The following is a 69,189-nucleotide window of genomic DNA, read 5'->3' as shown; positions in this document are numbered from 1 at the left end:
TTGCCTGGACAGACATAGGACCACACAAATCAGAATGAACCAACTCTAACACTTCTTTGGCTCTATACCCCTTGGCCTTGAACGGCCTCTTGGTCATTTTACCTTCCAAGCAAGATTCACAAGTTGGAAAGTTTTTCAACTCTAATGAACTCAAAAGTCCATCGGCTATAAGCCTCTGAATCCTACTCAAGTTAATATGACCAAGCCTTAGATGCCAAAGATATGCTTGGTTTATTTCCGAAAGTTCTTTTCTCTTATTAGAGTTAGAAGATGAGTTATAAATTTCCATGTTTTGCTTTGTGGAAGAAATTGGATTTAAAGTATACAAATTGCCAACTAATGCACCAGAACAGATAATCACTTTATTTCTTTTAATAACTACATCGTTACTGAAAGAAACTGAATATCCATCTAAAAATAGTTTAGAAACTGAAATTAAATTCTTTCTAAAACTGGGTACATAAAGACAATTTCTTAAAATCAAATTTCTATTTCTACTAAAAGATAAGTAGACGTCTCCCACTGCAACAGCTGCCACCTTAGTAGCATTGCCCATGTAGACGGTAATCTCTCCTTCAGATAGTCGTCAGGTTTCCTGGAACCCCTGCAATGAATTGCAGACATGATCAGTGGCTCCCGTATCTACACACCAGGTGCTGGTAGATAACACCGCTAAACATGTTTCAACAACTAGAGTATGAGATATACCTTTGTTTTGGTTCCTACGAGGACAGTCCACCTTCCCTTGCAGATGAAGCACTTGCCCTTCTTCTTCTTCACTTCAAATCTCGTACTCCGAGATTTATTCACTTTCTTTCTTGAACCAACTTGTTTCTTCTTCTTTCCTCTCGGTTTAGAAGTAGAACCATTTTCAAACATAGTGAATTTGAGCATTGTGACGAAATAATCCTTCGGCTGCTTGAAGTAGTTCCGCTAATGAATAAACCCTCTTATTCATATTATAGTTCAAAGCTCAAAACTTCTAGGTAGCGTTGGAGGATCATATCGATCTGGGTTTCCCATCAATTTCTCCTCTAAGGATCTGTATCTCGTTCAGATAAGCCATCATCTTTAGGATATGATCCCTCACAGGAGTACCCTCTTGCATGGTGGCTGTCATTATCTTTCTCATGGCTTCTTGCCTAGAAGCCCTATCCTGATGACCAAAGAGTTCCTTGAGATTGTTCATAATATCATAAGCTGTTGGTAAATCCTGATGCTGATGTTGCAATACATTTGACATTGAAGCCAAAATGTAACACTGCGCCATCTCATCAGCTTTTACCCATTTCCTATGATATTCAATCTCCTCTTGAGTAGATTCACCAGTAGGTGCTTCAGGGCACTGCTCAGTCAGTACAAATTTATAGCTTTCAGCAGTAAGAACAATGTCTAGGTTCCTTTTCCAATCTATGTAATTAGGTCCAGTAAATCTATTCTGTTGAAGTATGATGGACAGTGGGTTGAAAGTCATCCTAAGAATCACAAATAACTTTTGGTCAGAACTCTAAATTTAGAATAATATTGATTCCTCAACAATACTATTTTAAATTAACCAACACCTCAAAACACCGTAAATTTTGTATGCCACGTTAGTGTGGACGTATACAAATTCAACATTTGTAAAAGGAGGGTTTTAACCCATTAATTTTATTATCTTGTCAACCTAACTTTTTGACAAATAAAATTAATAGTTGGTATCTTTTGGTCACACAAATAATAGCAGTGACTCCGATGGGGAGGATGCTATTAGGTGTGTCTAAGTGTATACCATTACTTGACACTAAGTTCATTAATAATATTATGCCCCTTCCGTTGGGGAAGATCACACGCTCTTAATTAACTTCCTATAGTCATCCAAAAATGAAAGTCTGTTCTAGTGATCCACAAACAAGCTCATCCGTTATGGAGGAAGGCACTCAGAGCCAACGCGCAATCACTTACAAACCAGTAATGGAGACCATGGGATTTATTTAAAAATCTCTCTCCCACTTAGTTATTTATAGACGAGGAATTTTAACTATGCTAGCCTACTAGTCATGTATACTAACATGCACACACAGCATAATATAAAAGCAATAAATAGAAAAAATCTAATTTTCAACTATTATGGCTTTTATAGTTGTCCTCCGTGTGTTGTCATCCCAAGCTGCTGCCATATTTGGCCACCGCCACCGGGTCTAGTTGTCGCATCCATCTTGTTCCTTGTTCCGCTGCGCCTCTGGTCCTCAGAAGGTTCCACGCTTTGCAAGATTTAATCCGCGACATAAATAGAATTTTATAATTTTGATCCTATATTCCATAAAAGGAATGTACATGTATCTAGATCAAAAATAAAATCCTAATAAAACTAAATACAGCTCCTGCTGTATTTAAATACAATCATGCACACACATATAAATGCCCTTGACATGTCCAAGGGTCCAATCACACACATAATAACTAAAAGCCATAATAGTTGGATCCTGCATCCACAAAGTTAGCACATCCTACTATTAACCTGCCTAAATTATGTATGACATGTGCATAATTAACATAATACCAAATACACAGAGGCAAAACACTAGCTCTGATACCAATTGTTGGTTGCTACTCGGAAAACCTAGAGGTTCCACTGTACAAAAATTTTGTACAAAGGTCTGAACCTTTTCCTAGCTACCATGTGTTCTTTTAAATTAAATTTTGGATCGCCTGCGGAACTTAACACGTTTGATCCAAAACTTAATCTATTCGTTCTTTTAGGTTTTGACTTGGGTCTCCTGCGGAACTTAACACGTTTGACCCAAATCACCTTAAGTTATTAATTCCATTAAATATTAATTTCCATAATTGGTTTCCAGTACTGACGTGGCGAGGCACATGGCCTTCTTGGATATGGGAGCAACCACCACCGACTAGACAAAACCTTTTATAGAAAGCTAATATTTAATTTCCTAAAATAACTTTAGGTTAACCGAAAAGAACAATCAAATCACAAGGAAAAATAAAACAAAAGAACACAACATCGAAAAAAACATATTCGAAATACTAGAACGTAAGCCTCTTGTATTTGGTATTATTTCCATAAATAACTAGTATGATGCGGAAAAAGGAAAAACTACTAGTTATACCTTCTAGAAAGACCTCTTGATCTTCTATCGTATTCCTCTTCTAACCTCGGACGTTGTGTGGGCAACGATCTTCCGAGATGAGAAACCACCAACCACCTTCTTCTCCTCCTAGCTAGGTTCAGCCACAAAAGAAGAAGCTTCACCAAGGAAGAAAATCAAAACACTAACCAAGCTCCAAGAGATGCTAGCTTTCTCTCCTTCTTCTTCTTCTTCTCCAAGTAGTATCTGGCCACCACAAGAGCTCCAAGGGAGAGAGAGAGGTTCGGCCACCACAAGAGGAAGAGAGGGAGAGGATGGCCGGCCACACCAAGGAACAAAAGAGGGAGAGAAATAATAGAGGTTGTCCCCCATGAAGGCACCCTCACCCCTTCTTTTATATTCCTTGGCCTAGGCAAATTAGGAAATTTAATTACAATAAAATTTCCTCAATTTCCTTGAAATGATTTAATTGAGAAAAATAAAATAAAATTTCCCTAATTGAAATCTTATGGCCAGCCACATCAATGAAGAACAAATTGGACAAGTTTCAATCAACAATTAAAACTTCCTAATTTGTTTCCGGAAATTTAAAAAAATAAAATTTCTCTTCAAAATCTCTTCATGGTTGATAAAAGGAAATTTCTATAATTTTAATTTTACAACATGTGAATAATTTTTAAAGAGAAAATAAAATATCTCACCAATCTACAAATAAGGAAAGAGATCTAATCTCTTTCTTTAATCTTTTGTAGATCTTTTACAAGAGAGATATTTTAATTTTAATTCTCTTTAATAAATTATATCTCCCACATAATAAAAATTAAAATTAAAATCCCTTTTTAATTTAATTTGGCCGGCCCCCACTAGCTTGGGTTCAAGCTAGGGCCGGCCACCCAATTTTATACCTAGGCCGGCCCTAGCTTGGTTCCCAAGCTAGCTTGGTCGGCCCCCTATTGGTGGGTATAGAAGGTGGGTATAGGTGGGTATAGTACTCTATAAATAAGAGGCTACGATAGGGACCGAGAGGAGGAATTGGTTTTGGTCTCCCGATAAAATTAAGCATCCCGTGTTCGCCCCGAACACACAACTTAATTTTATCAATAATAATTCATTCCACTAGAGAACTATTATTGAACTACCGCACCAATCCCAAATTACATTTTGGGCTCCTTCTTATTATGAGTGTGTTAGTCTCCTGTGTTTAAGATATCGAATGTCCACTAATTATGTGAGTTCTCGACAACTCATTTAATTAATATCTAAGTCCAAGAGTAGTACCACTCAACCTTATTGTCATGTCGGACTAAGTCCACCTGCAGGGTTTAACATGACAATCCTTATGAGCTCCTCTTGAGGACATTATCAACCTAGTATCTCTAAGACACAGTTTCCTTCTATAATCAACAACACACACTATAAGTGATACCATTTCCCAACTTATCGGGCTTATTGATTCATCGAACTAAATCTCACCCATTGATAAATTAAAGAAATAAATATCAAATATATGTGCTTGTTATTATATTAGGATTAAGAGCACACACTTCCATAATAACTGAGGTCTTTGTTCCTTTATAAAGTCAGTATAAAAGAAACGACCTCAAATGGTCCTACTCAATACACTCTAAGTGTACTAGTGTAATTATACAGTCAAGATAAACTGATACCTAATTACACTACGACCTTCTAATGGTTTGTTCCTTTCCATTTTGGTCGTGAGCTACTGTTTATAATTTATAAGGTACTGATAACATCATCTTCTGCATGTGGCACCACATACTATGTTATCTACAGTATAAATTAATTGAACAACTACAATTTAATGTAGACAATTTGACCAAATGTGATTCTTTATTCATAATGAATGTTTACAAAGCTTAGGCTTTCAGTATACACTCCAACACTTGTAGGACCATAATTTCCTCTAGAGAGTAACAAATATCAAAAGGTTCACTAGGAGTTGTTCCGACGATACAACTCTGATACCTAAGTTAGCATGAAGGTTTGATAATTGTTAAGATGCACGTGAGGGGGGAGGTGGGTGAATCACGTGGTTTTCAAAAATTTTATTTTTTGATTTTGAGATCAAAGTACATGGCGGAAAACTTAGTTGAAAGCGAAGTAGAAAAACAAGTAAAATAACATGCAAATTCAGTTGGTTTACTTGGTTTGGAGACTTCAACGACTTCTACTCCAAGACCAGGTCTCACAGGCCTATCGACGGATAATTCACTAAAAGTCTCTTCTAGAACCATCAGAAGAAGGGATCTAGTACAAAAGAATTGGAGAAGTGTAACACACTACACTTCTCATTTACAGAAATTAAGTATAGTAATTTATGTTACTGAACACTTTCTTAGATGGTCTGCTTTAGCTCAGTGTTTGGATAGCTTCTTGACAACGATCAAGCATAGTAAAGTCGTAGCAGGGCAGTAGCTGCAAGTCAAAGCAATCAGAAAGTCAATTGGATGTATAGAAACTCGTATGGAAGTTTTGTCTTGAACGCTCCTCGAGATACCCTTTTAAAGGGTGTGGAAGGCGCCTTCCATATCCTTGAAGGCACCTTTAATGGTTAAACTTTATCCAGCATAGCTCGCTCATTATCTGCGACAAAGTCTGGATTTTATACCTTTGAAGTGTCTTTCATAGCACCGAAGGCGCCTTCAATGAACAGTGTGAAGGCGGCTTCCAATGCTTGAAGGCGCCTAGGGTACTGTTCACCCGAGGTATTTTTTGCTCCTTTTTCCCTACAAGTTAGGTTAGTTCAACATGACAATATCTAGCCTACAAAACAAGTTTTAGTACAATCATAATAAGGAGTATTAATTAGTTTCTATCCTTGTGGGATAAGGAACTAATCAAGGTCTCAGCTTAGGGATCCAAAATAGACTTAAACTAGACTGACGCCTACTGTCCCTTAACCTTGATGCATTCTCACCCAGTCACTCTCCTCCAGTGACTTACCTTCACTTACCAACTTGTAGTCGATTGACTAGCCTTTCGACCCACCAAATCTTCATGACAGTTGTCAAGTCCGCAGACCCAATTGGATTTCGACCAGCTGTTAGGCTCTATGGATCCAACTGAATTTCCTGTCAGATATTAGGTCAGCCCTTTAACCTATTTAGGCTTCGTACCAACTATTGAGTCCTCAAACATAGTTGGGTTTCATCCTGGTGTCATGTCCTCTAGATCTGTCAACTCCTATACACTTGATATAGCAATTAAACCACAATAACAACTACTTAACTTACTTGTCATTCATCAAAATATAAGCTAGACCGTTAATGTAAATTACACTAATAATCTCCTCCTTTTTGATGTAATGATAACATGTGTTAAAGTTAGGAAACAAAATGTAAAACAAAAATGATTTTAAGAGAATAAAGATAAACAGGTAAATTTTTGTTCTCTGAATCATTTTAAGATTCAGTTTTTTGATTTTCTTACTTAAACTCTAAATCTTTCACTTTGACATTTATCAAAAAATGTGTAGATAAATGAACCTAATTATGAAAAATTACCACTCAATTTGAAAGAAGTATTCAAAATTTATAACATGTTTGGAAAGCTAACTTTCTATAAAATGATTTTTAGAGTATATATATAGAGAGAGAAGTTTTCAAATAAAATATTTTAAGAGGGGTTTGCAAAGGACTTTTGTAAAATAATTTAAAGTAGCTTTTGTAACAATTTCAAAATAAATTTTAAAGAATTTGAAAGATTATTTTGAATATTTGTGAACTAGTTGTCGAGATAAATAATTGAAATTACGTTACAAAATATGTTTGAAGGTGGTTTCAACATTGTTCAATCAAAATAATGATTTTGAAATAATTTACTTTGCAAAATAGTTTTGAAAAGGTTTTTCAAAGTGAAAAAAATAACCTTTAAATAAAATTTTTCAAAATTTTCAAAGTGTTTTCTAAAAATATCCTACAAAATGTTTTTCAACTTGCAATTTTTAAATCAGATAGTTTGAAAAAGTATAAGAATTTTGGAAAGCAAAGTATCCTAAAATTAATTTTGAAAGTATGTTTCAAAAAGAGTTTTGAAAATAATTTTAAAGGTAATTTAGAGAATAATTTTGAAAACAAATATTAGGAAAGGAAATAAATATATTTGAAAATTATTTGATTATCCACTCCCTAAATCGAATATATAAAAAAGATATTCATCTAAAAAATTTTGGCCTTAAATGTCTAACCGTTAGTTACTAACTAACTATCAAAAAATAGCAGTGTTCACTTGGTTAGTCGGGTTAAGTAGATGAATCCGGTTAGTGTTTAACCAAAATGAACTACTTAACCTGATCATTATAATTTTAATATTTTTTGCTCAAACCTGTGTTGATGCACTGATATAAGCATTTAAAGTCTAGGCAAAGGACCTACGCATCTCACGTCATTCTAAGTATTTGAATACATAACTAAGGTAGACCTATTGTGTTTGTGAGATGCTCAAGTCTTAGATCTATAGGAATATGCTTTCTATGAATTTGATCTAGACTAAGGCTAAAGTCGATTTTGAATAACTAAGTAAATGGAAATTTTAAGAAAATGTAAGAGAATTCCCTATAATTTACAAACCATTTGAAAAATTATTTTAAAAATAGCAGTCCTAGTCTAAAAAGGAACTTTCTATATTAACAAATAGATAGGCAAAAAAATAGCTAAAGGTGTAGATCAAGTCAATCAGATATACAATGTAAAATAGTGCACTAGACATAGTCAAATCTAGTCATCGTCAGTAGATAGAGGTGGGGGATGCTTAGGTGCTCGGTAAGCCTAAAGAATCTACTGAAATTCGATGGGCATCTCCTCCTTGAGAGAGGAGAATCCGATGGCCATCTCTCCCCGAATAGCACTAAATCCGTCCGAGACTGACTGCTAGAACTGTGCAGAAAACTCCTCAAGTTGAGCTAGTCAGTCCTTGACATATAACGAGGTCAAGGGCTGGGTCGAGGTTGAGGGTTGGGTCGGAGTCAGAGGATATCCAAAGAGCTCCTCATCCATGAATGTCTGCAACTCCGCTCCCTCGGTAGGAATGATAGGTGGAAAATTGTCCTAGGCCTTGCCTGGAGCGTTTGGTTGCGACCTCGCTCTCCAAGCTAGTCCCCCCTAAGCAGTGACGTCTATATTCACTAATGCAAGCTGATGCTGACCAATTTCGTCATACACACTAAGGGAAGTGGATGTACCCTGGGTCATATTTACCCCTATGGTTGAAAATATATATGTCAAAATATGACAATAGGACATATGAACCTGATACCTAGTGATGAGACTGGATGTATGAATGACATTCTGGAATATGTGTAATGTAATGTCGATGTCAAAGCACTGACAAAGTGCATATAGGAAGAAGGAATGAGAGGGTCGCATCATCGCAACATCGCAAGATGTGATCGACAAAATACAGGTGGTCAAGACTTAATACAGGACATAGTCCTGTACCCTAAAGGAGAGTGACCTAAAGTCAGTCACAGTAGGTAGTCTCTCCTCCCTAAAAAAGTACATATAAATAGTATCCAATGTAATATATTAGTAGGATTCGCCAAATGGTAAATCCCTACTAGGGTAACATAAAAATAGATAGACTGATCTCCTAAGTCCTAAGTTATCATACAATAGAGTGGAGGAGAAGCTAAAGTCTTTTTCACCAACTCTAGTGAAGTATATCAGATCGTCGATCTTAACTAGGTTGTTGTAAATTATGCACATAGGTCTAGATTTACTGAATGACTAGAGTAAACTAGCCTGTCTAACTAGTAATAGTCAATGATCTCAATGATAGGTGCATAGTATCTGGTGAAAAGGGACCTACTCAAAAACCTAGATTTAAGTGTAATGTATGTATGCTATAGAAAGTCTAGCCTAAGTCGCGGAGTGGGAAATCTAGCATTAGTAGATGGAGTGTTGCTCGAGGTAGGAGCAACATTTCTGTTGGGATCTTAGATGGCTAGAGGGGGGGTGAATAGCCTCTTAAAAACTTAAACACAAATTTCTACAAAGAAACTTGTTAGCACAGCGAAATTAGAAAACTAAAACAAAGAGGAAACAAACACACTAACACACGGATTTACGAGGTTCGGGGATAACTTTCCCCTACTCCTCGGCGTGTCCGTAAGGTGGACGACCCCTTGATCTTCGGTAGATCGCACCCCGGATAAATTCCGACTAAAGATCCTCCTTTTCGGTGGAGTAACCTCTCCACAAAGTCTCAAGAAATATATATGTTAAAGCACAAGACTTACAGAGCTCGGTGGCAAAGAAGAATGAACTAACGCTTACAACCACGCGAGGATCAGTGGAAACAGAGAACTCACAGATAGCAGTATCTCACCCGAGAGCTCAAGAACTTAGCACACCTCAACGATCAACAGAACATTTTTTAACTTTCTTGCTTTCTTGTTTTCTTGTTATTCTTTCCTCTCGCTTTTTACTGCTTCTTAAGCCCCTGTTCTCTGCTGTCACGGATCGTGGTCAAACTGCACAGAATCATCGCTGCAGCCAATCCCTCTTCCTCCTTACCTGGTTCTCTGAACTCACACCAATGAAATCACAGTCTTCACTGGTGTCTTCTGAGCTCGAACCAATCACCAGTCGCAGCCAGATCACACCAGTAGCCGTTGATGCTTCAAATGCACAATGCGCCGCGAATCACAGCAGAAAGGTCATTTGTCGTATTCCTCTTATGGACTTAATTTGAAATTAGGCTTGGAATGATACCTGTGATCCTGCAAACTCAAAAGCTAACAGCACAGAGGGTTATATCACATGAATCAGGCAGATCAAATGTAGTGGAGGAATCGCAGAAACAGCGAACAATTGTGTGTGGATCGGTCACCAGACCAATCCATGGACCGATCAGGACATATCCTGATCGGTCCACAGCTTGTCTGATCGGTCGTGGAGACCGATTAGACTGCAGGTGGATCGGTCTCCACGACCGATCCATGCCTTCTTCTCTTCGTAATACCATCTCCTGATCGGTCTCCAAGACCGATCAGATTACACTAAGTGTGCTACTGAGTGTTTCCTGATCGGTCTACAGACCGATCAGATTACACTCAGTGTGCTACTGAGTGTTTCATGATCGGTCACCAGACCGATCCATGGAAACTTAGTTTCACTGGATCGGTCTGTCGACCGATCCACTGTCTTATGTATCACTGGATCGGTCTGCCGACCGATCCAATGTACCATGGAATGTCCACTTAGGTCCCTCTCTGACCTAATCCGGAGAACAAACTACCGAGCCCTCTCCGACTTCGTCCGGTCCAGAGAACGAGCTACCGAGCCCTCTCTGACCTAGTCCGGAGAACGAGCTACCGAGCCCTCTCCGACTTCGTCAGGTCCAGAGAACGAGCTACCGAGCCCTCTCTGACCTAGTCCGGAGAACGAGCTACCGAGCCCTCTCCAACTTCGTCAGGTCCAGAGAACGAGCTACCGAGCCCTCTCTGACCTAGTCCGGAGAACGAGCTCTCTCCGACTTCGCGTGCCAAGTTTCCAACTTGGACTTTTCCCATCCACTTGATCAACCTTGATCATTAATCAAACCGAGTTTAATTAACATCTGATACAAACTTAAATCCGTGTCAACATCAAAACAACAGCCAGGTCAGACTGTATCAACAATCTCCCCCTTTTTGTTGTTTGACAACACGATTTAAGTTTAGATCAGAAATGTTCTTATTTTCATAATTTTAGGGGAATCAAGATCCTCCCCCTAAGATGGATACACCACTAAGGTAATAACGGGAATCAAGATCCTTCCCGTTATCTTCTCCCCTAAAATCAAGCCTTCATACATCTCTAAACTTAGGTATCCTCTCCCCCTTTGTCAAACACCGAAAAGGTGCAAATGAGGTGACAAAACTCAAAAGGCTCCCCCTTAACCCATACTGTCTTTTTCTTAATGCACCTAGAGTTCCCTCTAAGTGTATTATATGACAGTAAGAAAGAGATAAGATACAATCAAGTCATGGCATAGGAACAGCATATTAATATGAACTGAAGCATAAGGAAAATCAAGAAATAGACAAATGAATAGAAAAAATATATGAGTAGCATAAGTATCCAGGTCAGACAAAGATATCCAACAAATGACATCCAAAACACAGACAGGCAAAGTGACACACAGAATGTATCAATCAATGTCCTCAACACGAGGAGCATCATCATCATCTGCTGGAGGCATGTAACCCTGAGGCGACATGCTGGAGCTTGAAGGTGGATGACCCGAGAAATGCTGCGGAGGTGGGTAGTTGGCCATCCATCCCAGAAGCAGCTGCTGCGTCACCAACTGCTGACTGCGCAAATCATCGTAGCGCTGGTCAATCCGAACACGCAGTCCATGGAGCTCAGCAGACAGCAACTCATCGTGCTGATCGAAGCGGCTCTCTAGCTCAGCGATCTGCCAGCGCAGATCAGGATCGGCCTCATCAGCAGCAGCAGGAGGAGTAGCAACCTGTCGAGGAAGTGCCCGTGGTAACTCTCCCAGACCTCTCCCATCCTTCCACCGAACAGCCCCATTCTGTCCAAAGATACCGGACTTGGAAAATGCCTGTTTCCCAAGTCGGCAATCCTGTCTGACCATCTTCACTATCCTACCCTTAGACACATCTATCAGAAGGGTCTCGAGCCAATCTGTAATTATATGCCCATAAGGCATATAAATAGTGGAGCTGCTAGGCTGAGTATATGAGATGATCGAAGAATAGATGCTGGACATAATGTCAAAGTCGAGACGTCGACGCAACCCATAAATCATCAAACAATGATAAGGTCGGATCTCTGCTAGAGGTTTGGATGTGATTGGAAGAAGACAGTTTGTGATTATCTTAAAAAGAATATAGTCAGGGGCAGATAGTCGTAGGGCGGCAAAGGTGGGAAAATCAACATCCAAGTCATCTAGTCCACCTGGTCTAGGATGACCGAAGAAGTACTCATAGATGGAATCAGGTGAGACATCAAATGGAGGAGGTAAAGGATCGGGTAAATCAGGATAAATGGGAAAAGGATCTCCTGAACACACTCGGCAACCTAGATACCCAAAGAATTCTACGACGAAGAAATCGATAGTTCTCTTAGCGACTCTGGTTCTATAAGCACCATCACTGGTCTGATGAAGATTGTTGTAGAATTCAGATACTAGGTCATAGTTGATGTCCCTTTCTAGGTAGACTAACGAGTCAAGTTTGTAATATGCCAGGGTTTCGGATACAGAGGGACAAAACTCATCCATGTACTTTCGATCCACAGATCGACATGGGAGTAGCTTGAATGTCCTCTGTTGAAACACTTGTTCAAACTGTCGGTTCGGGAATCTCGAAGAAGAGGCAGGTTGAGGTCGGGAGGGTGCCTGGGACTTGGATTTCTCAGCAGATGACTTAGACGTACCCTCACCGACTGATTTCTTCCTAAATAGGTCAAAAATAGGACATGGTCGGGACAAATGGGAGTCCATGGGAGCCACAGAGTCGAGAACCGAGACAACACACAGAGATACACTGTGAAAAGAAACTAAAATGCCAAAAATGGACAAATTTCGGGGAGAAAGGAAGTTACCTGGGCGCCATTTGAGGCTTTCGGAGAAGATGGAGAGAAGAGTAGGGACTGAGGAGTGGTTCGGCTAGGGTTTTCGGTGTGAAATGAGAGGACGAAGGATTGGGGGAAGTTAAAGAGGGTGATCAGATCATAAGATCGGACGGCTGTCCGAACAGGAGAAATCCTGACCGATCAGGGAACGTCCTGATCGGTCAGGGAGTGTCCTGATCGGTCGTGGAGACCGATCAGGGAACCTCCTGATTGGTCCCCGGACCGATCAGAGGTGGATCAGAGGTCGCGTGTCAGAGCCTCCTGATCGGTCGAGGAGACCGATCAGATATCGAACAGATGGAACTCTCCTGATCGGTCGTATAGACCGATCAGATATCATCCTGGACCGATCAGTGTCTGATAATCAGTGATTTCAGTCTCTGAAATTCGTATCGAAAGCTCTGAAACTTGGTTCAACAACTTCCAAGTTCAGAACCTAGGATCTGAAGAGCCCACAGATTATATTCAGTGATACCAATGAATATTTCCTAATGATGAGCTCTAATGATTTGGAATTATTTAGGGTTCGAAAGTTTCAGACACTTCATAACAAATGTGTTGAATCTCAAAGTTTCAAAACTAGAGAAGTTTGTTTTGTTTGTTTGCTGAAACTATGATCTATAGTGAACCAAGGTAATAAATCTGACTCAGGCTATCGGTTCAAAATATATCCTTGCTATGAGTAGTTACAAGTTTGTCAAAATATGTCAAAATTTCTTCACCAACTTGTCCTATTTTCAATCAAAATCAGGAAGGTATCAATCAAGGGTATCAATCAACATATCAACAAGGTTAGATGATTTCTAGACACAGGTCCAACCAAGATTCCTTGGTTGGAATATATGAGTAAGATCTAGGAGCCAAATACATATGAATTATGTAATGGCCTTCCCCATACTCAATTTATGTCTCTTCAACCTAATTATTCAAGGGATGCATGATACATTTTGAATAATTTGGTTGATCCTAGCATCTCACCCCATTTCTAGCAAACAAAAATATTTTGTTAAACCTTATAGTTTGTGTGAGATGTTCCCAAGTTGCCCAAATTAATTTCCCAATTTCTCTTGTCATTTTAATGGTCCTTATTGATCATGATGTGGTCAAAATGACTTATTGAGCCAAACACATTCCCAATTCCCTCCTTAAATGACTAAATTCATTTTCCGGAAGGGGTTTGGTGAAGATATCGGCTAGGTTTGACTTTGACTCAACATATGTGAGTGCAATGTCTCCCCTAGCTACGTGATCTCTAATGAAGTGATGACGCACTTCAATGTGTTTGGTCCTAGAATGATGGACTGGATTTTTCGTTAGGTTTATTGTGCTAATGTTGTCACACAACACTTGCACTCCCTTATACGAAAGTCCATAATCTTCTAGAGTGTGAATCATCCACAACAATTGTGATACACTCTCTCCCATGGCAATGTATTCAGCCTCGGTCGTGGAGAGAGAAACACAATGTTGCTTCCGACTTGACCAACTAACCAATGATGATCCTAAGAATTGGCAACCCCCACTAGTGCTTTTCCGATCCAATTTGCACCCAACATAATCGGAGTCGGTATAACCTATCAAGTCAAAAGACTCAGTACGAGGGTACCAAAGACATACTCTAATTGTGCCTTTAAGGTATCTCAGAATTCTCTTAACTGCAGTTAAATGAGATTCCTTGGCACAAACTTGATATCTAGCGCACATGCCCACAGCAAAAAGTATGTCCGGTCGACTAGCTGTGAGATATAGAAGACTACCGATCATGCTTCTATATTGTGTTAGATCAACTGGTTTCCCACTCTCATCATTGTCAAGACGAGTGTTTGTCGCCATTGGAGTGGATACTTCCTTAGAGTCACTCATTTTGAATTTTTTTAGCATCTCTTGAGTGTATTTCGTCTGATGGACATAAATCCCATCTCGAGTTTGTTTGATTTCAAGTCCAAGGAAGAATGTCAATTCTCCTACTAGACTCATCTCAAACTCACTTTCCATGTGGGAAATAAATTCATTCAAATAGCCCTTGTTATTTGAGCCACAAATTATGTCATCGACATACACTTGGGCTACAAAAATGTTTTCACCATCTCTACGCAGAAATAGTGTTGGGTCTATTTGGCCTCTTACAAAACCCTTTTCTAGTAAATATGTTGACAACCTTTCGTACCAAGCTCGTGGTGCTTGTTTAAGCCCATAAAGTGCTTTCTTGAGCTTGTACACGTGGTTTGGAGCTTCGGTATTCACAAACCCCGGTGGTTGTTCAACATAGACTTCTTCTTTAATAAAGCCATTTAAGAAGGCAGATTTAACATCCATTTGATAGAGCTTGAAACCTCTATGTGCAGCAAAAGCTAGCATCAAACGAATGGACTCTAATCGGGCCACGGGAGCATAAGTCTCATCATAATCGAGACCTTCGACTTGACTATAGCCCTTGGCTACAAGTCTTGCCTTGTTTCTTACAACTTCTCCCTTTTGATTTAACTTATTTTTGAAGACCCATTTAGTTCCAATAATGGTGGTCTTCTTAGGTCTAGGAACTAAGTCCCATACTTGGCTCCTTTCAAATTGACCTAACTCATCTTGCATAGTTATGATCCAATCAGGATCGCGCAATGCCTCATCAACTAATTTTGGTTCAATCTTTGAAATCAATGCGACTTCATTAGACTCATTTCTAAAGAATGACCTAGTCCTAACCCCTTGTTGGATGTCTCCCACAATCTGGTCTTGGGGATGACTAGAGGCTATCCTAGATTGCCTTGGTGTTGGTGGTGCCTCATGAATGGTCTCACTAGGCACAGGCAGAGACTCAGTATCAGGCAAATGATCAACCTGAGCCCTTTGTTGCCTTTGCTCATCGTCATCAGAGTCAACCTCGACTCTTTCTTCATTTTGATCATTCAAACTTAGATTTCTAAGTTCAAGTTGAATTTCTCCTACATCCCTTGATTGATCATTCGATTTAGGGATTTCTTCAAATGCTACATCTGAGGACTCTTCAATCAATTTAGTCCTATTATTGTAGACTCGATAGGCTTTGCTGAAGAGAGAGTACCCGACCAGTATCCCTTCATCAGCCTTAGCCGTGAACTTTCCAAGATGATCCTTGGTGTTCAAGATAAACACCTTACAACCAAACACCCTAAGATGTTTAATTGTAGGGGGTTTACCAAACCAAAGTTCATGGGGAGTCTTTCCTAAAAACCTATGTATCAGGATTCGGTTTTGCACATAGCAAGCTGTATTTACAGCTTTAGCCCATAAGTAACTCGGTAGTGAGTACTCATTGAGCATACTTCGTACAGCCTCTTGTAAGACTCGGTTCTTTCTCTCCACAACCCCATTTTGCTGTGGGGTCCTTGGAGTAGAGAACTCATGCCTATATCCCTTTTCTTGACAGAATTCTAAAAACCTATGATTTTGAAATTCCCCACCATGGTCACTTCTAATGGTTTTAATTGTTGTTGATTTTTCATTTTCAGTTCTTCTACAAAAGGAAATAAAAATATATATGGTTTGATCCTTAGTTTTCAAAAAGAAGGTCCATGTATACCTAGTAAAGTCATCAATAATCACTAAACAGTATCTACTTCCATTTAATGAAATAACACTACTGCAATCAAACAAATCCATATGTAATAAGTCTAAGGCAGTAGTTGTACTTACAGCGCTTTTACCTTTATGAGGCGCTTTAGTTTGCTTACCCTTCTGACATGCATCACACAATTTGGTCTTTTGGTACTTGATGCTTGGTAAGCCTCGCACTAACCCTTTGTTGACCAGCTTCCGGATATTCTTCATGTTCACATGAGCCAACCTCCTATGTCAAAGCCACGATTCTTCTTCTTTTGACATGAAACACTTAGCAAGAGCATTAGTAGCACTTTTAAAAGAAACTTGATAAATATTATCTACCCTTGTGCCTACTAGTACCGTGTCAAGTGTGTCAATGTTTTTGACTAGACATTGACTCGAATGAAACTCAATTGTGTAACCCGTATCACACAATTGACTGACACTTAGGAGATTAAAGGTCATCCCCTTGACTAGAAGGACATTCTTGATTTGGAGATATTCGGATATATGAATGTCTCCAACCCCTATAACCTTAAGGCTACCATTATTACCAAAGGACACATTACCTCTATTTTTGTTTTGAATGGTAGAAAATAGTGACTTGTCCCCGGTCATGTGCTTGGAGCATCCACTATCAACAAACCAAGTTGATAGACGCTCCCCCTTTACGAATGCCTACAAGACACGAAAGATAGATGTTTTAGGTACCCAAATCTTGGGACCTAATGCATCTACAATGAAAGACTTAGGCACTCATGCCTTTGTTACCTTCTTCCTAGTCTCATGAACCCTAGAAACATGCGATCTATGAAATTGGGTTCTTGACACTAAAGAAATAAAGCTAGACTCCTTAGGTTGGTATCCTAACTCAGCCTTGTTGTAGACCGCCCTTTAGGCATTTAGAATCATGTCTAGGGTCTTAGAGCTAGTTGAGAATTTTTCAAGCATTTTCTTGAGTTTCTCAACCTCACCCTTCAAGGCCTTGTTCTCATCCTCAAGGACCTCTAGATGTAGGTCATCAACCTCATCTTCCCTAAGGGCCCTCAAGTTTTCTACTTCTTCTTTTAATGATTTATTTTCTGTTTTTGATTTTTTAAGCAAGGTAGACAAATGTGTAATAGTCTTATAGCATTTTTCTAAGTGAGAAGAGGTTACCTCTTCATCATCCGAAGATGATGAAGCCGCGGCTGAAGTGCTTGAGTCATCATTCTCGGACTCGGACTCCTCCCTTGCCATGAGTGTCAATTGCCGAGTACTCTTCTCCTTCTTCTCTTCCTCCTCCGATGAGCTTGAGGAAGATTCATCCCAAGTGGCCTTGAGAGCTTTCTTCTTCTTGGCTCTTTCCTCCTTCTTTTTGGCCCGTTCCTCCTTCTTGAGTTTTGGACACTCACTCCGGTAGTGGCCTTTCTTGCTACACTCATAACATGTAACATTAGACTTATCGATATTTTGATCATTAGGTTTACCTTTTCCTTTGTATCTTCGGCTTCTTCTCATAATTCTCCTCACGAAGTTGGCCATCTCGCTTGATGATGATCCGCCTTCATCATCAGACTCGGAGGAGGATGTAGATGAAGAAATCTCTTTCTCCTTTTTCTTTTCCCTCTTTCTTCTTCCATCCTTGTTCTTTAGTCCTGCAACTAAGGCAATACATTTCTCTCTTTGACCTTTGTTAGCAAGTTCATGAAGTTCCATTTCACAAAAGAATTCGTCTAATTTAACAACGGAAAGATCCTTGGAAACCTTGTAGGCATCTACCATAGATGACCACAAGGCATTCCTTGGAAAGGCTTTAAGAGCGTACCTTACTAGATCGCGATTCTCCACGCGTTCATCTACGGAATGTAGACCATTGATGATTTCCTTGAACCTCCCATGTAGTTCACTTACCGTTTCGTTTTCCTTCATGGTGAGATTTTGTAGTTGATTCAAGAATAGGTCCCTCTTGACTATCCGAGAATCTCGAGTTCCTTCTTGGAGCTCGATAAGCTTGTTCCATAAATCTTTTGCACTCGAGAATGGACCTACCTTGACGAGTTGGTCCTTGGCAATCCCACATTGTAAGGTGACTACTGCCTTGGCATCGGCTTGCCTTTTACGAGTTTGTTCGGTAGACCACCTTGATGAATCGAGTTCCTTACCTTCTTCGTCCTTCGGTGGTGTGAATCCTTCCTTGACCGAGAACCACATGGAGATATCAGTCTTGAGGTAATACTCTATGCGGCTCTTCCAATACTGAAAATCTGCTCCGTCGAAATAGGGAGGACGATTGGTGCTAAATCCTTCCTTCATAGCCATCTTCTTTTGCTCTTTAGGGTGTTAATCCGAATGAAAGAGCGCCTTGCTCTGATACCACTTGTTGGGATCTTAGATGGCTAGAGGGGGGGTGAATAGCCTCTTAAAAACTTAAACACAAATTTCTACAAAGAAACTTGTTAGCACAGCGGAATTAGGAAACTAAAACAAAGAGGAAACAAGCACACTAACACACAGATTTACGAGGTTCGGGGATAACTTGCCCCTACTCCTCGGCGTGTCCGTAAGGTGGACGACCCCTTGATCTTCGGTGGATCACACCCCGGATAAATTCCGGCTAAAGATCCTCCTTCTCGGTGGAGTAACCTCTCCACAAAGTCTCAAGAAATATATATGTTAAAGCACAAGACTTACAGAGCTCGGTGGCAAAGAATAATGAACTAACGCTTACAACCACGCGAGGATCAGTGGAAACAGAGAACTCACAGATAGCAGTATCTCACCCGAGAGCTCAAGAACTTAGCACACCTCAACGATCAACAGAACGTTTTTTCACTTTCTTGCTTTCTTGTTTTCTTGTTATTCTTTCCTCTCGCTTTTTACTGCTTCTTAAGCCCCTGTTCTCTGCTGTCACGGATCGTGGTCAAACTGCACAGAATCATCGCTGCAGCCAATCCCTCTTCCTCCTTACCTGGTTCTCTGAACTCACACCAATGAAATCACAGTCTTCACTGGTGTCTTCTGAGCTCGAACAAATCACCAGGAGTCAAGCGGATCGCAGCCAGATCACACCAGTAGCCGTTGATGCTTCAAATACACCATGCGCCGCGAATCACAGCAGAAAGGCCATTTGTCATATTCCTCTTATGGACTTAATTTGAAATTAGGCTTGGAATGATACCTGTGATCCTGCAAACTCAAAAGCTAACAGAACAGAGGGTTATATCACATGAATCAGGCAGATCAAATGTAGTGGAGGAATCGCAGAAACAGCGAACAATTGTGTGTGGATCGGTCACCAGACCGATCCATGGACCGATCAGGACATATCCTGATCGGTCCGCAGCTTGTCTGATCGGTCGTGGAGACCGATCAGACTGCAGGTGGATCGGTCTCCACGACCGATCCATGCCTTCTTCTCTTCGCAATACCATCTCCTGATTGGTCTCCAAGACCGATCGATTACACTAAGTGTGCTCGAGTGTTTCTGATCGGTCTCGGATCGATTACACTCGATGTGAGTGTTTCTGATCGGTCACCGGCGATCCATGGAAACTTAGTTTCCTGGATCGGTCTGACCGATCCATGCGCGAACCTGGATCGGTCTGCCGACCGATCCAATGTACCATGGAATGTCCACTTAGGTCCCTCTCGACCTAATCCGGAGAACAAACTACCGAGCCCTCTCCGACTTGGCGTGGTCCGGAGAACGAGCCACTGAGCCCTCTCGGCCTAGTCCGGAGAACGAGCCATCGAGCCCTCTCTGACCTAGTCCGGAGAACGAGCTACCGAGCCCTCTCTGACCTAGTCCGGAGAACGAGCTACCGAGCCCTCTCCGACTTCGTCAGGTCCAGAGAACGAGCTACCGAGCCCTCTCTGACCTAGTCCGGAGAACGAGCTACTGAGCCCTCTCCGACTTCGTCAGGTCCAGAGAACGAGCTACCGAGCCCTCTCTGACCTAGTCCGGAGAACGAGCTCTCTCCGACTTCGCGTGCCAAGTTTCCAACTTGGACTTTTCCCTTCCACTTGATTAACCTTGATCATTAATCAAACCGAGTTTAATTAACATCTGATACAAACTTAAATCCGTGTCAACATCAAAACAACAGCCAGGTCAGACTATATCAACAATTTCATCGTTTCCTAAAGTAGCACAATATCATGTGCAAACTTATATTTTCAAAGGAAACATACAAACAGTCAAATATTGACTAGATATATTAAGTTAAAGTATACCTAGGAGGTATTGTTGAAGTTTGGAGGTAGAAAACTTGAGAAAACTTGGAAACCAGTCGCGGGAAGGCGCCTTGCCATGAGTAAAATCACAAACATAGTTGTGCTCTATTCGCTGGAAAAAGTTGAATTCAAGGCGCCTTTAGCTTAATAGAAGGCCCCTTCCACGTGCTATGGAAGGTGCCTTCAACCGACTTAAAGCGCTGTCAGTCGGTTGAGGCGGGAATTTTCCCGCCTTTCCGAAGGCGCCTCCGGCGCCTTTGATGACGAATTTTTATTTTTATGTTTAAGTTTAATTAAGTTTTAATTTTAATTTAATTTGAATTAAATTTTAATTTTAATTTATTTTTATTTTAATCTATTTTAATTTGATTTGATTTATTTTATTTTAATTTAGTTTAATTTTAATCCTTAGTCATCTCACCTGATCTATATTTTCAATCAGAGAATTCTATGATTTTGTAAGATGAGTTAAGTTGAATTTTAGGATTTGGTTTAACTTTATGTTACCAGTTATGATTAGTAAGGGGTAGCTTTAGTTAGTTCCACTCAATCAAATGCACTAGGTCGAAGTCATATATTTCTAAACATGCATAGATGAAGCTTCTCTAACCTACTATAATCCAAAATTTCTCCATTACCATTTATCTACTTATACTTTTGTCCGTATTTAACTTAGTCCTAATTACCCCGCCAGGTAAACTATTGCTTTGGAGGTGTCAACCAGTTTGAGTCTTCCCCTGAATTATTAAAATTTAGGTTTTATGTTTATGTCGATTTATTTTATAATTATAATAGACTTGGTTATAGTTTAGATTAATTCTATTTAGTTTAGGTTTAGTTATTACTTTATTGGATTTTATTGAATTTAGCTTAGAAAGTTTAATTTCTGAGATTAGGGTTGGTTTTTTTGTTTATTTGGCTTATTTGATTTATTTGGTTTTAAATAGAATATTTTATTTTTAGGTACATAATATTGATTGATTCCTATTTACGTGTTTAGGCATGCTTTTGGAACCTGGGCTTTAGTTTGATTTTTATTTTGATTGACTAGAGATATAAATGTTTTGTTAGTGAGCTAGACTTGTATCTGAGTCCGGACTTATTGTATACAGTTCTTTGTGATCCGAGTATCATATCAAAGTACTTGAATCAAGTTATGAATTTTTCTAGTAGTTGTTTTAGTTTAACTACTTCGCCTTTCAATCTAAAATTGTCCTCTTCAAGTTTTGCAACTTGAGTTGAGATTTCAGCTTGAATTGGCTCGGTCATTGAGATTGATTTTAGTTATTCATTAAGTGTTTTATTTTCTATACTTAGTTCATTTATTTGATTTTTAGACATAGTTAATTTCCCATGTAAACATGCAATTATTTTAAAAAACTTTTTACTTAAAATAGATTGTACCTTGTCGGAACCTTCGGAAATGAGTGCTGACTCGTGGTTCAATTCGGGTTCGAACCCGTCTTCCTATTCACTTTCAGATTCTGATCTATATGCCATTAGCACGAGGTAGTTGGTGTGATTCGGTTCGTCACTATCCAATTCCTCCGCGGATGATTCACCCCAAGTCGCCTTAAGGGCTTTCTTCTTCTTGAGCTTCCGACAATCGTTCTTATAATGTCCCTTCTTGTTGCATCTAAAGCATGTGATGTTTGTTTTGTTGTTGCTGGGAGTAGACTTGATCTTCTGCAGATCCCTTTTAGTGAAGTCTTTCTTTCTCCTAGTGAACATATTTTTTACCAGGTTCACTAGGTATTTTTCATCATATAAGTTTGAGTCAAACTCATCTTCTAGTTCGAGTTTAGGTTTGGATTTTTCTTTTAACGATCCTGTAACAAGAACAATACCTTTTTCGGGTTTGGCATTAGTCTGTTCATGCAGCTCTAATTCATAGAAAAGTTCATCTAATTTTAATTTAAATAAATTCCTCAATATTTTGTAGGTTCCACAATGGATGCCCACAGTGCATTTCGAGAAAATACGTTTAGAGCATATCTTATTAGATCTCAGTTCTCCATCTGATGGTCGATTCATGGAGTCCGTTGAGGATGTCCTTTATCCTCACGTGTAGCTGATTGGCAGACTCTTCTTCCTGTATTTTGATGTTAAATAATCTATTTAAGGGCAAGTCCATTTTTGTTACCTTTGTGTTGTTGGTTCCCTCGTATAGTTCTATGAGCTTATCCCATAACTCCTTTGCATTTTAGTGTGGGTTGACGCAGTTCAGTTCCACCTTTGTTACTTTGCACTGGATTGTGTTGAGACCTTGAAGTCAATTTGGACCTTTTTCTTCATCTCTGGATTCTAATTTTTCGGGTCCATTGGAATTCCAGTGTTATGGTCGACTGGCGCCTTGTATCCTTTGGTGACGCTAAATCATTTGTCGAAGTCGGTCTTCAGGTATACTTTCATTCATCTCTTCCAGTAGGGGAAGTCATCTCCTTTGAAGAAGAGGAGGATGAGCAGTGATGTATCCCTCAAGTTGGGTCATTTATCACTGAAATAAAGAACTAAGAGGAGATACCAAGACTTGATCTTGGATTAGCAGAGTTTGAGAAGAAAATATCGAAGAACTCAAGTGGTGTTGCACCAACTTTGAGTTAAAATTGAACGAGAAATAATTATCTAAAGAGGTAAGTTTTACCAAATCAGATAAGATATGAAAGGCCAAAAAAATGATTCCCCTGACTTGATTGGTAGTTGCACCAATTCAGAATAGAACCTGCTCTTATAGCACTTGTTCGATCGAGACGCACATGAGAAGGGGGGGATGAATCACGTGATTTTTAAAAATCTTATTTTTCGATTTTAAAATCAAAGTACGCAACGGAAAACTAAGTTAGAAAGCGAAGTAGAAAAACAAGCAAAAGAACACGCAAACTCATTCGGTTTACTTTGTTCGGAGCCTTTGACGACTCCTACTCCAAGACTCAGGTCGTGCAGACCTATCGACGGGTAATTCACTAAAGCCTCTTCCGGAACCTCCGAAAGAGGGGATCATGTACAAAAGAATCGGAGAAATGTAACACACTACACTTCTCGTTTTAGAAATTAAATACAGTAATTGATATTATCGAACACTTTCGTAGACGGTCTGCTTGAGCTTGGTGTTTGGATGGCTTCTCAATGATAGTCAGACAAAGTAAAGTCGTAGTAGGGCAGCAGCAGCAAACCGAAGCAGTCGGAAAGCCAATTGAATGCGTAGAAGTTTGTATGAAAGTTCTGTCTGAATGCTCCTAGAGATACCCTTTGAAAGGGTGTGGAAGGCGCTTTCCATAGCCTTGAAGGTGCCTTCAATGGTCAAAACTTTATCTCGAATATCTCGCTCCTTATCTACGACGAAGTCTGAATTTTATCCCTTTGAAGGCACCTTCAGTGCTATGGAAGACACTTTCAATAAACAGTACGAAAGCGTCTTCCAATGCTTGAAGGCGCCTCAGGAACTGTTCACTCGAGGTTTTTTTTTGTTCTTGTTGCCTTGCAAGTTAGGTTAGTCCAACATGACAATACCTAACCTACAAAACAAGTTTTAGTACAATCATAATAAGGAGTATTAATTAGTTCCTATCCTTCCGAGCTAAAGAACTAGTCAATGTCTCAGTTTAGGGATCCAAAATGGACCTACACTGGACTGACACCTATTATCCTTCAACCGAGACATGTCCTCATCGAGCCACTCTCCTCTAATGACTTGCCTTCATTTACCAACTTATAGTCGGTTGACTAGCTTCTCGACCCACCAGGTCTTCATGTAGTTGTCAGGTTCGCAAACTTAACTGGATTTCGGTCAGTTGTCGGCCTCGTAGACCCAACTGGACTTCCTGCTAGATATCAAGTCGGTCCTTTGACCTATCTGAGTTTCATACTAATTATTGGATTCTCAAACCTAGTTGGGTTTCATTATGGTGTTAAGTCCTCTAGACCTGTCGACTCCTACACATTTGGTAAAATAATTAGATCATAATAACACCTAACTTAACTCATTTGTCATTTATTAAAATCTGAACAAGACCGTTGGTCCAAATTACATCAACCATAATAGTCGCAATAAAATAGAAGACTACAGAAAAGCATAATTTGAGAGCTCCCCTCACCTTCTCTTTTTCATACTTTTGCATTAAGGATTTATTAATGAGTCATTCATGGATTATTAAAGGATCATTAAAGGGTTTTATTATAACCACCCTGCCCTTTAATTTTAGTAACCGCTGAATGTCAAGAACTAGAGAGGCGCGCGGGTCGACAACTCGGATCGGTTCAGAAGTTGGATCGTCTTTGAAGATGGAATACCGCTACATAATTTTTACGTTGACCTCCTAGGGGTGTCATCAGGATTCCATGTTGACCGGATCAAGGGCCCACGTGAACCCTTATCATTCACATTAGATATATTTAATATCCTTGAGAAGTGAATTGGATAGTTTATTATACAGCAAAGTTGCTCATTGGCAACAAAGATCTAAGTTGGAATCGATGAGAATACTGCTTATTTTCAAAAAATTGCATCACTTGGTACGTCAAGCTCAATTGCAAATTGCTACTCAATCTATAATTATTCTTCACGCGGTCAACGAATCAGATGACATCTAGTGAAGGAATCTTCCTCGCCGCCTTTTTTCTATTGGAATCGGATTCCACTGCTTGAACTCGCGCAACTTTCTTATCAGTTTCCTTACCCAGTCAAATTTGCCATTTATTTCTTGAATTTATAAACTTTGCTGACAGCGCCAAGCAATTCCTTAAACTTCAAGGAAGATAGAATATTGGTTACATCACCAAGGCCACTTGTTAGCTTAATTAATGTTCTTGTTTAGCTATATTTTAATGGTGATGAAGAAATCCACGAAGTTGTTGCATTGGTTTCTCATCCGGCAAGATATTTCTTTTTCACTCAAGATTATTTAATCTGTAAAATGACGAAACCTTCTTCTTGATAACTCATTCCCGGCTTATTCCCACCTTCATAGGCCAAGTATATCCTATTCCTTTCCTCCCTCTCTTCCTCTCCAATTTCTTGCGGTGGATTATCTTCGTCTCAAGTTCCTGATACCCGTTCTTGAGATCCTCCAAGGATCTTCAATCGGAAGAGTAATAGAAGCTTTAGTAGTTTTTTTTTGTTCTGTTTCGATTATAAAGTCATCTGTTCTGAACTATTTTGCAGTTGCAGATTTTGAATCATCAGAAAAAGCGGCTGGGTCCTTCATAATGTTCAGTGATACAACAATCGTATAGACCTCATGACGTTCCATTTCTGCTTCCTCCAGTCCTTCTCAGTTGCGTTCCTCTACTGGTTCTACTCCATCCATTGACCTGCACTCCCGCACGACGCCATTCTAGCTCGTTCCATTCTCTCCAAGGAGGACCAGATTTTTGCAGTTAATATTCAGTACAAATCCTCCAAAAGACCATGTTTGCTGAAGGAGATCCACATCTTGCCGGCGATGAAAAGAAGCGAAAGCGAATGCTCTCGAACCGCGAGTCGGCAAAGCGGTCGAGGATGAGGAAGCAGCAGCAACTGCATGATCTGAAAAACCAAATATCAGAGCTCAAGTGCCAAAACGATCAGCTCCTGTTGCAGACCAATACGCTGACACAGCACAACATGCTTTTGGAGTCCAACAACACTGTCTTGAGATACGAGTTGAACTCGCTGAAAGAGAGGCTGCAGTTTCTGAATTCGACGATCCGAATGATGGAGCAGATAAGCGGGATATCGATTGATGTGCTAATGGCTCCAGACCCGCTCCTGATGCCATGGCAGCTTCCTTGTCCCTCGCAGTTGATCATGGCGAATGATGATGGCAACTTCCAGCTCTGAATGATCGTGTTTTATGAGGGAAGCAATTGGTTGAAGCTGTAAACATCTTTTTATGTCCATGAAGGTCCTCTACTATGTGATCTGTTAGGTTGCTTGTTTATGGTTTGATCAAGATATGTTTTGGTGTGCTTGATCATTGTTGTAATTTAGTTTGTCTTTGAATTGTGTATTGCTTGTTGTTGTATTTGTGGTTAAACATACGGAATTATGATAGTGGTTACAACAGCAATGCTATGAATGATAATGATAAGATCAAGTTATCAAAGTATTAGTTTTTCGTTACTGTTGGGCAACAAATTCTTAACATATTATATCACTTTGACTATTTCAAAGGTTTTAGATGATGTCTTTTTTGTTTTTTTTTTAAAAAGAATTCAACTATGATAGCGCTCACCGCTTGCTAAATAGCTAGAATTCAATACAGTTGAAATATCGTTTTTTTTTTTGCCTTGTGAATATTAAAAAACTAAATATATTGGGAAATTCTTGCATCACCTTAAACTGGACCTGAGATACATAGACTTTGTATCATCAAAGACGAGGCAGATTGTTTGGATTCAATTAAAATTTCATTAGAATAATTTTATAAAGATGGTGAGTTTAAAAGAATATATGATATTTATATTGAAATAAGATCTTTTAGATAGAATTTAAAATTATAAGGGTTTAAATTAAAATAGATAATGTTATATTATTATAGAAATATATAAACATGCTTTAAGCACAACAAATAATATCAGTCATAATCTAAATCAGATGTCATATGGGGCGGCTTTGAATAAAATTGATAGTGGGCTCGGAGCAGATTAAGATGACTAGATACTTGCGGTGAGATTTGAAGCAGGTCAAGATAATCGAATGTTTGCAGGTAAGACTCGGAGTATGTCAGGGTGACCGGATGCTCGTGGGAAGGCCTAGAGCAGGTGAGGGTGACCGGATCCAGATGCTCGCGGGGAGGCCCGGAGCAGGTCAAGGTGACCGGATACTTGCAGAAAAATATGAAGCAAGTCAAAAGTGACTAGATGCACGTGGGGAGGCCCAGACCATGAGAGTAATGATGGTCTTTTGTTTGAGGGGAGAATTGTTGGTATTCAATCAAAGTCTCACATTAGAAAAATTTTTTAAAAAAAACATGGGTTTAAAAGGATATAAAATATCTATATTACCTTTTGAGTAGAGCCCAAGAGTAAAACCATAAGAGTCCAGGTCTGAAGTAGACAATATTATGTCATTATGGAAATATGTGAACATCTTTCGGTCACAACAAATGATATCAAAATCATAGTCCAGACTAGGGGTGCAAATGAATTGAGCCGGCTCGCAAGCTTTTCAAGCTGGATCAAAAAAATATTTGATTCGTATTCAAATTTATTGAATTCGAGCCGAACTCGAATATGTTCGAACTTTTTTTCAAGTCAAACTCAAACTCAAATTATATTGTTTGATAGTTCGTCAGCTCGAACTCGAATATACCTATTTCGAGTCAAATTCAAGCCTTAGATTTTTCTACATATTCAGATTGATTCGATTTGTTTACACCCCTTATTCTAGACCAGATGTCTGGTGGGGTGGGCTTAAACAAAATTGCATGAAGACCTGGAGCAAGTCAGGATGATTGAATGCTCACGGGGAGATCTAGAGCAGGTCAAGATGATTAGATGCTCACAAAAAGATCCGAAACAGATCAAGAGTGACCGAATCCAAATGTTTGTGGAGAGATCCGGAATAGGTCAAGATGACCAGAGTGACCAAATGCTCATGAGAAGAACCGGAATAACTCAAATTAAAGTGATTGGATGCTCACGGAAAAGCTCAAACCATAAGAATAATGATGGTCTTCTATTTGAGAGGAGGATTTATTGAGATTCAATCAAAATTTCATATTAGAAAGATTTAAAAAAGATCATAAATTTAAAAGGATGTATAATATCTTTATTAAAATGAGACATTTTGAATAAAATCTGAGAACAAAATCATAGAACCTAAAGTTCAAAATAGACAATATAAGTCATCGTAAACATCCTCACATAAACCTCATTTACTAGATAATGGCATTTATAAAGGCTAGTTAAACTTTATTTACTATAAATTTAATATATTCACGCAAAAATCAACTACGGTAGATTGTGAAATTAATCGGCACAATTAATAGACAGAATTTCTGTAATGAAAACTAAATTTTCAAGCCACTTTATGCGCGCGGCTATGAGAAACTGACGAGTCATCTCTTTTTGAACCCTCAGGTTTTCTTGCCCATGCAGGTGCCTGGTCAGGTCCATAGCGATAATCATAAAAGAGCTCTTCACCAGCTTCGATGTGTTCTTTGGCAAAAATGCCCACTCTGTGGTCACCAGCCACCAGCATAACCTGCAAAATATCGTATTGTCAGGAAACAGATATAATTAGTAAGCTAGATTCAAGTCGTCATTTTAGATAGTGTCAGAACATACAGGCTGAATATGCAAAATAAAAACAAAAATATAATCATGATAAGCAAACTGTGCATGTTTGTTGATATATGTAACTCCCTTATTAACGACAGAAGCATCACAGAGCACAGGTATGTGATTTTAAAACTTACCAAACGAAAGGTATGGGTGGTTTATCTAAAAATTGTAAACCAATTTTCTTTCTCAAAGCGTAGTAGTTCACTTGGTAGAAAATTTAAACTCTAGGAATCGTTACATATTTAAACTCTAGGAACATGTTTGTAACTCCGCCCATGATAAATTACTTTATCACAGCCAATCCCACGCTCGATAAAGAATGAAGGTTACGTTAAATTGTCAATTAACATTAAACTAAGATAAATGTTCCATAAATGAATCATTAAACTATTATATTAATGCTAAATTATTCTCCGGAAGAAATATGTTGTAGGATCTGACTATAACGTCTCAACAAAGGCCACTACATATCAAGAACTCGGATGTAGTATTAAATATGCAAGAATTACGTTACAAGGTTTGACTGTAACGTATCGGCAAAGGCTGCTATATCTCCATACAAATTTAGATATAGTATTAAATAGGCACGAGTTCTTACACATAAATTGAATAAGAACAAATATTATAAAAAAACTAATAGTCTAAAATTTAGAACGTAAAACATAGAAATCATCATTAGTAAAACAATAGAGATAGCAAATACGATGATTAAAAGAATAATTAGTATTTTGTGTGTATAAGAGACAAAATAGGTAGGTAAAAATGTAAAGATGATAGAAAACTCGAGTTTTAAATGATGGTACATAGGAAAGAATAAAACAAGAAATGAAGTGGATATCATTGTAGATAGTTCGTTAAACGATAAAGTTATAGGGGTTGATAGAAAATGGAATAGAATTATAGCTCTCAAAATAGTAATAGCGAAAGAACCTATGAACGTAACTAATTAGTATATATGCATCTCAAATAGTATTAGATGAAGATATCAAATCAAAATTTTAAGACGGCCTAGATAAAGTATTATAAAATATTTCGTTAAATAAAATTAATTTTAAAAGGAAACGATCTTAATAGACATGTCGAACTGAAAAATGAGAAATATGAAAGGATGTATAGGACTTTGAGTTTGGAACAAGAAATGAAAAAGAAAAAACTATATCAGATTTTGTGATAACATATGACTTTATACTAGCTAATATGTTTTTTAAAAAATAAAAGAATACTTGATCGGGTTCAAAAGTGAGAATAATAAATCATAAATTAACTTTCTTATGGTTAGGAAAAGGGATAGAAAGATTTGTAAAGATTGTAAAGTCATTTCTGGAAAAAGCTTAACTACCAAACATAAATTAGTAGTATTGGATATACGACTCACTCATAATAGCAATAGAAGGAAAATATGCAAGACTCATATAATTAAATGATAGAAGTTAAAGAATGGGAAGCAAAACATATTTAAGAAAAAAGATAAGAGTATAAACGGTCGGGAATACAATCAAAGTCTCATGTTAGAAATACACGGAAAATATTATAAATTTTAAAGATAAAAATATCTCCATTAGTATGAAGTCTTTTGAATGAAACCCAAAAATAAATTCATAAAGACTTGCATCCAAAGTGGACAAAATATTATACCATTATGAAGATATGTGAATTCTTTGGTCCTAATATAAATTTTAAGTGACATATATATATAACATGAGATAAGATGATATCAAAATTAAAAATAGTAGCCAAGAGTGTACTTGGTAAGTCTACAAGACATGCACCAAAAATCTTGATGATGGAATGAGAAAGTATAAGAGAAAATGAAGGAAAAACGAACAACCTATAAAGAATTATATATTTGTAAGAATAAGGAAAACTTAAAAGAAATATACAATAGCTAAGAAAAAGGTTAAAAAAAAAAACAGTAAATGACGCAAAGAATGAAACTTTTGAACAGTTATATCGAAAATTGGATACAAAAGAAAGTAAGTAAGAGAGAGGAAGACAAGATATCTTATTCAAATAAGATGTATTAAATATGAATGTAATAGAGTATTAGTAAATGCTGGGGAAATAAAAGACCGATGGAAGAGATATTTTTATTAACTTTTTAATGAAGGTTTAGGTAACCAACTTAACTTAAGTAATTTAAGTAGGTCAAATGAGTATAAAAATTTAAATTTTTACCGTAGAATTCAAACTTCAAAAGTAAAACAAGTTTTAAATGAAAGACAAAATGGAAAAACTATTAAACCAAATGACATTACTATAGAGGTATGAAAGTGCTTAGGGAAACAAGATAATAAATGACTTATAAAATTAAGTAATATAATATTATAAACGAAAAAATATTTGACTGTTGTTTATAAAAGAATAAGGACGACGTACAAAATTGTGCAAATTATAGAGATATTAAGCTAATGAGTCATACCAAACTTTAAAAAGGAATAATAAAAAATAGATTGAGGAAGGAGACTGTGGTAACTAAAGATTAATTTGGAATCATGTCAGGAAAGTCGACAATAGAAGCTATGCATCTTCTCAAACAACTAATTGAAAAATATCAGGAATAAAAGCAAAATCTACGTATGATATTTATTGACTTAGAAAAGCTTATAATGGAAAATTCTAGAAAAAAGATTTGTTGACATAACATATATTGAACTACTTAAGTATATGTATGATGACATAATGACTAAAGTAAATATTTCAGGCGGATTAACTGAAGCATTTGTAATAAAGATAGAGTTATATCAAGATCAACTCTAAGTCTCTATCTTTTTACACAAATCATGTACGAACTCGACACATTCAAGACATAGTACCGTAGTGCATTTTGTTTATTGTTTTGGTAGATAAGATATGTGAAAAAGTAAATGCTAAACTAGAATCTTGACAAGAAATATTAAAAGTGAAAGATTTTAGACCTAGTAGAGTAAAAATAGAAAACATAATATATGAATTTAAGTTTAACAATATTAAACGTAATGAGACAATTAGACCACAAATTGTTTGCAACTAAGAGTTTTAAGTATTTAGGATCATTTTTATAAAATCATGGAGGGATTGAAAGAGAAGTCTTACATAGAATACAAACAAGTCGTTGAAATGGAGGAAAACGTTGGATGTTTTATGTGATCGTAAATTACCTCTAAAATTTAAAGGGAAGTTGTACAAAATCGCGATTAGACCTGCTATGTTATATGACACTAAATGCTTAACTATGACTCGAGCACATAAGCAGAAGATGATAATTGTAGAGATGAGAATATTAAGGTGGATGTATAGATATACGAGAATTGACAGAATAAGAAATGAGAGCATTAGAGAGAAAGTTACTTTTATTAAGGGAAAATTCCGAGAAACAAGTTTAAGATATCAAGGTACTTAGACGAGCAATAAATATTCCAGTTAGATGATGTGAAATTATAACAAATACACACAAGAAATGAAAATGACAAAAAAAAATTATTTAGCAATAATAAAATAAGATAAAACTTATTTAAATATAGATAATGATATAGTAGGTTGTCAACCAGCATTAAAATTATGACAAATATTCAATGAATGAATCCATTAAATTATTGTACTAATGTTAAATTGCTCCCCGGATAGAAAGCATTGTAGGGTCTGACTATAACGTCTTGGCAAGGGTCACTACATCTCCAGAACTCGGATGTAGTGCTAAATATATAAGAGCTCGATTGTAGGATCAGACTGTAACGTATCGGCAAGGATCGCTACATCTCCATGAGAACTTAGGTGTAATGTTAAATATGCAAGAGTTCTTACATTATAGGTTGAATAAGAATAAATATGATAGGAAAACTAATAATTTAATATTTGAAAAATGAAACATAGGAACTCTTACTAGTAAATTAATGTAGATAGTAAATACGATGATTAGGAGAAGAATTAGTATTTTGTGTATACAAGAGATAAAATAGATAGACAATAAGGCAAAACTGAGAAAGAACTCAGGTTTTAAATTATGGTACACATGAAAGAGTAAAGTAAGAAATGGAGTAAATATTGTTGTAGATAATTCGTTAAACGATAAAGTTGTGGAAGTAGTTAAAAAGGAGGATAGAATTATAACCCTTAAAATAATAGTGGCGAAAGAAACTATAAACATAATTAGCATATATACCGTAAGTAGGATTAGATGAAACTACCAAATCAAGATTTTAGGACGACTTGGATGAAATATTACAAAACATTCTGCCAAATAAAATGATTTTAATAGTAGGCGATCAAAATGGGCATGTCAGAGTGAAAAATGAAGAATATGAGAGGGTACATGGGGGTTATGAGTTTGGAACGAGAAATGAGGAAGAAAAAACTATATTAGATTTTATGATAACATATGATCTTATATTAACTAATACGTTTTCAAGAAAAGAAAAGAACACTTAGTCACGTTCAAAAGTGAAAATAATAAATCACAAATTGACTTTATTATGGTTAAGAAGAAAGATAGAAAGATTTGTAAAGATTGCAAGGTCATTGCTGGAGAAAGCTTAACTACCCAACATACATTAGTAGTGTTGGATATACGTCTCAAACATAGTATTATTAGAAAGAAAATATATATGACTCCTAGAATTAAGTAGTGAAAGTTAAAAGATGAAAGCAAAATATATTTAAGGAGAATATATGAGTATAAGGTGATTTTCATACGACATGGGATAAGATGGTATTAAAATTGAAAATAGTATCTAAGAGTATACGTGAGTTAAAAGGACATACACCACTAAGTAAGGAATCTTGATAGTGAAATGAGGCCCCCACGGACTGGATCAGCTGGTAGGGTGCCTGGACGCTTGCATCGAAGGTCGTAGGGTCGAGGGTCGCCAGCTGCACACGGGCGTAAAACATCGGTCTGCTGTGCTTAAATTCCACTCGACCCCCAGTCACCCCTCCCGCCCAGCTTAACCGTGATTTACCCCCTCTAGACATCTATGGGGTCGGACCCAGGGGGCCGCTAAGGTGGCGGTTCCACCTTTTGCATTGATAGTGAAATGAAAAAGTACAAGAGAAAGTGAAAGAAAAATGAATAGCTTATAAGAAATTATATATTTGTAAAAACGAGGAAAACTTAAAAAATATACAAATATACAATAGTCAAGAAAGAAACTAAGAGAGTAGTGACTGAAGCAAAGAATGAAACTTTTGAACGATTATATCAAAAATTATATACAAAAGAAGGTGAAAGAGACATTTATAGAATATCTAAAGTGAGAGAAAGGAAGACAAGAGATTTTATTCAAACAAAATGTATTAAAGATAAATGTAATAAGGTACTGGTAAACAATAGAGAAATAAAAGAGCGGTGGAAGAGATATTTTCATTAACTTTTTAATAAAGATTTAGGTAACCAACTTAACTTAGATAATTTAAACAGGTCAAATGAGCATAGAAAATTAAATTTGTATCATATAATTCAAACTTCAAAAATAGAACAAGTTTTAAATGAAATACAAAATGGAAAAGTCATTGGACTAGATGATATTCCGATAGAGGTATGGAAGTATCTAAGGAAACAAGGTATTAAATAACTTATTAAATTATTTAGCATGATATTGAAAACAAAAAAAATGTCTGATCAATAGAGGATAAATACTCTAATTCCCTTATATAAGAACAAGGAAGACGTACAAAATTGTGCAAACTATAGGGGTATTAAACTAATGAGTCATATTATGAAATTTTAGGGAAAAAATAATAGAAGAAAGATCAAGGAAAGAGACCACAGTGATCAAAAATTAATTTAGGTTCATATCTAAAAGATCGACAATAGAAGCTATATATCTTCTTAGACAATTAATTGAAAAATATCGGAAGCAAAAACAAGATCTACACATAATATTCATTGACTTAGGAAAAATTTATGATAGAGTTTTAAGAAAAATTATATGGAATATTCTAAAAAAAAAAATAGGTGTTAGCATAATATATATTGAACTAAGGATATGTACGAGAATGTAACGACTAGAGTAAAGACTTCAAACGGAGTAACTAAAGTATTTCTAATAAAGCTATGGTTACATCAAGGATTAGCTCTAAGTCCCTATCTTTTTATATTAGTTATAAACGAACTCATTGCACACATTCAAGACACGGTACTGCGGTGACTATTGTTTGCCGATGATATTATTTTAGTAGATAAAATACGTCGAGGAGTAAATACTAAACTAAAATCTTAGCGGAAAATACTAAAAGGAAAATGTTTTAGGTATGGTAGAATAAAGATAGAATATATGATTTAAATTTAGCAATAAGACATAATGAGACAATTGTTAAGATAGGAGATAACGAGTTGCTTGGAACCAAGAGCTTTAGATATTTAGGATCATTTTTGCAAAATGATGGAGGGATTGAGAGAGATGCCTTATATAAAATACAAGCAGGATGATTGAAATGAACGAGAGCATCGGGTATTTTATGTGACCATAAAGTACCTATAAACTGAAAGGAATATTTTACAAAACCGTAGTTAGACATGTTATATTATATGGAGTTGAATGTTGGGCTATGACTCGAGCACATGAGAAGAAGATGAGTGTTGCAGAGATAAGGATATTAAGGTGGATATGTGGATATACGAGAATGGGCAAAATAAGAAATGAGAGCATTAGAGAAAAAGTCAGAGTTACATCTATTGAGGGAAAACTCCGAGAGACATGATAGTACGGGCATGTACTTAAACGACTAATAAATGTTCCAGTTAGGTGATGTGAAACTATGATAAACACGTATATCAAACAAGGAAGAGGAAAATAAAAAAAGACTTGGTTAGCAATAATAAAACAAGATAAAATTTAAATATAGATGATGATATTGTAGGAGATAGAGCTCAATGACGTAAAAGAATTCATATAACCGACCTCGCCTAGTGGGATAAGGTTTGGTTGTTTTTATTGTATAGATCATGAGATAGTAGAGAATAAAACTCAATAATATAGAAAGATCCATATAGCCGATTCCGACTAGTGGGATATTATTTGGTGACTTGGTTGTTGTTGGCGGCTGATCATGCTTGTCTCATGCTAAGATTGAATAGAAATGGCACCATATCAATCTAAATGCAATCTGCTCATTCTTTCAGTTCCACAACTGATAATTTTAATCTTAGAAGATAAGAGGCAGTCTGAAACTAACATTTCGATCAAATGTTTCTCCTAATTAAAGTTTTCAAAAATTAGAAAATTGCTAGTAAATGGAAATGCTTTTGACTACCTTGGCGTAGCAATTCGGATTTGATGAATGGTTAGCAAACTTCAGCTTATCACCCTTCCGATAAGCATCCAACACAAACTGCATACAAGGAATATGTGAAAAATCGCATTAACTAATGATGAGAATAACTCTTCTTGTCATGTCACCGATGACGATGAGTATCAAGATTGCAAGACATTGCAAAACAGAAAACACATAATATGTCAAAACCAAATGGATCTCAACCTGCCGATTCCAACTATTTGAGGACTGCTGCTGCATATTATCTTACCATTTAGTTCTCTATGTAAGGTTGTATCCTTAATATTCTCCTAGTGATTTGAATCTCTTATTAAATTATGTAGTCAACCACACATTGCACAGTGTGCCAACTTCCATGTCAAATGAGTATTAGATATAATATAAAAGAATTACCTGATCATTCAAGTCAAAAAGAAAAGATGAGTTTGCACGGTCATAAATCTTTCCACGTTTATCTGCTTCTCGGTGGGAGATCAATTCACCAGTATATTCACCAAGATAATCGTTCTTGTTAACTGGGTTCTTTTTGTCATGTGAGAAATGTCAATCAGTTGAAAACACTACTGTTTAAAGTAGGAGATAATAAAAATTCAATTACCCTAATAAATGCTCCCCATCCTGCAACATCAGACCTTGCTAACAAGATCTACATGAACAGCAAGAATCACAAAAGACATCAGCATGAACCACCATAAAAGGATGATTAAATACTGAAATATACTAGTACACTCACTCTTTCCTGTTGCTTCAGTAGGAGTTTCATGTTGCCACACTGATAACCATCACCACGAGCTGGTGGCTCACCCAATGATCCATCTCCACAGCTGCGGAAAAGTGATGAATTTACCTTATATATAGGCATGTATGTATTCTTTCAGCAGCAGCAGCAACAACAACAACAACAAAAAAAATGCATGCATGCATGAAATAGTTATTACAGGAGAAGTCCAACTTTCAGAAAGGAATCATCACTTTTTATCAATGATTTAAACTAGGCAATGTGAATGGTTTTTCTGGTGAAAAAGTCCAATGGTAAATTTGTTGTCACGATACGGTATAATAGGTTGTTGTTGATACAATATAATAGGTCTGGGAATAGATCACCCTCGGCGTCCTTCTTGAATAAAGGGAAACCGAAATGAAATATGTCCAATGAAAATATCTTTTTTTCCAGAATTTAGACTCAAAGATGACTATAATGGATTGGATACCTGATCAAGTAATTGAGTAATTTGTCCCTGTCTACAATTTTATGAAATTTCACACCATTGTTTGTTCAATCATCCCAAAAAATTCAACTTAATAAAGTTCTTGCAGTGGACTACTAAATTTGATTTAGCTCTCATTTAGTAAACCTAACTTCATTACCCAACTGTGAATTGGCTTAAGCACATATAGTAGATTGTATAATCTAATTTCCTAAACTTTGCCTTATTTTTAACTGGATTTAACTTATCTTTACTCAGAGCCAACAGCTGCCAATTCAACCACACATATTATACGCCTAAAGAATTGAGTATATTGAGAAGTGAAAACATGATGTAATTGACATCAAATATGAAAGGTAGTTCATGAAGGGCCTTTTGCTCTGATGCAACAGCCAAAGAAGATGTATGTCCTCACTATATGGGGTTGACTAAAGCAAATTGTTCCATTTTCTTCTAAAAACACAGTTAATTGTTCCATTAGTCAAGGAAGTTAAAACTATGACCCACGCTCATATGATTTTTGACAGAGATTAATAATAGTCGTTAGAGCTCAGAAATTTGGGACCATAATTGGCTGTGTATAAGAATACATTTTGCCTTGATGCAAATTGAAGCAGTAAATACAAGAAACAATGTGGGAGCAGCTAGAAAAATAAATGTAAGAAGTTTCTCCTAGATAACTAGATCATATACCTAAAAATATAATCAATAACTCCCTAATGCCTGGCTATAGAAAACCAATAAGTTATTTTCATAACCATAGTTAATCAATTGCCTAATTGTGATAATCACATAACTTTGCACATAATTTATCATATTACAATCAAGGAAAACAATTTTAATTGAGTGACCAAAATTTCAGTCAAATGTAAATTCTTTCAAAAAGAAACAAATCAGTCTTGATCGTGCAAAAAACTCAGTCAATTGAATCGTTGTACTCAAAATTCTGTGACGAAATATTGGATTACCTAACCCAACAATTCCTACAGACATCAGGATCACACTCCCGACCTGCTGCGAAGCACGGACATTGACGGCTTCTGCACTGACTCTTAGCACAATGACATCCTCGGAAGCGATTTTTGCAACCCTTGGAGCACCTAGATACCGAGAAAATAGGAACTAATGAATTATTTAAAAGATGGCAAACATGTTTTGAGATAAATTAAAAAGTTGACACCATGAAGGTATCATAAATCAGCTGTACTAATATATACTTTGGCTTGTCTGTTTTCAGCTTTCATTTTTCAGAAACAGAATTTGAAATTTGAATAAATAAATAAATACTTGTCTTTAATTTCTTTTATACCTTCGAATTTGTTCTAGGTGAGCGGTGTCAAAAAATTAATTATAAGTATATTTTTTTTTCAATTCATAAATCTAAATCAAATAAAAATAGAAAAATTTCCCCAAAGCAAACATTCTTTAACGTACTCAAAGACAAACATGTTTCTTGAAATAATATTAGCTGTCTTCCATTCAATATGCTGTTCAGAGTAGAAACTGACAGAAACAAACAGTTGAATGTCATAATCAGGGGAAGTGAAAGCATACCCACAATACTTCTCACAGCAAGTTCCATTGTGCATACATGGGCATAGTTTTCCACACATCTGTTGACAGCCACATGGCGTATACTGCTTACATGATTGTTGTTTACCATCAGCAATTCTTTTACGAATATAAGGATATCCAGCAGATTTCCAAGTATATTTAAGCTTCCGGGCCTTCCCCCTTCTACGCAGCATTCGTGTTCTAGTGGGCATCTCTTGTTCCTGCGCCAGAACATCAAACTATGCTATAGGGAAGTAAATTTTGACCTTTAAATATGGAATTTGAGGATAAACCTAGGGTGTGAAAGTAATAAGCATGCATAATCAGCTAAAGATATATTTTAGCATAAAAAAAATGCCAGACAATTGGAACAGAATGATAGAATGCAGTAAACAGTAGGTTAGGCTTTCAGTTAATGCTACTATGTTCCAAAAAAACAAGAAGATGCAAGGGGCAAAAGAACAAAAAAAGGGGGCCATTGCTAAATAAATTTAAAATATTGCTAGTATCAGTTTGATTATTTTCTTTAGTCTTAATTCCGTTCTCCTTGGTTGAACTAGAATCTTATCAAAGGATAGGCATCTAGACAAGCAAGCATTGCTACTCAGCAATTTCCTACGCCATGTAACCTTATCTTCTTCCAAGGTAACAGTATTACAAAAGTTAATTGCAGAATAACTACATATGTAAGTAGCAATTACTTTCCACTAGTTTCCTGTATTCTTGAGTACCAACTGACCACTATAATTCACACAATCACCTAATTGTTTGGACATGGATTGCTGCCTCTAAAGTTACTATAATAAACTCATCACCTTGAGTCATTCAGTATCAATTGGAACATAATTTTGTGAAGTGAGACATGCATAGATAATTTAGCACACACCATATGTTCCAGATCTGCTTTCCCATCATCAAAGTATGAATTTGCCAACATGGGTCTGCTTGTTAATGAAGTTCCATAGCTAGCCATATAGCATGCAACTTCCATGCATGTCTTTAGCCCAGAAAGTAGGTTTCTTGCTATGAGACAACTGCAGTATACAAACAATTGAATGAATATGAACTAATACATATATGATACTAAAGAGGATTGACAATAAAACCCATTACAATTTTATTAACTTAAAAATAGTTTAAGCTCATGTCTTATTTACCCCAATATAACTAATTAGAGACACAAAGAATGATAGCTTGATATAAAATAAATATTCCAATTTCCAAATAACTTCACACAAGTATTAACTTAGCAAAACTTTTTTATATCATAGTTCATAAAGTCTTACAGAACAATCAAAAGCTTAATGTAAAGTAAATATTCCAAATAATTTCACAACAAGTATTATCTTGGTAAAACTCACTTATATCATATGCCTCATAAAGTCTTAAAAACAAAATATATATTCTATGTTTGGTTTTTTATGAAGAAAATTAGATTGAATAAAAATAATAATAATCCTTAATCAAACACATAGTGAAATTGAACATGGCCAACCAACTCTTTCAACATTTTGGTTAAAGTACAATGACCAACTGTTTCTTAAAAATTAGGTAAACCTGCTCACCAAAAACCCTGCACAAATCAAGAATAGCAAAGAAATCGAACACAAGTATCACATTGGATTGTTTCATGTCTCAAGCCATCTTTGCATAACTCATGCTGTAAATTGTTTTTTTTTTTTTTTGAAACATTATCTTTCACATGAAGCCGACCGCACCTAGTGGGATAAAGCTTAGTAGTTGTTGTCGTTATATTATCTTTCACATGAAGTTAACAAGTATTATGAATTCAACATATTACCAGTTTTCTCCAAATATCTCAATTCCCTTCAAGTATAGATCCTTCTCCATTGTACTCCAACCAGGAGGGTTTCTGCTAGAAGATGCCTTTACTGTTGTCACTCTATCAGTACCTTTTGCAATCTCTTCTATGGTATTGCTGATGTTACCAGCATGAACATCTTTCCTAGTATGATGTCCAACAGATTCATCCAGAACCTTCTCCTGATTCTGACCATGAGAAGATGTTTCAAAATCTGGACTTTTACTACCAGATGCAGAATTGGGATGTCTGTCTTGTGAGTTAACTTCATTGATCAAACCAACCACTGAACAAGATGGTTTCTTCCTTTTCTTATTAGAGCCAATAAAAATTTCCTCACCGGCCAGTTGTTCTCCAAGTAAGCTCTTTCCATCCTTTGAGGTCTTGCGCTTGCATAGATTTCTCAAAGGAACTTCTGATGATGTTTCTATGTCATCAGTGTCATCATCATTTTGTCTATTGCTTCCATCAGAAGTCTCTGAAGAAGTGAAAGTCCTCTTGGCATCAGTAATCTTTTCAGAAGCAAGTAGTTTTAGACTCTCATCAGGGTTTGAGTCTTCAGATTCAGATGGTAACAATGTATCAAATCTCTCTGCCATTGCTTTAGTTTCTATATCATGTGTAGGTTTGATACCTAGAACTGGACTGGTTTGAGCTTGACTGTCTCCTTTTCTCTGAGACAAAGATGAAAGCATGCCAAATTTTCTCTTGATTACTTGATTAAAAAAGAAGCCTAAAAACTTAAATGTTACCTCATAATCCATATATTGCAAGAACACTACAATATTGCCAACGCTACCAATTGACAATATGTGCATATCTATCTTAGTGCATTTCTAGGAATTATTTGTTCCTATATGAAATACAGTTTGTCCAACAAAGAAAAGCAGAAAGGAATTATGAAGATGAATGAAATATATTTAAGAATCAAGTTTTTAACAAGAAGTAAATATTGATGAATATAACATTATAGAAAAAGGATGGGTGGTTGAAAAAGAGAGTTTGGGATTTGGTATGATTATTGTGTGCCTTTAGTCTAAAAGTAAAATCCAACAAAATATGAGACAATCATACTTAATGAATTTGAGTGTCGGACTAGAAAACAAAACATATGAAATGAAAGTGAGCATGTTAAGATGAATGTGTGAGGTTGCTAAAAGGATTGTTTGAAAGAAAAAAAAAATGTACTATTAGTATTATCAAAGAGTAACTAGTTGCAACTCAAAATAAGAGATCACAAATTTTATAGTTAGACGAGTTAAATCACTTAAAATTGAGGGTGTAGAAAATAAGGAAAATTAAAGAAATCACTAGTCAACTTAAACTAATGTGACTTCTATAATCTAAATGTTACATTACTAGTGATATAGCTTTGCATTAAATTTGACGGAAAGATGAGTTCACGTAACTAACTCTAAATAGTTGGAAATAATGTGCATTGATAACTATCAAGTTGTTTATAGTAGATCCCAAGTACTTGAGACAAACATATTTTGAGGATGTAACTGACTGCAAATAGCTGGGACTACTGTGCCTTATCAAGTTGTTTATATTAGATCCCAAGTATATCTTGATGATGATGATGCTATTTGGTCCTCAATGAAATGTATTGGATAGTGATATGAGTATTAGACAAGCATGAGAATCATACCCTAAGATAGCATTGATCACCACAAGGTTTCCTATTCTCCTCAAGATCAAGACCGGTACACTGTTTTTCACTCTGTCAAGCACAAGGTTATGGAAATGAAAACACATTTTAAAATTTGAACATATAAATTTGAATATAAAAAACCTTCAAAAAGCATGACTGACAGGGATGATTAGATTCTGAGAGCAGCCATGAAGTCGACAGTCAAAGATCTGCCAGTGGTAGCATCTATTCTTCAGTGAAGGCAATATGAATCTAAAGAATCAAATTAGAAAAAGCTAATATTAAACAGAAAACCAGAATATGGTAGAACTTACCAAACAACGGCGACAGAAAAGGTTATCAAAAGAATCTAAAGCTTCGTTGAGAGTCTTATCAACAAATGATCTCTCCTCTGAAATTTTCTCATCAGAAATTTTTAACTCACTTTTGTGTTCTTTGTTATGCTTTGCCAGAAGCAGTTCATACCTATCCTGCAAAAGTAATTTAATATGTATGCTGAAGTTCAATAGAATTTAAGCTAATTCTTCAAAGATGAAAAGCCTACTTCATGAGTATATCATTCAAAGTATAAAGAATGTGATAAAGCAAAGGTATTGTCTCAGAAATTTCAGTAATTTAATGTGATGCATTTAATCCCAGAGTCAAGATACCTCAATTTCATCTTGAGTTCCATCAATAAACTGACGAACAATATTCAGGACTTCCTGATTCGTTCCATGCTCATGAATGGCCTTCCTGTACACAAAAGAGAGATGTCAGATTTTCTAGTTGAAAGTAAGAAATGTATTGGTAGACTTTTTTCTGTGTAGAGTATAACACTGAGGATTTTTCTAGGCACGATGGTTAGGTTCAAGCTTTGAAAACAATTTTTTGGTTACAAGAATAACATACATAATTATCCTCCAGAAATCCCAGATCAGATCAAGTCTCACACAATGGTTGTCCTTTTGGTTAACTTGTTGAGTTGTTGGCATATGCTTATGGTTCTTGAAGGCTTGTACATCATACTTGAACTATAAATCGCCCAACAGAAATATATACACACTGGAATACTCAGATGAGATTACATGTTACATAGAGCACTGTAATTTAATAATTGAGGCATTCAAATATAGAAACTGAGACTATTTGTGAATACACACTGAAAAAAAAATTAAAATGCAATTGTAGTAAGGGCCCTAGATTCAATTAACTTCTTTGAAGTGTCAAACCCAAATGACCACCAGAGCAATAATAAAACTTAAGAAAGGGCCTAAGCTCATCCTTACCACAAAATTTGATCTTCTCCTTCAGAAAACTCATGTTTTTCTTCCTCTGGTTCTTGGATCTCCTCATCAGTATCACTACAGACGAGTGCTTCGTTGCCAACTGAATCATAATAAATCCGTCTTCTTCCAACCACAGACTGATCTTCAGCCATCCTTTGGTTTCTGCAAAGTATAACACATAAAAAAAGAACTACGAAGATCTTACAGCTTACCAAATGCCAAATTTTAGCTAGTGCAGATTTCTCTAACAAAAAGGTTCTTAATAATTTTTGATAGACAGGGAAAGCGGTACAAAAAAAGTTAAAAACAACTTTGGAGTTCTTATACAAAACTATCTTCACCAGTGCAAGGTCAACTTTAAAAGCCATTATAGATCGAAGACATTAATAGAAACTAGAAAATTATACTTGCAAGATAGAATACGGAAACTTGAGAGCTGGGTGTGGCATGAAAACTGCACTCTTCAAATTAATATTCATGCATATGTAAAACAAAAAACTCCAGTGGCATGATATAACTCCAGAAGAATCAAATTTGCTCAACTAACGGTTCTTGGTTCCAGTTGAAGACACAAAGAATACTGAAGACTTGAAAACAATGAATTTTGATACTAGAGTTCATAGATAGCGTGTTCGGAAATCTTCATTCAAATCTCATGTCATGCATAATGCATAGCAAAACTAATGGTATTGAAGCATGCATCTAAGTGGCAAGGCATCATCAGTAGCTAACCATCATATGCAAATGAGTGTTGTCATCAATTCAACGGCAACTCTAACTTAGACAGTCAAGTATTATATCATTATCAAAGCCTTGAGAAAGTTGGCATACACAAACAACAAGATAAGTTTTTTTAAAAAAAAAACAACAAGATAAGGGGTTTTACCATAGGCATCCCATAACTGTTTGAGAGGAAAAAAACAACCTACAACACTTTATTTAGCGTACAAACACCACCCTTCAAAAGTAGAACAAAACTTCCAAATCTCCAGTTTTTCCTTTTTCTCAATCATAGTAGGCACAAAAACAGCTTGATGATAACGAGTCAAACAGTAGAGCTGACAATACCAAACACAATCACACATCTCACTTGCCTCAACGAAAAGCACGATTGATAGAGATAAAACACAAAAGTAACATAACATGATCCAAGATATAAATTGATGACACAAATTCATAGATCTTATAAAAATATTTTTAAAAATATACAATTAGTTTAATGTTATTTTTATTTATATGACAAAATTAACACGACATAACACATATCGTCACACCTACAAATTAGGCTATAAAGCTTACACGAAACCAAAAATAAATAAATGATGCATAAACAGGTCCTTCTCTGCAAACAATATTCCATGTGAATGCAAAATAATTGAAAGATGATCTTAGTAAAAGGTACCAATAAGATATTATTTAATACTTGTCTAAGAATATCCAGGTGGTGTATGGTGGAATCTTCTCAACAAAGGGAAGCTTCAAGAGGCGCAGTACACTCTTGTTACCGCCATTATTTCCAATCACGAGGGTCCCCGACGGTTGAATCTCCTCTTGGATGTGCAATACCTCCTTCTCCCCCGTCCCATTCAACACATCCCATCCGCTCAACGTGCATAGAGCGTTTCCCATCCTGCTCGATAGCATGTTCTCCCCTTTCGACTGTCTCGATGAGCTCCTCGTGGCGGCCTCTGCGGCGGCAGCCACATCAAAGAGCTTACAGGTGTGGATTTGTAAATTCTTCCTATTCCTCTCGATCTTTTCCTATAGCGAGGAAATTAGCATCCAATCTGAATCTGATTTTTGGGGAATTACAACGAGTGCAAGGATTTAGAAGACGAACTTTAATGTAAACCAATCTGGACGCTTTGACTTGCTTCTTCATCTGGGACAATTTCCATTGGAGGTTAGCTATCCCTTCCCTCCCCTGTTCTCCCTCCAATCTCTGTGCAACAAAATTTAGGCGACAAGATGGGGAAGACTAGATTATATTCAGGAGTATTACGAAATAATTAAGATGGAAGCATCAAGGAACTGTGAGAAAGCCACACCTTGGATCGACTAGAAGAGGAATCGGCGGGACGGGAGGCGGTCACCATGGCGGCCTCCTGTCGACGGCGGAAGGATCGAACGGAAGCGTTAAAAGTACGGCCCTTTTTGGGAAGCGATCAGTGAAATAGTTTCCCCCGCTTGTTTAATACCCAACGACGTGAAACCCGAAATAAGGATCCACGTGGCACACAGGCAGTGTGGGTTCCAGATCCACTCCGCCAATGAACTATCACGTTGTTGAGTTATGTTTTCAGGCCTGACCTTTCCCCGTCACCGTTTCTTATCCGATTAGGCGAGCAAATCAAGAATAGCACAATTTTTAAAAAATATATATTTAAATAAAGGAACAAAATGTTAGGGACCAAAATAAAAACCTTCCCAAATTTGATGAATTCAGGACGGTGTTTACATTGGATTCGGTTTACCTATCGGATCTAGTTGAAACCCGATCCGTAAGCTGAAACGTTCATACACAAATGAGTGAGCAGATGCTTGCCCTAATTCCAGTCTCCGAAACTCCGACTCGATCCCAATCGAAGCTGCTCGCCGCCACGTTCCATCGTCGCCCTCCCTTTTCCACGGTTTCCACGTCAGTGCCCGCTCCTCGATCACGCTTCGTCGGCCCTCCTTGCCTTCGAGAACTCCTCCTTCCTCCCTTGCCGTCACAGCTGACCGTCTGACCGTTCTTGTCGCGCCCGCCGTAATCTCGTCATTTCTGTCATCGTCGCTTCTTGACAAGGATATCAGGCACCGATATACTTGAAGCATTTAACATTTGAGTGCTCTAAGTATTGAAGCCCTAATTTGTAATCTTTAACTACAAGGTATGAATTTGTCATCATGCCCCTTCACTTTTGCTTCATTTTTTTTAATGCTTTTGCGATTCATCTTTTTTTTTTCTTGCTTCTGCAATGTCAGAGGTCTTGACTTGACATGAAGTCTATTTGTTGCTGCATCCATTTCTCTTAGAATCTATGATCTGTGTCAGGAAGGGCTATCCTTGGAGTGTTTTTACTTCCTTGCTTTGACGAACCAACTGACTATTCATCATGCACAACTTTTCAATCAATTCTATTTTCTGAATATATTAAATTAACTATAGCTTAGATTCATTGCAAGAAAAAGTTAGAGCGTATGTAAAATTATTTTAATGTCGTTTCCATTTCAGTTGAAGATAGGATTTATTTAAACGTGATTCATAAACAATACTAGCTTAGCTAATGATTTTAGTTCTAGTAAATAATCCAAATGTTTAGATGTATTATAAAATTTTCTCTTTATTTTACTGTTTCAATTGTATTTAGTCATATTCAGCGCATTAGACAATTTGGATGTTGAAACATACAACAAAAGGTATATTCTTGGTCTCCTATTAGAAGGTCCTTATTGATTTATATAAAGTTTGAATAGAGAATTGCAGGGTTTTTTTTTTAATATCTTGAGAGCATAATGCTTCTGGATGTGACTTTTTATAACCTGCTGAGTAAGCCTAAAAAAAAAGAATCCTTCAGGGTAAGTCTAAAATAAGATATTAAACAACTAATTTAAAAGATCTTGGTAAAGTGCTATGAGCGTAGTAGTCAGATGGTATTGTTGATCCACTATTGATAGCCCTAGTGTTGTTACATATATTTAAAGCTTCGATGCCATAATCATTTGAAGGAGAGAGGAAATTATTCCAAATAGATAGGTATTTTGTAACTTAATAGCCTAAAGAAAGCTTCAAGGGTGCAAACTATGTAAATGCAGTTGAAATACTATGTTTGGTTTGTGAATTTTTTTTATTTTTATTATTGTTGTTTGGAGGCAGACTGGTTCATTTTGGTTCACCATCAGTTGAGTTATAAAACACTCAAAAATCTGATTCACATGTGGTTTGTATCTAAGGTAAATTTAACTTGATCAACATGTGACTCAACAATCTATTGGCTTAATAAATCTCAAATTGGACATAATCTAGTCAGAATCCTTAAAAGCAGCCCTCAACACTCCAAACATTGAAAAAAATAATGAGTGTAACATGGATCCTTACATGTGCCAGATACACATATATGAGTCCTAGTAACATAGACTTTGACTTGGAAAATCAAGTGATGATTATTGCTTACAATCCTGGTAAAGATTAATCTGTAATACAAGGAATACTTTAACATTATTCGTTGACCATTGTGTTTTCATTTTCTTGCAACTTTGTAGGGCAATTTTCAAAATACCATTCAATGTTTAACAATTTTTTCAGGCTACTCTATTACAATTAATTAATGTCAAAGTACCCCAAGGTTTTTCATTTGTAGTTAAATTGTTCCCTATGTAGGACCAAATTGCATATTTTACCCTTCTAAATTACCACCTAAATTAGTCACTTATAAAGCTAAGAATTAGCCCAAATGAAAACCATTGGGAAAATTTGAAAATTTCCCAACCTTTTGAGGATATAGCATAATGTGATGGTTACTAAAGCTGGTTTAAAATTAAACAACGCTGCATTTGACTATTAGAAATTGAATACCTCTTTAGTCATTTTTTGGCTTTCATTATATAATTTTAGCTTTTGCTGTGCAAGCTTCCATGGGGTGTTATGAGATGGAAATAATCTTACAGGTGACTACAGTCATTCAATTGTCATCAGGCAGAGCAATTTTACTTTTGTTGAAGAATGATGATTGGAAAATGTCAAATGAAGATTATAACCATACTTATTTGTGATTCAGGTTTTAATTCGTTGGCTTCTCAAAATGGCCAGACATGCAAGCCCTGAAATAGATGATGAGCTTTTTAATGAAATCTATGGGAAGGCATATACTGGTCCGGTGCAATCAAAAGTTGATACAACCACACAGAAAGGGGATACAAACAAGAGGGCCCTTTCTGGTAGTCATTCTGATGAGGAAGATGAACCTCGAGATCCTAATGCTGTGCCAACTGATTTTACAAGTAGAGAGGCCAAGGTTTGGGAGGCTAAAGCTAAGGCAACTGAAAGAAATTGGAAGAAAAGAAAAGAAGAAGAGATGATATGCAAGATTTGTGGGGAGTCAGGCCATTTTACTCAGGTAAGCTGTATAATTTGGGTAAGATGTTGCTACAAGGGAATCTGACTTGCAGATGAGTTTGTCAAACTTTACTGTGGTATCACTACCGATCTTGTTAGACAGAAAATTCGCAATTACTTTGCTTTTTATTCTACCCTGTGAAACCAAAATGTTCTATCTCTTTGGTATGCTTCAAACACTTTTATTTTAAATGTACTTGTTTTTGTTTATAGGAAGAATAGTTCAGTAGATTCTTATGTTTACTGACAATATTAAATTATTTATTTTTAAGGAGGTATCCAGAAAAGCTGGGGTAGAAGAGGAGTGAGTCATGCAAACCATGATAACTTATGCTGTACAAAAGCTGGTTTAAAATGTGTACTTGTTTTATCATGACGTTTTTCCTCCTCTCTGTAACCATTTTTAGTTAACCTGAATTTGTTCCATTCATTTTTTTTCATAAACATAATTAGCTGGCACACTTCTTATTTCTAAAGAGCAGGTATGCTGTTTTGAAAATATGTTCTTCAAGAACAACTCAAAATTAATATGATCATCTGCTTACTAAGACAATGGGTGTACATATCTTTTTCCTCCTTGAGTGCTTCCATTTGTAGCTAGCAAACTGAGCTCACTAAAGTTAATCTTTATGGAAAGAATCAGCAATAGTGGAAGGTGAATGCAGAAATTTTAGTTTTATGGATTTTTTTTTTCTTTTAGCAATAACCTTCTAAAGGTTTCTAGCTTTTGGCTACATATCTAACTTTATTATAGAAACATAACATTTCACAGCATGTGGTATAAGTAAAAAGTTGAGGAAATATTTTCAAGTTCATGCTCTGTTATATTTAATGAAGCCAGACATTTACTCTATTTTTATTTTTCTTTTATGCTGTAAAGGGCCTAATCCTCTCTATTACCATGTTTCCTTTAGGGATGTCCATCAACACTTGGAGCAAGCCGTAAATCTGCAGAGTTTTTTGAAAGAGTTCCTGCTAGAGACAAGAATGTGAGAATCCTTTTCTCTGAGAAGGTGATAAATCAAATTGAAATGGATGTTGGCTGTAAGATTAAAATGGACGAGAAGTTTCTATTTGTTAGTGGGAAAGACCGATTAATTTTAGCAAAAGGGGTAGATGCTGTTCATAAAACAATTCAGGATGGCAAGGATAGACAGAGAAGCCCTAGTAGTTCAAACAGAAATGAGATTAGATCACCTCATGGAAGTCCAAAATCTACACATCTAAGACGTTCTGAATCTCAGAGGTCTCATTCTAGCCCTAGAAGTGCATCACGCTTCCCAAGCAGGAGTGCCAATCAGGAAAGGCCGGCTGAAGAACATGTTCGTCAAGACCCACATAAAATATCTAGGGGTTCTCCAAGAGGTAGGGAATGGATCTCTCTGTCAGTTGCAGAGATATTGGTACCTGAAAACATATTGTTTCATCCATTAGTTTTCTTTCTGGTTTGACAATTATTTAAAAGATTATCCTATATGTTTGATCATGAAATAATTTAGTGTTTGTCCTTTGCAGCAAGAGGTAAGTTCAAGCTTTATGTGTTCGATTATGAAGTGATTTTCTCCGTGCTTCTGGGTCAGACTGATTTATTGAAAGGACAGCCTATTATGGTTTGATTACCCTTTGAGATTTGTGTATCGTTCTGGCATTGACCCCTCTTCAAACATATTCTACTCTCTAGATAAAGCATCAATCTACCTTACAAGTCTGGATTTATAGTCTGGAATTGCTTACATGTTCTTCATTTCCCGAAGCTTATCCTAATGATGGAGGAAAAGGTCGCCAAACACACTCAAAGTCTCCTCTTCGTCCAGATGTTGGACGGGACACATTTAGATCTTTTGATGGGCGCAATCATTTTACTGGTTTGCATGAAGGTAGCTGGGATGTTGAGAGGTGGAGAACAGATTCCCTTCCTGAGCATAAATATGACTCGCATAGTTACTCTCAATCTTTGGAAGATCTTGAGAAGGAATTTAAGGAAGAGGTCATAGAATTGTCAAGAATACACGCTCAAGAAGAGGATGAAGAGAACTACAAGCACCGTGAGGTATCATTTAAGCATATTGGTTAACTGTGCGTCTATTAAGAAATCCCTTCACGTTTGCAGTTGTCATATGTACATGAAAGATATTTGGACCTTTGTTTTCTGGTAGTTATTATCTCCTAATCTACATGAATATGCTTCTCAATAGTGTTGTGTTCAATTTGTATACATGTTAATTATTAGCTTCCTGTTAGTAGTTTTTCTTCCTAATCTGATGCTGTTAAAGAAGAAATTTAATACATTCTTTAATGCTCCTTCAAATAATGCAATAAATGCATGACTTGAGCTATTAAAATATGCTTGTGCTCCTTTAGATGGATTGTGAATATATGATAGTTCAAAACTACTTCAAATATACAAAAATAAATGGATGATTATTTATATTCAAAGAAAACCCCCTTTAACCTACACTGAACTGTCCTGCCAGGTTACTTCTCCATCCTTAAAGAAAACTCTAGTAGAAGGTTCAAAATCATATTGTTCCTACTAATTTCAGTAGCTTTGCTAAATATTCAATTTATCTTGGCTGTAACTGATCCAATTATTTATCTATGGACCCAGTTCATACATCAGAGTTGACAACCTTGACCTCTTTAAATACTTTGTCTGCATGAAATATGCATTATGCATGTTGATCATAGTAGAAGGTAAGGCCAAATGGAATATGAAGGAAACTGCTGATAAAGAAGAATCAAAGGAAAAGTGGAGTTGGGAGGAGAGAGTTGAATGGTAAAGTTGAGAAGAGAAGTGATAAATAAATCTCCTTTGTTGTTGAATGCTTGAATTGTGACTTGTTTTGCTACTGTTTTGATTCAGAATCCTGAAATACTCGCATATCAACTTCCAGTATGTGAGGCCTTATCTTAGATCCATGTATGAGGCCTTTGTTGGCTGTTTTTTGTTATCAATACTGCAGATTAATACATGTTAAATACTTGTTCCAAAACGTTGTTGGGTGCTTAAGAATAGGTACATTTTGATTGTACTTATTCACATTTGCTGGTTTTATCCCTGAACTTGTTTAATGAAGGCCTACCTAAATGGCTAGATCTGTTAAAATTGAAAGCATATTGTTCATAATTCATAAATCAGACCTTTTCTAATTGTTAAAAATTTGGTTTAAGTGATTACTCATTTAAATGTAGCATGATAACAGGGCAGTTGACTTTGTAGTTGAATCCTACATTTTCTCTATTGTAAAAAATTATATGCCTCTTAGTTAAGTCACTCCACAAGTTGGGCTTGGGCTGAATCCACTCTTGCTCACATATAAAAGGGAGGATATCTTTTGGGATGGGTAGTCATCCAATCATATTTAACATAATCAAATTGTTCTATAACCTATACGGTTCTTAATGGCAGTTTGTACCTATCCATATGCAGTATGTACCTTTCCTACCAGTAGTTTGACTTCTTAGTTTTATGTATTCTGATTTTATTAAGGCAAGCTGATAGTCATATGGGAGATTCATAAATGTGACAGTAATGTCCCTTGGTTCAGCCTAGCATTGATGTGAGTTCCCCCGAGTAATTGAGATGAAATACTTATTTGATGGTTCATAATTTAGTACTCTTTTATTTTTATCCTTTTCTTTTTCTTTCTTGTATGAAACAACCATCTACTGTTTTCTGTGTGTGGGTGAACTCAAAACTTATTTATACAATGACACGCTCTTGGCATAATAGTTGCACATATTATATGCAGTGCATAAGGCAGCTTAGAGAGGATTACATGAAGAAGCTGGCTGATACAAGGACTGAGCACTTGAAACAGTGGCAGGAATTTATTCAAAAGCAGTCTCAAACACGACAGACTGCATATAGCCAACCATCTTTGGTTGAATATGACCAATCCTCCAGGAATCTGCAGTATGCTGGGTCTAGCTTACCCATGGATTCTGGAAGCAGACACCAGTACCCTGCTGATAACTATTCAGCTTCAAGGCCACCTGAAGGGTATGGTGAATTCCAGCGCCAAAGACGTGAAGATTTTGGGAACGCATATGGCCGTTATTAATCAGTATCGAGTCTGGCGGTGAGTTGAATTTTGCATTTTGAACCTTCCAAAGTAGGAAAGGAACTAGGAGGTATTTGTCTTTTGTTTCTTTCTTCCTTGATGCTTAAGACATTCTACTTCTAAGAATGGGGGTGTGTATTGGCTGCAGCTTAAGGTAAGTGTGGCAACAAGGATTACCTGATTGCTGACAAGGAAAGATGTTTCGAAGTGTCAGTCATTGAGAAAGGAATCACGACTAGTATACAAGTCATTTATTGGATATTGTTGCACCGGTTTTCTAATCCTTCCTAGTGTAATTTTCAGGGTGCATACATGGAAATTCAAGAAAAGGGCAGAGGGCATTTCCCTGTAAGCAGCTGGCTCTTTACCCTAGGCAAGTATGTTAAAGTACTTGGATGGTTTAGAGAAACTCAGATCTAATGTGGTACCTATGTTTCTAGAGATGTGTTCGATTTGAGTTGGAGGGTTTCTCATTGAAAGGTGATGAAGATGTATCTTGCTAGTAGGATCATATTTGTAAACATGTTTTATCAGACACCATTAACTACCGTGCAATTTTATTTGAATCTTGGAAACAATAATTTTGAATCGTTTTTTTGAGTCACAAGCCGAAATGCTATTTAATATTTGTCTCCCTAACGGAATTATGTTTTTGGTGCATTTTAGGAAGTTGACTCATTGTAAGGCGAGTTTATTTGAGGCGAAGCAGCCGAAACAAAGGAATTTGAAGAATTTCGCATTTAAGCCAAAAGTGAACAAAAGGCGCGAGGAAAGTTTAAAAAAAAAACGGGTTCATTATGCGTGCCGCAGAAATGACGATTAAAGAGCTAACTTCAATCATCTCATCTGCATCCTTGATGCTTATTAGAGATTTTGCATGTTTGAAGTATTGCAAAATTAAATTATTTTTTAAAAAATTGGCTATTAAATAGCCCCATTTGGCTTAAGCATATAAATGTGTTATCCCTAAAGAACAATTTGCAATCCAATTATCTATCCATGAAATCCAGCGATTCAAAACCAAGTACTCGCGTCTACTTGTTTAATATTTTGCAACCCAATCTGTGACAGACTTAGACGTCGATTGATCCTCCGATGGCTTTTCAGCGTCGCAATTACTTACTGGAATATCACGTTAAGGCGTCTCTTGGAATTGAGCTCTCAGTTTCTCCAATGCAATCTTTCAAATCGAACTCTTGTTGACACAATTTCTTCTCCATGTACTCCGTGAATGCACGATCCAAGTCGACAGCATTTTGACAGCAAAGCCAGTAGTCATCCTCAAGGGTGGAGACATCACTGTCCAGTCCAAATCCAACAAAGGTTATGTCGCCGTCTTCAAGGAAATAGACGGCCGGAGGAAGGTAGGGCGTGTGGAGGAGACATTTGTTTCTGGCACAAAGCTGAAGAGTGGCCACTCTGCCCCTTTGGTCCTCAATGCCACAATCCTCGGCCAGCCAACTCCACCGTAGAGTACACCATACACCCATTTTTCTGCTGATGATGCGTCATTAGTTAAGTTTATCACATGACGAGTTGTCACCGGAGAGGCGTTTTTGATCCAATACGGAGCCATCTTGCTTATGAAATTGAGCTTTCTACTTGCTGTTACAAACAAGTAGATGAGCTTAGATTGATATTTAAATCTTCGTTCTGGAGAAAAAGAGTATCTTATAGAAAGAAAATAGATCTTCATGCCATCAGAACGTGCAAGACATAATATGTGACTGCTCGCAGTGCTGATCATTGAGTGAATCAATCCTTAACTTTGATTAATCATTAACTCGTTGTGCAGAATATCTTAGTTCAATAAGGCGTCTTTTCAATTTCCCAAACATCCCAAGATTGAATCCCAATTTCAACAAATTAATGAATAAATTTTTTTTAATAAACAATTAATCTAACATCCTAAAATTATCTAATGTCAATTAAAAAACATACCAAAAGCTAATGGGTAAAAATTAAAATAGCAATTTCTTTTTGAAACGTCATTTTTCTAGAACAACACAACTTAAATTGTTCTATCATAGATATTTTCAATAAACTTTAGCCGTCAATTAAAAAGAATCAGACCGGCTGCTCACATGCCAATGATACTATAAAAAGCTCAATTTCATAGGCAGGATGACTTGATATTGGATCAAGAATTGTTGATACCATAAGTAGGATTTTGCATATTCTAAAGACAATAAACATCACAGCTAATCAGCTAGTGCGCTTTGTCATGGAATTCTGCAAACTAAACAGATGTTTTATGCAAGTTTCCTTGGTTTTGAAGAAGATTTAAAACAAGAACAAGTATTTTCATCAAACTCCATCTGAGATTGGAGAACTGAGGAAGACTTGTTGCCGTCATTGTCCGATTTTAACATTTAAACCCCGAGCTCATTTCTGAACCTCAGCTCGAGGCCTCCAAAGACCCAGCCTGTACTTATGTGTGTATCGAAGAATCAGTTTCCTCTGCATTATACACAAGCAAAAATCAGTGGAACAAACTTTCAGGGATCAACAACATTCATTTATTCAATTGGTAAAAGAATTTCCAATATTTCAGACGGATGAAACTGAAATAAGCACAAATGTTAAGTTTGCTCCATATTTGAAATTTGCATCTCCTTTGGAAATTGAAACGATGATCTCATTTTGAAAATTGAAACAACAATAAAGATGTTGAACTGTATACAGGTATTCCAGGGTTTCTATTCAAACAAGCAACACAATAAGCATATACATAAGCACAGCGAGAATGCAGATTATTGCATTTTAAATAATCTTAAGAAAGTTTGCGAACCTTAAGAAATTGTTTCCAGATTTAAAAAAATACTATTATTAGATGTACAGATATAACTTGGCAATGTCCAGCTTGCAAATAGTGCGCTTTGCTGTCGGTCACCTCGCTGCTCACCAACGCTTTGCAAGCTTCTCCTTCAATTATCTTCATGCATTGCTGCCCATAGAATCTCCCTCTTCTTCTTTGCCTCTTCCATCAAAGATATCCATGCCAGAATTGACATTCTTCAATTTCTGCTGCATCATATCCTTCCAAAATCTCCAGATCTACTCCCCTTCTGTCTGCTTCAGTGTGTAGCAAATTTGTGTGCTCTGCCTTTTTTTTTTGCTAGTTTTAGTTCTCCTTTACTGTTTCAAATATGCTATTAGCTATCCCTTCAGCAGAAACTTTCTTTTGCTTAATCTCCCCAGTATTGGTTTCTACTAACTTCTTCCATCTCCGCCGAAAACCTAACCAATGAAAATATCCTATATCCATATTGTTATATCCAACAAAAGGTGGAGCTGGAGAAAATGTTCTGTTCTTATTTGTTATGTCCAATAAAGATTTGAGTTGTGCCAACTATCTTTCCTTCATAACCTTCAAATGCTTCCCTTTTCCTTCAATCTATTGCAGAGGAAACTAATTTTGTAAAAAAGCTCACTCAAGGGAGATCTTTCTCTTCATGCTTGTTTCACTTCATCCTTGCTCTCTTTGTCCTCTCTTTGTTGATGTATTAATTTTAGGTCAAGCACATCATTGGTCATATGCAGATCTGAGCTCTAAGAGTTTGTTAGTTGCATGCTCTATTAATTTTTTTATGTTTCGTTTTTACCTGTATACAAGTACTATGCTTTCATTTGACAGTCATAGTCATGATCTCGGTTAGTGTTACCACTTTATATTTAGTAGAACTTTTCAAATTTATATAACCAACTTCGATAAATATAAGGATTCAACTTGAGTGTTAAAATATTTTCAATAGGTTACTAGGGATAATGAGTTTAGTTCACATTAATACTTTAAGAATAGGGTTTTTATCATGACTCCTATGTATACCCATGTGATAATGTGTAATAGATATTTCACATACAACCTTCAATAATAGCAGATAGAAAGAAATCTAATCATAGATAATTGATTAAACAAGTGCAACAGTAGAATAATAACATAGAAGTGCTTCAATTTCACATTCAAGCAATTGAAGAAGATGCCACCAAGGTATAAATTTATCAGGATCCACAATATAGGGAAAATAAACAGTAAAATTGGTAGGATTTGTTTTATTAGGAGGGTAGAAAACAGAAAAGAGTGATAACATAGCATTCCTAATCCTTAGCTAACCATTCTCTCCATCCAAAAATATTATAGAAATACTAAGAGTAAATGTTGAGATTTTCCACTTCCAGGCAGTCAAAATTTTACTAAACCAAATTGGGTCAGACAGTTCAGATATATTACATTGTTGGTTAGGTCCAAATCTCCTATTTTATCACTTAAATTATGCAAATGTCCAAATTACTACATGCCTTCTCATTCACACCAAAATTTGATGCTTCTTATGGACTCTTTTGTAAATTTCAAATTTAGACTTTGGAAAGACTGATTTGGAAAGACACACTTGTTCACTCTAAGGTTCATTATGATGTCCTTGTTTGAGCCGATATTACTAACATTCTTTTCCAGTTTTTACTGTTGTTGAACACCCCTTATTATAGTTAAAAGCTATCCATGTATTGATAACCATCACCGTGGAACCAATAGACAGTGTATTAACAACCACTACAGTTGGCGAGCAAGTCTAAACCTTCTACTACATAGGAAAATTCATCTCCGTAGCTTGTAGGGTCCTAATGAATCTCACTGGAATTATAGAAACCAAAAGCACATAAGCTATATTCACCTACTCAGGATCAGCTACTAAACCATCGGGACATAAGCTCTTGCAAAACTTGAGCTTCTCCAGATTTTTTTCTTTTTTGGAAGCAGATGATGCAGTCCTATAATTGTCAAAACTTCACGAAAGTCTCAGATGGGAGTGTCAAATTATTTTGAACAGCAGTCGATTCCCTTAGAAGAGTGCCTATTTTTTTTTATGGAGCCATATCTTGAAACTTGGAAGAACAAGATCAACTCCATTTTCCTAGAATATCATTTGTGTATACTGATATTGATAGCTTAAACCAATCTGAATCAGTAATTCCTTTAACAATGATAGAATAAACTTGACAGAGAAGGGGAGATTTAAAAAAAAACAAGAAAAGAACATTCACATGTTTGCAGGGAATGCCGAGTTTCTTGAGGCGAAGGGTTCGCGTGACGAGAAGCTTCTGGAAATCTCCGATCTCTGATTCCAGCTTCGCGGCGTGCGCTTCCACTCCGTTTCCCACCCCCTTCAAGAACTCCGGAATCCCCACCTTCACTGCGAAACCAATACCCTCAAGCCCATGATTAAACGATCGTCTAAGTTCCTCGTCGAACTCAAAACCCTAACCTTACCGTACCTTCGTAAATGGGCGCATGGTATGATCTGACATTGGCAATCCTAGGTAGGAGCGGCGGCGGAGAGAAGGCTCGAGCAGCGCCTCCACCACCGGCGATGAGTCGCATCCAGCATTTCGCCGCCAGCGCCATCCTCCCACTGCCGATCCCGTGTGAGTACGAACGAACCGGACGATGTGCATGGGTTTAAAGTTCAAAGGTTTAACCCAAGAAACTCGGCTCCGAGTAACCTGGGCCTAGATTGGGCCTTCGAAATGTGAAGGCCGCTGCCTGCTTAGTTCACATCTATTCGACATTTTGTTTATAATTTTGCTTTTTAAAATAATATTTGCAAAATACAAAAAGTCATTTGTAATTATGTCCGAGTCAACTCTACGATTGATCATATCAATTGTGCAATGTCATTATAATCTACCCAAACAAAATAGTAGAACAGACAAAATATCTCATATCTCCTCTAACTTCAGTCCTACTTCTATTTATCTAGAAAGCTTCTACCCTGTAGACTCCACAAAATATCTCCTTTTTTTTCCTTGAGAACGAGATGAGTGATAAGGAACAGTGTAAGTATCCGGAATCATCATTTGAATTGTGGCATTCTAAAGAGGCATGGGAACGGTAGCCATTATTATGGAATTATTGTTTGAAAATACGATTAATTTTGTACGGCGTGACACGAATTTTAAAAGTCTTTTTCTTCAGTAAACATTGAGACATGGGCTGCTATATATGATATTCGTTGACCAATGATCTATAATAGAATCTAATAGCAGTTTTAAATTACAATTAGATCTGAAATTAACAGTTTAAGTGCTACAATTTGCTCAAAGAATCAGATGAAATTACGAACTTCAGTAGTCATCGAGAAGAAAGTTACAGCAAAAGTTCCATTTTACATAGTTTTGGCTAGCTCTGTTCTTCATGTCTGCTAAAGCCCCTGCTCCATGTTCCACAGGCAGCACTCCTCCCACCCGCTCTGCTCCAAATCCTGCGACCAAAAGTTATCGCAGATTCCCGGACTCCGCAGCGACTCTATCCATCCTTCTTCACTCAGCTCCGCCGCCGCAGTATCCCGAAACCACGCGGCGTCGACTTCGACGCCGCCGGTAAAGTAATTAGACGCTGAGGCCGCATCGGACGACTCCGACGACAAATTGACCGTGTTCGATTTGCTGGTCGTGTCCGCCACAGGTACAAGCCGCGTGCCTTCCTCCGCTGGCCACGCGGTCTGTGGCACGGAGGCTTCGCAACGGCCGCCGGAAGCGGCCTGAATTCTCTCCACCAGACGGGGCATCCACATGTACTTCACCATGTCCTTGAACCGCTTGCTGTTGACGTCGCACCGCAGCTGCTTCGCGTGCTTCTGCACTCGCGTCCTCCAGTAGTTCTTGATCTCGTTGTCCGTCCTCCCCGGCAACAACTGCGCTATCTTTGACCATCTACCATGCCATATTTTAAATTACTCATGATCGGTTATATGAATCTCGTCTCTTTGTTCATCTACTACTCACCGGTTTCCCCAACGAGAGTGGAGCTCGAGAATGAGGAGTTGCTCTTCCGGAGTGATGTTACCCCGTCGGACGTCCGGGCGGAGGTAGTTCAGCCACCGGAGCCGGCAACTCTTCCCGGTCCTTCTCAGCCCTGTTATTCCACATCTCTAGTTAAAGTTTCTGCACGAATCTTAGAAACTTAATGGAAACTAAGCAAATGGAGTAGAAACCTGAGCATTTGGCTACAGAATCCCATCGGCCCTCGCCATGCACAGAGACGTAGTTCGCCAACAAGAGGTCTTCTTCCACCGTCCATGGACCTTTCCTCAGCTCCATCTCAACATCAGAGTTACTACCAGCTCTGGCATCGAAATCCATCACTGTGTGAATGCTTTGGAGCTAAATTACTCACTCTTCTGTGAATTAGTTGCTATGGATGATTGCGGGGTTTTATAGAGGGCGGCGTCAAAGCAGCATGTGATGTAACGAGATTAGTTTAAGCTAATTAAAGCCTTAAAGTAGGGGCATTATATAATTAGCAAGGCCAGGCCAAACAGAGTACTGAAGACGTGAACTTTGACTTTGCTTTGTCTTCATTCTTCCAAGTGGAGTTTGGGAATTATGAGAATTTTGTTTGTATTTGTAGGAGAACATGAAGTGATTGTTTTGGATTTGGGGGAGGAGGCAAAGGTCAATGATTGACGTGGATGCCTACTTGTCTTGTTTGCGGAATGGGATGGGGAATAGAATAGATTATGACCTTGTGTGACGAGACAAATTGGTGCTTTGGTATTTAGTTATCGAATTTATTATCTATTTTTATTTGTGGTTGACATTCTGAGGTTGTAAGTCAAACAGCTGATGAGTAAGATTGTTGACTTTCAGAAGTGTGGAATATGGGCTATTAGAAAGAGAAGTTAGGTGAGCAGGGATTAGAATTATACTAGACGACACCTAGAAGGTAGGTGCTCAAACACAGCTTTCAAAGGACATATGAATTGGCATCAAATAGAATGACAACTTATACCAAAACTTTAGTCATTAAGGATGTGTTTATCCCTGTAAAATGGAGAGGAAATTAAAGGAAATAAGAACACAGCATTTATAGATCATTTTTCTGATTCATCTTAGTAGCCAAGGTAAAAAATAACTCCCTTATGTGTTAGTCATTATTCCAAAAGTTAGTAGTTATCTCCTCCTTGTTGGCCTTGGGACGTGTTGGTGGGGGTGCTAGGGGTGAATGTATTCGTCTTTTGCCACAATTTTTTTGATTCATCTTAGTGGAAATTTATTTGATAAATTTTTTTTCTCTCTCTTTTCAATCCAGGTATATTCATCCACCCTGCAATATCCCGAGGCTCTTCTCCTATTCTTTCATATTGTGATTAAACATGATCTAAACAAATTAAGGGCCCTAAAAAATTCACCCATAGTTAAAAGGAACACTCAAGAAGAACAATTAAAATTAATTAATGCAATAAAAATAAAATTTAGCGGATGTAACTATTTTAAATAATATATATTTTAAAGAATTCAATGGAAAGATACAATTGATATAATTTAACACAAATGGCTCATCAATGGAATTACAATCACGGTTGTAATTACCACCAGAACCATTTTAAGATATGTTAAGAAAGAAATAATTGCCTTTGTGGGTGCTAGTTTGTTATAAGAGGGTAACAGATTTATTATAATGGAACATAAATCAATTCCTAACAAAAACATGTTCTCGTAAAAATAACTCCTCTCTCTTTAGTCACTTAATGGTCAACTATAAATTAATCATTATTTATCTCTATTTATATAACCTGAGGACGAACTATAAGAGACATTTGGATTAATAAAATAAAATGTTCCACTCTTTTGATTACATCGTCTCTAACATAATTAAATAGAGTTAAATTAAAATTAGTATAGAAAACGTGACTATCTGAGTATATTTATTAATTTAATTAGCATTCTAGAAGGACGAACTTTCTCCGCTTAATTAATTATAAATGAAAATTTAGGCTTAAACAGACAAACCGGCTCCTTCGCTGAAGCCCACAATCCTGTTCTCAGTTCAAACCAAGATAGTAACTAACAAATGAGGAGAATTAAAAGAATTTCATGGGCAAAATATAATATGTTTGTGTCTGCTATTTGCTTTGACTCGTGAACACTTTTGATAGTCAATATTCTTACGAGATGAATCTTGTTTGACTCAAAAACTTCTCTACGTGGACAAGTATTGTTTTCATTATCAGTGCATTGTTTTCATTATTTTGACTTCAAATCCGCGTGGGTGTTGTCATGTACATGTTAGTCGTCAAGTGTAATGATTTGGATCTTGATATTAATTAGCTTGGACAGGATGTATAGGACTAGTCCAATATTTAGCATAAGAATAGAAATCATTGTTGATATTAAGACTGTACATTCAAAAGCAAGGTATGAGTTATACATTCATATTCAATTTGGACAAGTATTGTATTAGAGCATAGCATTTAGTAATCGGTGTTTAAGTCAAAATATTTAATTAAATAATATAAAAGAGGCTAGTGTTCATGCCAACTGTTTTGATGCAACACATACCAAACTGGTAGGTTAAGACTATGAATTGGAGGCCTAAATGCTCTAGGCGTTGATCAACTCAGGAACCACTTTATAGATCACAGGATTAACGGCCGAGATTAAAACAGGCACACATCGTGTGGCAGGAAGGGACCTCATCCACACCATAAATGGTTTACAATCAGGAAAATAAAGTATTTTTCTCAAATGGAATTTGAATCACGACAATAACCTTTGGATGAATTTATGATTAAGAGTATAATACAGACATGATAAGCTTGTTTTATAATGAAGTGAAAAAGGGATGTGCATGAGCAACTTTACTCTTCATGCAGAGGTATCATATGCAAAACATCAATTGCGAGAACTACATAAAACAGAATCAAATATGAGAAAATGTCTCCCATTTTGTCACATGACGTGAATGTTTTGTTCTCTAACTCTCCCTTATGGCATGCGCATGCAAGTAGAAGACCGATCGAGCATCATATCCTTTTGAGAGAGAAGTGATTTCTCTAATGAAGAATGTTGTGGCACAAGTAGGCAAAGGTCATGATAAGCTTGCTAGTTTTAATATGAAATGATTGCACCAGTATGAAGAAGTTGCCTCTTTCTCATCCTCCTTTTCTTTCACTGTTCAACTCTTGTCAATGGAGAAAGCAAAGCAAAAGTGTACAAGAACAGATATATATCCTTCTCGTGCCTCATGCACTACGCTTTCTTTACTGCGTTAATCTCCACTTTTACGAATCAGCAGGTGCTTTCATGTCTAGTACATGCATGTGTCCTAATCAGAACATAAATGTGATCTTGAGGTGCTTGAGCATGCCACCAGTGCTCCCAAGTCCTCAATTAATTTCTTTAAATACCAGCTTAAAATTTGTTTATGAGAGGTTTTATATACATGTGTCGAAGCCTAAGCAACGAAAGTATAGAGGTTTGTAAGCAGTAAGCTACCAAGATTAGTTTTCAAATGGCAGGTCCTTGAGCAATTGCAATTTCTTCTCCTTCGATCGGCGACCTCACTAGCTACTGCCTCTTAGATTGCTCCACTCCATACGCGATCTCTTCTTTAATTTACTTAAACTACAGATTCGCTTTTGTGTGATTCAATGATGGCGGCAATGATGATCCAAGTGGCAAAACATATATGATGAAGTGAGAATATTGTAAACAGAATTCAAAAGGTTGACTGCAATTGGTAGGAACTGTAAGGTGATGAGTTATTGAAGCATGAAGGACGTGTGTTCCTCTCGGATTTGCCTACTTTCACCAGCATCTCACAAAATTTTTATCATTATCCTCATCCTTTGCACTTTTTTTATGGCCCAATCTCCTATTGCAAGAAACACTAGACTCAGTGCATCACTCTCCCCCAATCCTTTAGTACTTCATCATGCTAAGGCCTGTTGCATATCATATCAATGAACTTTCATCGCCATAAATATCTAATATGGCAGTGTGTTCACTTCAGAAGGTTGTTTAGATATATAGATCTTTAGTTGGGGAGGGTTGACTTTTATTTTCCCTGCACAAGTCATTCTGAGATGATGGTGAATTGTATAATTGCTGGTAGCACTGAACGAAATGAATTAATATCTTGGGGGTAAGTGAGTGTTGCTGTGTCGTCCTGATACAGTAGAAGAAGAACAGTTTTCTTCAGATATTGTCAACTTTGTAGTAATGTCACACGGATGGTGTAAAACTTTAGTTCTACTCTAGCGTGATTAATGGCCCAACAGATGTTCCACACGTACAGAACCTTGGAAAATGTTGGCAGCAGGAATCCAACTCTTTAGCATCTCATTGGAGGAGAAGAAGTGAAACTTATTTGAGGTAGGTAGAAAGCTGCCTAAAGGAGACGCAATCTTCCCAGTTGACTGATAAGTGAGGGTCATGTGTCGTTGGAAAAGTTAATGGAAAAATGGATGGAAAATGAACTCCAATTTTAATGAGTTTTAATCCAACTGTTTCGGTCAAATAATGTGGATGGTCAAGTCATCGGTTAATAAACGTACTGACATGTACTTTCTTTAGAGATCGTCAGTGACTAAGATGAAGAAATCTAAAATTTACTCCAAAAGAGAATTAGATCGGTATCAAAGAGTATTGATAGGTCATTCTGATGCTCAAATTAGGATTTACCTAAAATGATATATAAGACAAAGTAGATGTAGGAGAAGGAGAAAACCTAATGTAGGATTTTAAAATTGAGGATCTCTTGTCATTACTTTCGAAAGTGTTTATATAGTTGTCAATAAAGCATTCCTATGTCAATCGTAGTGTCATCATTCTATGAGCCGATGAGGAGACTAGATCTAACGATCGTTAGGTTTTTTTTTATTCACGATATGTCACGTGTTTGAAGGAGAGCGTCTAGAAGATCAATTCTGACAACCTATAGTAACTTCTTCTCCATTCATCTAGCGTCATATGCCTTGGAATATTCATGGTCATTATCAGTAGGCCCTCATAAGGTATAAGGTTTAGGTCTGATCTGAAGATAGGGAAGTGGGGTTGATGATGAGTGGTCTTGAGGACAAACGAAGTTAATGACTTAGGCCGAGAATATGAGATACTGGGCTCTTAGACTGAGATGCAAGAATGTTGGCTGTTGAGACTGAGACAAGAAGTTGGAATCTGAGTCATGGAGGATATCAGCGACTGAGACCGAAATTGAGAGGAAGTCGGTAGTGTAGGATCAATGATGCGCTAGAGGGGGTGAATAACACTCGTGACTAATTGATTCGTTTATCGGAAAACACAAAGTAAGAACGCAGCGGAATAAAGAAAGACACAAAAGCAATCGCTAACATAATTTTATTTACTTGGTCTGGAGCCTGTGATGACTCCTACTCCAAGGTCCGCGATCGTTGATCGCTTTCGGTGTGCAATCACTAATAACTTGAAAATTCTTTACAAATAAGCAATTACAAGTACAAAACTAAACAAAGTATACAGACAATATAAGGATAAGTAAAAGAGTCATCAATTGTCGGAGCAGCAGTTGAGCGTTGTTGAAGCGTTTCAGAGCAACACACAGGAGCACAAGTAGTTTGATTTTTGCTGGCCAAGACCCTTTTTATAGCCTCTTCAAACTTGATATAGATCCTCTGATCTCAGGATCAAGTTTTGACTCGACCCAGATCGGTCAACTGATCACCAAGTTCAGGTGACCGAACCTGCTGAATCCTCTCGGCCTTCTGTCCAAATCAGCCTCTCCGGATAGCGCCTTCGTTCGATCGACCGATCAGCTGATGATCTTCACCTCATCCAATCTGATCAACCCGACTCGACTGAGTCTCTGTCTATCCTTGGTTTCATCAACCGATCACTTGATCGAATCCAGTCTAATCTCTAGAAATCTGATCCTGCTGTACTAGGTTCGGTCGACTGATCCGGCCGTTCAGTCAACCGATCCGGTCATTCAGTCGACCGATCAAGGCTAAGTCCGACACTGCAAAACTTGCTAGTTTTCTGCAAAACAGAGTTAGACAAATAGTAATTAATATGTAAATAAATAACTTGACAGCCTTTGGACTGTCCGGTTCTGACTTCGGATTTCCTCCGGAAATCATAGGTCGAACTGACACCTACTGTTCCCTCGGCTGGGAACTCGTCCTCACCTACTCCTCTTAGAAGAAGTTACCTTGTTGCCAGACCGATCCTCTAGACCGACTGGACTTTTGCTCAACGCCCGAGACTTCAGGTCTTCATGTTGGGCGTCCGCTCCACGACCCATCCAGACTTCCACCTAGTCCGCAACCACCAGGATTTTCACCTAGAGTCCCCGACTCTAGGATTTTGCCCAAAACGCTCGACCCGCCAAGACTTTCCACCTAGGTCTACCACCCCCTAGGGGTTTCCACCTGCCTAACCGCAACTAGGACTTTCCATCACCTAGATTTACCGCCCCCTAGGGCCTAGGGTTACCACCCCCTACAATTTTCCACCTGCCTAAAATCCACTAGGACTTTTGCCTAAGACAATTTAGGACTTTCATGCAAGCTCAATCAACCTTGTTAAATCACAAGACAACTTAATTTTGGACTCTTTGACATAATCAAAACACAGGTTCGATCGTCTTGTGCTTCCTGCACCAACAGTAACTAAGACCGAGACTAAGAGGGAGTCAATAGCTGAAATCGAGATAGAAGGATGTTGACTGCTCAGGCCAAGATGCTAGGATTCGACACTGAGATAGAGTCATGGAGGATGCCAGCAACTGAGGCCGAGATTAAAAGAAAGTCAGTAGCTGAGACCGAGATTGAGAGGGAGTCGGTAGCTATAACCGAGATAGAAGGATTGTAACTGTTGAGGCTGAGACAAGATGCTAGGATCTAAGACTGAGATAATCATGGAAGATACCGACTACCAAGGCTGAGATTGAGGAAGTCAATAGTTGAGACTAACACTAAGAGGGATTTGATAGCTGAAACTGAGACATAAGAATGTCGGTTGTTAAGCCCAAGATAGGATGCTAGGATCTAAGACTGAGACAAAATCATGGAGGATATCAGCAACTAAGATTGAGATTAAGAGGAAGTCAGTAGTTGATGTTGGGACCGAAAAGTAGCTAGAGGGGGGTAAATAGCTCTTCGCGTGCTCGTCGGCGGCGTTGCTCGTTTCTTCAGAGATATGCAGCGGAAATACAAGAAACAAAAGCATACAACGCTAACAAATGGATTTTACTTGGTATCCACCTCACAAGAGGTGACTAGTTCAAGGATCCACACACGCACGCACCCTCCACTATAAATAACCCTCCTTTATGGTAACTATCAAAGGCGGAGAAGCCCTACAATCTCTCTATACAAGAAAAAAGCAAAGGGAAAACAGATACAAGAAATATCTTACAAGATAAACAATGAAAACCCTAACCCTAGCTTTTCTTCTTGTTGTTTTCTCGCCTCTTGACTTGGATGTCTCTCCAAGATCCTTCAAAAACTGGCGATCTGAACCTCAAAGAGTTGCTGTGGAGATGCTGTAAGGATCGGAGATGAATCGGTGAAGTTTTACTGAAGGAAACGCTCGCCTGCAGCTAAATACGACGCCAACGGTCGAATCCCAATCGATTGGATTGCTCCCAATTGATCGGGGAGGCTTTGGATCGATCAACCGATCGATCCAGAGTGCCTCTGTGCTCTCTGGAATAACCTGAATCGATCGGCTGATCGATCCAGGGCTTATCACGCACAAACAACAGCTCCCAATCGATCCACTGATCGATTGGGACCTCTGGATCGATCCACGGATCGATCCAAAGGGGTTCTGTTCGTGGGGACTCACCAAATCGATCAGCTGATCGATTGGGCATGATCCAATCGATCGGCTGATCGATCCAGATCTGCTGGATCAATCCGCTGATCAATCCAGATCTTGGTTTTTGCCTAAAAGAAAATTCAAAGTCCCCTAAACCAACATCCAGTCAACCATGACTTGTTGGTACATAAAACCTAGCATCCGGTCACCCTTGACCAGCTAGGACTCTCTCACCAAGTGTCTGGTCAATCCCTTTGACCCACTTGGACTTTTCTCCATCGTGCCAAGTATCTGGTCACTCCCTTGACCTACTTGGACTTTTCCTCATCGTGCCAAGTATCCGGTCAATCCCTTTGACCTACTTGGACTTTCACCAGATGTCTGGTCAACCTTGACCCATCTGGATTTCCCCGTGCCTGGCTTCACTCACCAGGACTTCCCTTCTGCCTAGCTTCACTCACTAGGACTTCTCTTCTGCCTGGCTTCACTCACCAGGTCTTTCACCTAGCTTCACTCACTAGGATTTTCACTTCTGCCTGGCTTCACTCACCAGGTCTTTCACCTAGCTTCACTCACTAGGATTTTCTATCTGCCTAGCTTCACTCACTAGGTCTTTCACCTGGCTTCACTCACCAGGATTTTCCTTCTGCCTAACATCACAGTTAGGACTTCTCAGTCAAGTATCTGGTCAACCTTGACCTACTTAACTCTTCTTCAATCAACCTGATCAGACCCTGATCAGAGGGAAATTGCACCAAACAATCTCCCCAAATGAAGAACTGCACCTGCACTTGTCCATATCATCGAAGTCTTGTATTGTTAAACATTGAAACCCAAACCAAGACTCAAGCTTAGTCAACGAGGTCAACCTTGACCTGAGGGATATTGCACCAACAATCTCCCCCTTTTTGATGTTTGACAATACCTTATTTAAGTTATGCTAATCCCATAGCCTCAACTTCCTTCATGCCACTAGGTAATGAAGGCGTAAGTTAAACCCTACTTTTTTCTACTAAGAAGGCAAACTCCCTCCTAGATAATGCAAACCTAACTTAAACCCTACATTCTCCCCCTATTGGCACACATCAACAAATTCACTTGTTGAAAATTCTCCCCTTTGAGACTCTCCCCCTGAAGAGTTGCTCATCGTTGTTCACAGCATTCCAATCGATTGAGTGATCGATTGGAGTTCTGATAGTTGCTGAAATTCCATTTCAGTCAACTTCAGAAACCCCTAGAAAATTCTACAAAAATCCAAAAATCGTGAAAATTTGTGTAGACATTATTTAGGGTATACTTTATCATGGAAAAATAGTTTTCTATGAAAATACATCATATTTTCAAAGATTTACACAAACTTGAGAACTTGCAAAAACTTTAGTGTTTTCTTCAAGTTTGTGTCTAACTATTCAATGGTGATTACTATCAAAAGATAGCCTTCACCAAGGTTTGCCAAAAGCATTTTAAAATGATTTTCAAAACCAATATCCCACCATGTTCCTTGGGCTTAATGCACATGACTTGTACATTAGCTTTCCCAATGATGGGAAAACACATACCTATGTGTTTTGATGAACTTAAAACTCAAAAGAATGCACTAAATCAACATCTTGAGTTTTGCTCATCATCCTAACATCTCACTTGTATCTAATGTGCACTAAACCACATACAAGTCACCTTATGAGTCTTTGTGAGATGTAAAGTTTAATTTTGCCCTAATCTAGGGATCATGCATATCTATCTAGGCATTTTTTAATACAAAACATCTATCAAGGATGTTACTTGTTAATTAATACCATTAGTCCTTAATAAACAAGGAATTCAAATGATGCATGATGATGTTATGACATACATCAAAAAGAAATAATTTTCAAAAGAAAATTTCTTATAACTATATGACGTATGGATGACATGACATGGTATTTTTATGTTTTTCATAATAAGGC

The 69,189-nt window shown here is 37.3% G+C and overlaps 5 protein-coding genes across 10 annotated transcripts; 2 read left to right on the top strand and 3 right to left on the bottom strand.

Annotated features, from left to right (window-relative positions):
- Positions 1-25,284: 25,284 nt before the first annotated feature.
- On the top strand, positions 25,285-26,542 carry LOC122011513 (bZIP transcription factor 53-like). 2 transcript variants are annotated; one of them, XM_042567907.1, is made up of 2 exons: positions 25,285-25,570; positions 25,650-26,542. In XM_042567907.1, exon 2 carries the CDS (start codon positions 25,890-25,892, stop codon positions 26,298-26,300), a length of 411 nt encoding a protein of 136 aa, XP_042423841.1. In that variant the 5' UTR covers positions 25,285-25,570; positions 25,650-25,889; the 3' UTR covers positions 26,301-26,542. The 2 variants fall into 2 exon arrangements, with proteins under 2 accessions (XP_042423841.1, XP_042423840.1); XM_042567906.1 differs by having other exon boundaries at positions 25,644-26,542.
- A 1,864-nt stretch (positions 26,543-28,406) lies between these two features.
- On the bottom strand, positions 28,407-45,705 carry LOC122012549 (histone-lysine N-methyltransferase EZ3-like). Of its 2 annotated transcripts, XM_042569120.1 has the most exons (17): positions 45,550-45,705; positions 45,342-45,443; positions 44,925-45,262; positions 43,502-43,663; positions 42,884-42,968; positions 42,548-42,703; positions 42,395-42,442; positions 42,231-42,302; positions 40,559-41,253; positions 39,644-39,791; positions 38,758-38,978; positions 38,172-38,303; positions 36,729-36,819; positions 36,594-36,641; positions 36,389-36,517; positions 35,975-36,052; positions 28,407-28,667 (listed from the first exon to the last, which is right to left on the bottom strand). In XM_042569120.1, exons 1-17 carry the CDS (start codon positions 45,595-45,597, stop codon positions 28,482-28,484), a joined length of 2,739 nt encoding a protein of 912 aa, XP_042425054.1. In that variant the 5' UTR covers positions 45,598-45,705; the 3' UTR covers positions 28,407-28,481. The 2 variants fall into 2 exon arrangements, with proteins under 2 accessions (XP_042425054.1, XP_042425055.1); XM_042569121.1 differs by lacking the exons at positions 28,407-28,667; positions 35,975-36,052 and having other exon boundaries at positions 36,432-36,510.
- Positions 45,706-46,040: 335 nt separating this feature from the next.
- LOC122012546 lies at positions 46,041-53,436 on the top strand. 4 transcript variants are annotated; one of them, XR_006120263.1, is made up of 8 exons: positions 46,041-46,374; positions 48,262-48,600; positions 49,514-49,964; positions 50,115-50,120; positions 50,354-50,649; positions 52,352-52,681; positions 52,967-53,036; positions 53,330-53,436. XR_006120263.1 is itself a non-coding variant. In XM_042569117.1 (7 exons), exons 2-6 carry the CDS (start codon positions 48,286-48,288, stop codon positions 52,661-52,663), a joined length of 1,380 nt encoding a protein of 459 aa, XP_042425051.1. In that variant the 5' UTR covers positions 46,041-46,374; positions 48,262-48,285; the 3' UTR covers positions 52,664-52,681; positions 52,967-53,436. The 4 variants fall into 4 exon arrangements, 2 of the variants coding, with proteins under 2 accessions (XP_042425051.1, XP_042425052.1); XR_006120262.1 differs by having other exon boundaries at positions 52,967-53,143; XM_042569117.1 differs by having other exon boundaries at positions 52,967-53,436.
- Positions 53,437-54,757: 1,321 nt separating this feature from the next.
- Positions 54,758-58,105, bottom strand: LOC122012776. Its single transcript, XM_042569420.1, has 3 exons — positions 57,938-58,105; positions 57,707-57,855; positions 54,758-55,123 (listed from the first exon to the last, which is right to left on the bottom strand). Exons 1-3 carry the CDS (start codon positions 58,065-58,067, stop codon positions 55,049-55,051), a joined length of 354 nt encoding a protein of 117 aa, XP_042425354.1. The 5' UTR covers positions 58,068-58,105; the 3' UTR covers positions 54,758-55,048.
- A 633-nt stretch (positions 58,106-58,738) lies between these two features.
- LOC122011549 (transcription factor MYB2-like) lies at positions 58,739-59,844 on the bottom strand. Its single transcript, XM_042567935.1, has 3 exons — positions 59,656-59,844; positions 59,447-59,576; positions 58,739-59,374 (listed from the first exon to the last, which is right to left on the bottom strand). The coding sequence occupies exons 1-3, from the start codon at positions 59,801-59,803 to the stop codon at positions 58,864-58,866; spliced, it is 789 nt and encodes a 262-aa protein (XP_042423869.1). The 5' UTR covers positions 59,804-59,844; the 3' UTR covers positions 58,739-58,863.
- Positions 59,845-69,189: the final 9,345 nt, after the last annotated feature.

The sequence above is a fragment of the Zingiber officinale genome, chromosome 8A (assembly GCF_018446385.1).
Source record: "Zingiber officinale cultivar Zhangliang chromosome 8A, Zo_v1.1, whole genome shotgun sequence".
Classification (NCBI taxonomy): domain Eukaryota; kingdom Viridiplantae; phylum Streptophyta; class Magnoliopsida; order Zingiberales; family Zingiberaceae; genus Zingiber; species Zingiber officinale.
This window is presented reverse-complemented; position numbering and strand designations above follow the sequence as displayed.

Bases quoted from the DNA above. Each gene is read 5' to 3' on its own strand.
- LOC122012549 (XM_042569120.1), bottom strand. From the start codon at position 45,597: ATGGTGACCGCCTCCCGTCCCGCCGATTCCTCTTCTAGTCGATCCAAG. The intron at 41,254-42,230 runs GTATGATTCTCA...TCTTTGTCTCAG, and splicing joins GTGATCAATGCTATCTTAGG to AGAAAAGGAGACAGTCAAGC. The intron at 36,053-36,388 runs GTAATTCTTTTA...CCTTGTATGCAG, and splicing joins TTTTTGACTTGAATGATCAG to TTTGTGTTGGATGCTTATCG.
- LOC122012546 (XM_042569117.1), top strand. From the start codon at position 48,286: ATGGCCAGACATGCAAGCCCTGAAATAGATGATGAGCTTTTTAATGAA. The intron at 48,601-49,513 runs GTAAGCTGTATA...TGTTTCCTTTAG, and splicing joins AGTCAGGCCATTTTACTCAG to GGATGTCCATCAACACTTGG. The intron at 50,650-52,351 runs GTATCATTTAAG...TATTATATGCAG, and splicing joins AGAACTACAAGCACCGTGAG to TGCATAAGGCAGCTTAGAGA.
- LOC122012776 (XM_042569420.1), bottom strand. From the start codon at position 58,067: ATGGCGCTGGCGGCGAAATGCTGGATGCGACTCATCGCCGGTGGTGGA. The intron at 57,856-57,937 runs GTACGGTAAGGT...TTGGTTTCGCAG, and splicing joins CCATGCGCCCATTTACGAAG to TGAAGGTGGGGATTCCGGAG. The intron at 55,124-57,706 runs GTGAATGTTCTT...TGTATAATGCAG, and splicing joins TCGGCATTCCCTGCAAACAT to AGGAAACTGATTCTTCGATA.
- LOC122011549 (XM_042567935.1), bottom strand. From the start codon at position 59,803: ATGGATTTCGATGCCAGAGCTGGTAGTAACTCTGATGTTGAGATGGAG. The intron at 59,577-59,655 runs GTTTCTACTCCA...GTGGAATAACAG, and splicing joins TTCTGTAGCCAAATGCTCAG to GGCTGAGAAGGACCGGGAAG. The intron at 59,375-59,446 runs GTGAGTAGTAGA...ATGGCATGGTAG, and splicing joins CACTCTCGTTGGGGAAACCG to ATGGTCAAAGATAGCGCAGT.
- LOC122011513 (XM_042567907.1), top strand. From the start codon at position 25,890: ATGTTTGCTGAAGGAGATCCACATCTTGCCGGCGATGAAAAGAAGCGA.